At 40.7% G+C, this 72,089-nt stretch overlaps 4 protein-coding genes and 1 pseudogene across 4 annotated transcripts; all 5 read right to left on the bottom strand.

Moving 5' to 3' along the window:
- Positions 1–15,550: 15,550 nt before the first annotated feature.
- LOC122046087 (ubiquitin-conjugating enzyme E2 variant 1C-like) lies at positions 15,551–18,831 on the bottom strand. The gene is made up of 5 exons (XM_042606598.1): positions 18,516–18,831; positions 16,321–16,460; positions 16,099–16,224; positions 15,898–16,024; positions 15,551–15,816 (listed from the first exon to the last, which is right to left on the bottom strand). Exons 1-5 carry the CDS (start codon positions 18,541–18,543, stop codon positions 15,758–15,760), a joined length of 480 nt encoding a protein of 159 aa, XP_042462532.1. The 5' UTR covers positions 18,544–18,831; the 3' UTR covers positions 15,551–15,757.
- A 2,473-nt stretch (positions 18,832–21,304) lies between these two features.
- Positions 21,305–48,618, bottom strand: LOC122048394 (annotated as a pseudogene).
- Positions 48,619–49,718: 1,100 nt separating this feature from the next.
- LOC122046086 lies at positions 49,719–54,192 on the bottom strand. Its single transcript, XM_042606597.1, has 4 exons — positions 53,739–54,192; positions 51,504–51,765; positions 50,677–50,854; positions 49,719–50,187 (listed from the first exon to the last, which is right to left on the bottom strand). The coding sequence occupies exons 1-4, from the start codon at positions 54,181–54,183 to the stop codon at positions 49,813–49,815; spliced, it is 1,260 nt and encodes a 419-aa protein (XP_042462531.1). The 5' UTR covers positions 54,184–54,192; the 3' UTR covers positions 49,719–49,812.
- A 1,359-nt stretch (positions 54,193–55,551) lies between these two features.
- LOC122046085 lies at positions 55,552–58,913 on the bottom strand. Its single transcript, XM_042606596.1, has 8 exons — positions 58,500–58,913; positions 58,205–58,405; positions 57,623–58,111; positions 57,138–57,248; positions 56,730–56,912; positions 56,318–56,659; positions 55,784–55,904; positions 55,552–55,694 (listed from the first exon to the last, which is right to left on the bottom strand). The coding sequence occupies exons 1-8, from the start codon at positions 58,863–58,865 to the stop codon at positions 55,582–55,584; spliced, it is 1,926 nt and encodes a 641-aa protein (XP_042462530.1). The 5' UTR covers positions 58,866–58,913; the 3' UTR covers positions 55,552–55,581.
- Positions 58,914–65,267: 6,354 nt separating this feature from the next.
- LOC122046084 (sulfite exporter TauE/SafE family protein 3-like) lies at positions 65,268–68,421 on the bottom strand. The gene is made up of 12 exons (XM_042606595.1): positions 67,995–68,421; positions 67,726–67,885; positions 67,257–67,457; positions 67,116–67,180; positions 66,998–67,025; positions 66,856–66,926; positions 66,681–66,767; positions 66,536–66,589; positions 66,221–66,442; positions 65,958–66,051; positions 65,728–65,868; positions 65,268–65,636 (listed from the first exon to the last, which is right to left on the bottom strand). The coding sequence occupies exons 1-12, from the start codon at positions 68,208–68,210 to the stop codon at positions 65,551–65,553; spliced, it is 1,425 nt and encodes a 474-aa protein (XP_042462529.1). The 5' UTR covers positions 68,211–68,421; the 3' UTR covers positions 65,268–65,550.
- Positions 68,422–72,089: the final 3,668 nt, after the last annotated feature.

Raw genomic sequence — 72,089 nt, 5'->3', positions numbered from 1 at the left:
TAGACTGGAAGAGGAAGGTCCCCGGCTCGGACAGTTTCGGGTAATAAAAATAATGGAAGATCCTAGGTGTAAGAGGGATGTCGTGCAGTCGAAACAAAACGCCGCCGCCGCACAAAAGACAGAAGGAGTTCGACACGAGTTGAGTAAGAGAGATGCGAAAGTATTTACAAACTACGATGATGAAAGGATGGATAGGGAACTGCAGACCGGTGGTGAAATGATCCCTGAACAGACAGATGCATCCGGTTGGCGGGGTATTTGGCCGATCGAATGAAGAAGGCAAAACGATCTCGAGGTTGGATGGAATTTCAAAGGCATTTCTAAGGCCCTCAGTGTCGCCCTCATCAAATCTAGACTCCATGGTGTATACCAAAGTCCAGGGATGAGAGCCGACGGCTGCGAAGAGCTTGCCATCTCGAAAATAAAGGAAAAGGGGGGTAGCCGGGAGGCAGAAACGCAATCAAAGGAAAAAAGGTTGCTGTGGATTTCACCGGAACAAAAAAATGAGTCAACTACTCAAAAATGAACGTGAAGGGAAGATAGCTTACTAGGAAAAAGAGGGGGTGCCGGAAAAGGGGGACGGAGGATCGCCGAAGAGCAAAGTGCGTAGAAGCACAGAGGTCGTCGGAAACACAGCAACGAAAGCGTGGAGAAGGCGGCGATGCAGCGGGCTCATATACCCTGGGCTCGGCCGACCAAAGCCATCCGATCTAGGTCGCAAAAACCTAGGACGAGATCTCGCTGTTAAATTCAAATCGCTAAGCGTCGCAATCAATGCTTGACACATCAGGCGTGCGACGGCGGTGGGCATAACACATGGCATGCTACCACAGGTCGACAGTTAATGTAGGCGTGGGAACTTGTTCTGCCTTAATGAGAGGGGATTTGCACGACTCCTAAGAAATCGAGGTGACATCAGCATAGTCCGCGCTCGCCCAAGATAGCCCGAGGAAAAAGTTCTACAAGTGCAAACCTTTGTCCATCTGATCAGATCGAGGGAGCGTGCTTGTGATCGAGCAGCAAGCTTCAAAAGGTCGATCGGCGAGGATTGGGTCTATCCTAATCAGAGTCCATACAGTGACGAAGGTTGATTGGGAGGGAATCTGCTCACATAATGGTCTAATCAGTCGGACTACAGCTTCCTTCGAATATACTTGAAGGGGAGGCTTGTGTGATGCGGTAATGATAAGGGGCCTCACCCCGCTGGCACAGTGGAGGTCAATGGAGGTCAGAGTCAAGATGGTCAATAAATGGACGGTCTTGGCCGGTCGGGCGAGGCATATTCCGACCGTAGGTTAAGCACCGCGCCATCGTCTCGGATTCGGAGTAATCAAATCGACGCTCAAGGGACGCGCAGAAGCCAAGCCGAGCAGCTCCTCTGCTTGGCCTAGCAGCAGACTCTACATCAACCCAGCACGCGGACAGTGAACTGCCCGCCGAGTGGCTATCCCGCTCGGCCAAGCAATAGAGCATGTGGACAGTGGGCTTCCGACCGAGCGGCTATCCCATTCGGCCCAGCAATAGGATGACACTTGGACAGGGGACTTTCAACCTAGCGGCTATCCCGCTCGGTGTGGCAGTGGACGCAAGGATATCAAAATCCTGGCCGAGTGACCATTCCGCTTGGCCAAGCAACAGACAACGGTGGGGTATCCTTCGGCATCCTTTTGGGAGCTAGTGTCGCTAACAAGCAGCATGGTCAGACAGAGGATCTTAAGGCGGAAACTTCCACTGTCACTTCAGAGATATGCTCGCCACGTTAAGGTACTGTGTCAAGGACACTTGACTGACATGTCTCTTCAAGAAAAGCTAGGGATAACGTGCCCACTTTAAGAAGCGTGCACACACACTACAGGAGCCATATATAAAGGAGGGTTCAGGCATCGGCGGAGGTATGCTTTTCTGGCGATTTCTACTGTTGCGTTACAGTTCTTTTTGCTTCTTCTTGCTTCGACGGAGACTGACTTGAGCGTCGGAGGGTCATCGCCGGGGACCCCTCCCCTGGCTTGGCACTGACGCTGCTTGTGTTACAGACGGGAGAGAAGTCCACCGGAGGTCAGCAAGAGCACCACATCCCCAGTATTTATCTCCCCGACTTTCGGATAGGATCAATCACTATTTTCACTTTAATATAAGATTAAAATTATGATAAAATAGATAACCATTAACTGTTATTTTATTAATTGAAATGACACAAAAAATGACAATTTATCAAACAATGCATGTAAATTTGGGAATTAACAAAAAAAAACACATTATACTTTAGTATTTACTCAATTTTCTACTTGTCTATTCTATCCCTCCGGACTTTCTCTTCTCTTTCCTCTCTCCTACATATACAACATACTTTCTCTTTCCTCACTCTTTTGTATGTGATCCTGTCCGAATCACTGAACCAACGGACGCTGGGCACGTGGCGCTCAACTAGTCGATGACGTAGGCCTCCGTCTGGTCGCACGAATCTCCGGCGAGCCTGCACAGAAGTCGGGCCGGGAAGGGGTTCCCGGCGACGATCCTCCGACGCTCAAGTCAGGCAAGCAAGCAGTGAAAAAGTGGCTCTAAAAATTAGAATGCGTACCTCCGGCGAAGGATGAGGGTCTTTATATAAGGCAGGGGAGCAGCGAGTGTACACATACCGAGGTGTACACGTGTCCGCGGCACATACCCCAGTAAGGGCTTGTCAGTGAGCTTACCTGACCCATACTGCTACAGTCCAAGCATGTCCTCGATGGGACAGCGGAACCCCCTGTCATAAGATTTGGAGTATGGCCTACATGTGGAGCATACCCTCTGTCAGAAAAAGATGTCACTTGTCCTTTTTCCCTTACTCCTTGGAGAGAGTCCGACAGGCCAGCTTCCGCGACATCCGGCCGGACGTATACGGTGGTTTACTTAGGGAGATTCTCAATCACGTGCTTTGTGGATACTATTAGCAGTATGCTACCTGATGGCTTTGGCCGAGCGTACAATCCGCTCGGCCCTGCGATCTTGTCCGCTGAGCGCCGGAACCCTGACTTTCGACGAGACGCCTTTAACCATCAACTAGACACCGGCCGGCCGCCCGGCCGGTCGAACCCGCCCCTCTCCGCCCGGCCACTTGCCACTTTGACTTCCACGTAGCGTTGACTCCACCGGACGGGGGCCCCTGTTCTTACAACCGAATCACTTGCCTCCCCTTCAAGTCTAGTCGAAGGAGGTGATTAGTCCGACTGACTGGACAGCTAGCCTAGCCGGGCGGCGCCTTCAGGCACACCTAATCCGCTCGGCTTTTCACAGGGAGGGCCTTTTAAGGTTAGTCAAACAGCAACCTTCCTCAGATCTCCTCGCGACCCGTGCCAATCTTCGACATTAAGGCTGAGCATGCGCTCATTAAATGCATCGAATGACCGAACGCCACGTGGCGAACTATCATCATCGTACGGCAGCGGCGGTGTGGTGCTTTGACGGGATCGAGGCGGTTCAAAATGGACGGCGCGATGTTGACTTTGATTCCCGTGACCTGGATCCAACGGCGGAGGCCGCCCGACCCCCGCTATATAAAATCCTTGCTCTCTCCTATTCCCCTCACTTGCTTTCGCGATTTCTACCTTTGTCTTTGGTGTTTCGGTGCTCCGGCGATCCCATTCCTGCTTTCCGACGCTCTCCGGCTCCTCTTCCTTGATCCTTTTTCCTCGCAGTAAGGCTCTATACCTTTTCTTTCTTATTTCCGGTGTTTACTCCGTATTTGTCTCCCCAGTTTCAATCCTTGAAACCTCTTTTCGCTTGCTGTTGTTTTTCTCCTGCCTCTTGCTTCTTTGATTTCTTCCGATCGGCCCATGGCTAGCTCTTCCCATCCCGAAGACCAGTCCCTTGGCCCTTGGTACACTACCGTGCAGTCACGATTTGATCAGCGTGACTTTGACACTCTAACCGATAATTTTGAGATCCCCGCAGATTTTGAACTTCTTTTAGCCGGTCCTTCCGCCCGGCCACACAGGCCGCCGCGCGGAGCTTTTTGTATCTTCCGCGACCAGTTTACCGTCGGTCTGCGTTTCCCTGTACATCCATTCATCATAGATGTTTGTAATTTTTTCGGTGTGCCGCTCGGCAGTCTGGTACCCAACACCTTTCGTCTCCTCTGTGGTGTTGTTGTTTTGTTCAAGATTCACAACATCCCCCTCCGACCGGAAGTCCTTTTTTATTTCTATTATCCCAAGCAAGCCGAGCTGGGCACCTTCATGTTCCAAGCTCGGCCCGACTTAGTCTTCTTCAACAAACTACCTTCTTCCAATAAATATTGGAAGGATTATTTTTTCTACATCCGTATGCCCGATCAGGTCAACTTCCCGACCAAGTGGCAGGTCAGCCTACCCCCCACTCCCGAGCTGAAGAAATTCAAGACTCGACCGGACTACCTCCATGCTGCAAATATGCTAGTCGGTCTGCGACTTGACATCAATAAGCTTCTTCACGAAGGAGTGATGTACATCTTCGACCTGAGTCCCATACGGACTCCTCTTCCGACCGGCTTCAGTATGAATTTTACTTGGGCATTTGCTTTGATTGCTAACTGATTTTTTTTCTTTCCTTTGCAGCGGACATCGTCATGGATTCGGTGATGGCCGGCGTTTACGTTTTGAAGAGAAAGGCGGCAGCGCTAGAAGCCGCGGCGGCCAAAGAAATGGAAGTGCTGAGTATCCAGCTGGTCGGATCCCATGAAGGAGAAAGCGGGACTCAGGCTGAGTCAACCGCTCCGGCTTCTCAACAGAACGTGGCAAGCGTAGCCACTCCCACTGGGGAACCAACTGTCCCCGAGGAAGGTTCCGCTCGGGAGGAGGAGCAACCTCTACAAAAGAGACGCCGAGTGGAGACTCCCCTGCGGTCGGCTACTTCCGCGGTCCAACCATCCGAGCGGGTCACTGCGACTGCTCGGGGCAAGGCGCCAGAGGTCGAAGCCATTTCGTCCGACCGGACGCCTTCTGAATGGGACAAGCCGGCTGCTCCAATTGAGGCTACTCCGGTCAGTACCCTTCCACCCGCTCGTCACTCAGTCCAGCGCTCAACCATTCATTCCCAATTTTCTGCGCCGGCTTCTGATCCCCTTCCAACCGTCGGTCGAACGACCCACGGTCATGGCCGCGCCGTACGAGTCACTCTTCATCTCCCGACTGAAGAGCTGCTGCCAGAAGCCGACCGACCCACCGCGCCCGAGCACACCATTACCTTGAAAGGGCCTCTAGCCGAGATGTGGGCCGATGCTCGGGCGCGCATCGCGATGATCCCCCTCCGCAACTTGGCCAATAGCCACATGCAGGAGGCCACGGGGGTAAGTTCATTTTTTCGATCGGCCCTTAACAATTCCTCTTGCATCAGAGATGGGTGGAGGAGATAGCAGTGTCCAACCGCCTAGCGATGGTGGATGAAGAACTAAGACAACTAAAGGCGGCAGTAAGTTCGTCCGGCTCTCAAGGCCCTTCATATTCTGAGCTGCAAAAGGAGCTGAAGAAAGCTCAGGATCTGCTGGCGGCCGAGCAGAAGAAGGCGGCCGACCAGGCTCACGCCCTGGCCGAGTCCGAGCGACAAGTCAAGTCGCTTGACACAAAATTAACCCTGGCCACCACTCGAAAAAATACGGTCATCTCCGATCTGGAGAAAAAGAACGTGGAGGCTCGGGGCCTGGAGCTGAAGGTAAAGGAGCTGATAGAGCAGCTCGACAGGGAGAAGACAGGCCGCTCGGCCGACGCGGACAAGCTTCAGAATCTGAATGAGGCCCTTACTGGCTCCCAGGCGGCTTTCAAAGAATATCAAGATGCCGAGCCGAGTCGAATCGCTGCCTTAAGACAGAGCTACATCCGCTCGCCTGAATTCTCGGAGAAAATCTGCGAGCGGATGTACACAGCCTTCAACTTGGCTATGACCGCCCCCACCACTTATCTGAAGTCTAAGGGTCTTCTTCCGGAGTCCACTACTATTCCGGCCGGCGATGAAGTGGCGCTTCTGAATAACATTCCCAGGGATCTCTATGATTTCATTGAGTAGACGTCTGTAGGTGTAGTTGGGCCGCTAGGCCAAAAAATGACCTTTTTTGTACTTAGGCCGCTCGGCCTTAAGTTTTAATCTTAATGCAATGCTTTTCTTTCACGTACTCCGTCCTTTTGCTAGTGAATATGTATGTTGCCCGCTCGCCTATTATCACCCTCCTGGTATTCGAAAGAGATTTTTACTAAGTATTTGGCATCACCCTTCCGCTCGGCTAAATATGTAACATTTCGACTACTTAATATTCCGCTTTGATAGCAGAAATCGCTCGCTAGATACCGATGAAGTACCCTTGGGTGCTGGGCCGAGCGGACCATAAAGACGATCTAACAATATTGAAGGCGAGTTTCTGGGGCAACTGCATCCCTTTTGTTGGCATCTTCCGCTCGGAAGGTTTATAGACGCCGACTCGTCTCTCGATATTTAACGTTGGAGCTCGACGGTCTTCCGCTCAGAAGGTTTATAGACGCCGGCTCGTCTCTCGATATTTAACGTCGAAACTCGACGGTATTCCGCTCGGAAGGTTTATAGACGCCGGCTCGTCTCTCGATATTTAACGTCGGAGCTCGACGGTCTTCCGCTCGGAAGGTTTATAGACGCCGGCTCGTCTCTCGATATTTAACGTCGGAGCTCGACGGTCTTCCGCTCGGAAGGTTTATAGATGCCGGCTCGTCTCTCGATATTTAACGTCGGAGCTCGACGGTCTTCCGCTCGGAAGGTTTATAGATGCCGGCTCGTCTCTCGATATTTAACGTCGGAGCTCGACGGTATTCCGCTCGGAAGGTTTATAGACGCCGGCTCGTCTCTCGATATTTAACGTCGGAGCTCGACGGTCTTCCGCTCGGAAGGTTTATAGACGCCGGCTCGTCTCTCGATATTTAACGTCGGAGCTCGACGGTATTCCGCTCGGAAGGTTTATAGACGCCGGCTCGTCTCTCGATATTTAACGTCGGAGCTCGACGGTCTTCCGCTCGGAAGGTTTATAGACGCCGGCTCGTCTCTCGATATTTAACGTCGGAGCTCGACGGTCTTCCGCTCGGAAGGTTTATAGACGCCGGCTCGTCTCTCGATATTTAACGTCGGAGCTCGACGGTATTCCGCTCGGAAGGTTTATAGACGCCGGCTCGTCTCTCGATATTTAACGTCGGAGCTCGACGGTATTCCGCTCGGAAGGTTTATAGACGCCGGCTCGTCTCTCGATATTTAACGTCGAAGCTCGACGGTCTTAAAGGCTAACTTTAACACAGTCGCTCGGCGAACACACTAGCCATCCTTTAATTCATTTCTGCTTCCTGCATTACAAGGACATGGCCGACTAGAATATACACAAAAATGAGTTGCACCAGTGCACCTTTCATCTGGCACGATAAGGCTGGAGATGATTCGCGCTCCATGGCCGATCCAGCTGTCGTCCGTCTTTATCCTCCAAATAGTAAGCACCCGAGCGGAGCTTTCCGATAACCTTGAAGGGGCCCGCCCATGGAGCTTCCAGCTTGCCGACGTCGCCGACCGGCTTGACTTTCTTCCAGACAAGGTCGCCGACCTGGAATGATCTGGGGATTACGCGCCTGTTGTAGTTTTGCTTCATCCGTTGACGGTACGCCATCAGCCAGACGGACACCTTGGCTCGCTCTTCATCAACCAAATCCAGCTCCATGTTCCTCCGCTCGGCGTTGCCCTCATCGTAATTCTGGATCCGGACGGATTCGACACCGACTTCGACGGGAATCACCGCTTCACCGCCGTATACCAGATGAAAAGGCGTGACGCCCGTTCCTTCCTTTGGAGTCGTTCGGATGGCCCATAGGACGCCCGGCACTTCATCCACCCAACTTCCTCCTAAATGGTCGAGCCGAGCGCGCAGAATACGAAGAATTTCCCGATTGGCTACTTCGGCTTGACCGTTGCTTTGGGGATAGGCTACAGATGTGAAGTGTTGCTCGATGTCATAGCTTTTGCACCAATCTTCAAGCAATTTTCCTGTGAACTGCCGCCCGTTATCGGAAATAAGTCGTCGGGGGATGCCGAACCGACAGATGATGTTCTGCCAAATAAATTTCTTGACCATGTGCTCGGTGATCTTGGCCAGTGGCTCGGCCTCCACCCACTTGGAGAAATAATCAACCGCCACCAATAAAAATTTCCGCTGTCCGGTCGCCATAGGAAACGGACCCACAATATCCATTCCCCATTGGTCGAACGGACAAGAGACAGTAGCGGCCTTCATTTCTTCTGCCGGTCGGTGAGAGAAATTATGATACTTTTGACAAGAAAGGCACGTCGCGACGGTCCGAGCGGCATCTGCTTGCAAAGTTGGCCAGAAGTATCTGGCAAGCAGTATATTTTTAGCTAGCGATCGCCCGCCCGGATGTCCCCCGCACGACCCTTGATGCACTTCTTGGAGGATGTATGCTGCATCTTCTGAACTCACGCATTTCAGAAGCGGGCGAGAGAAAGCCTTCTTGTATAGTTGATCTCCAATGAGCGTGAACCGACCGGCTCTCCTCCTTAGTAGCTGGGACTCATCCCGATCGGACGACGTAGAACCCGAGCGGAGAAACTCCATGATGGGTGTCCTCCAATCGCTCGGAAACGTGAGACCCTCCATACGGTCGATGTGCGCCACCAACAATACTTGTTCAATCGGCGGTTGAATGGCGACAGGCGTTATTGAGCTTGCGAGTTTGGCTAACTCATCGGTCTCTTGATTTTCCGCTCTGGGTATCTTTCGAACAATGACTTCTCTAAAATTGGCTTTGAGCTTCTCAAAGGCTTCAGCGTAGAGCTTGAGCCGAGCGCTGTTGATTTCAAAGGTGCCAGAGGGCTGCCGAGCGGCCAACTGTGAATCCGAATGAAGCGTTACCCGACCGGCTCCCACATGCCGGGCTGCCTGCAATCCGGCTATGAGAGACTCATACTCTGCTTCGTTGTTTGTAGCTTTATAATCCAGCCGGACGGATAAGTGCATCTTTTCTTCTTGAGGGGAGAGCAACAGTACTCCAATCCCGCTTCCGAGCCGAGTGGACGATCCGTCCACAAATATTTTCCACATAGCTTCCGGCTCTGAATTCTGCACCTCAGTTACAAAGTCTGCCAAGGATTGCGCTTTGATTGCCGAGCGGGGCTGGTATTGAATGTCGAACTCGCTCAACTCCGTTGTCCATTTGATGAGCCGTTCGGACGCTTCTGGATTCAGCAATATTCGTCCGAGCGGACTATTAGTTTTGACAATGATGGTATGCGCCAGGAAATATGGGCGAAGGCGCCGAGCGGCGAGGACCAGAGCGAAGGCCAACTTCTCGAGCCCCGTGTAGCGAGATTCAGCGTCTTTTAAAATATGGCTCAGAAAATATACAGGCTCTTCTCCGCTCGCCCTCACTAATGCCGAGCCGATTGCTTGCTCATTTGAAGATAAATAGATACACAGAGGCTCACCTACGGCTGGCTTGGCTAGTACCGGGAGAGAGTTCAAATATGTCTTCAAATCTTCGAACGCCCGATCGCATTCTTCGTCCCAGTGAAACTTGGTGGCTTTGCGCAAGATTTTGAAAAATGGGAGACTCCGATCGGCGGTCTTCGAGATAAATCTGGACAATGCTGTTATCCGACCGGTCAAGCGCTGCACTTCCCTCAGATTTCTTGGATGCGGCATATCTTGTAAGGCTTTCACCTTGCTGGGATTTGCTTCGATTCCTCGCTCGGTCACTATGTAACCCAGAAAACGCCCTCCTTTTGCTCCGAACAAATACTTCTGTAGATTTAGTTTAACGTCATACCTCCTCAGCGTTCGGAAAGTCTCCTCCATATCTTCGAATAGATCGGCCGCTCGGACGGACTTGATGAGAATGTCATCCACGTATACTTCCAGATTTCGCCCGATCTGCTCCTTGAACACTTTGTTCATCAGACGCTGATATGTGGCTCCCGCGTTCTTCAGTCCGAACGGCATCACATTATAGCAATATGTGCCGTCGGCAGTGACGAAGCTAACCTTTTCTTGGTCTTCACGGGCGAGCGGCACTTGATGATAGCCTTGGTAAGCGTCGAGCATACATATCAGCTCGCAGCCAGCTGTGGAGTCCACCAACTGATCGATTCGAGGCAAAGGATAAAAGTCTTTTGGGCAAGCTTTGTTGAGATCCCGAAAATCTATGCACACTCTCCACTTGTTGCCCGGCTTGGATACTAATACTACGTTCGCCAGCCAGCTCGGGAACTGTACCTCGCATATATGGCCGGCCTCCAGCAGCTTCTCCACCTCCGCCCGGATGATGGCATTCTGCTCGGCGCTGAAATCCCTTTTTCTCTGCTTCACCAGCCGAGCGTCCGGTCGGACATGCAGCTCGTGCTGCACTATGCTCGGCGAAATTCCAGGCAGCTCGTGCGTCGACCAGACGAAGACATCACAGTTTCTCTGGAGGCATTTGATCACTTCCTGTTTACGGTTTTCCTCCAGATCGGCCGCAACGAACGTTGTGGCCTCCGATCGAGTCGGGTGAATCTGCACTTCCTCTTTTTCTTCATAAACTAAAGAGGGAGGCTTTTCTGTTATAGCGTTCACCTCGATCCGTGGCGCCTTCCGAGCGGAATTGGCTTCTGCTCGGATAATCTCGATGTAGCATCGCCGAGCTACCAGTTGATCTCCTCGTACTTTTCCCACTTTTTCCTCGACGGGGAACTTGATCTTCTGGTGGAAAGTGGAAACGGCCGCTCGGAATTCACTGAGAGCCGGTCGCCCCAATATGACGTTGTATGCCGACGGAGAGTCCACCACGATGAAGTTTGCAGTACGCGTCCTTTTGAGCGGCTCCTCTCCCAGCGATATGGCCAGACGGATCTGTCCGACCGGCTGAACTTCATTGCCCGTAAACCCGTAAAGGGGGGCTATCATGGGCAGCAGCTTGGCTCGATCAATTTGCAGTTGATCGAATGCTTTCTTGAATATGATATTGACCGAGCTCCCTGTGTCAATAAAAACGCGGTGAATAGTGTAGTTGGCTATTACCGCTTTGATGAGAAGGGCGTCGTCATGGGGGACTTCAACTCCTTCCAAGTCCCTGGGTCCGAAACTAATTTCGGGTCCGCTCGCCCGTTCCTGGCTGCAGCCGACCGTATGGATCTGGAGCTGTCGGACGCTCGCCTTCCTTGCTCGGTTAGAGTCACCTCCGGTCGGCCCGCCAGCAATAATGTTGATCTCGCCTCGGGAAGTATTACTTCTATTTTCTTCTTCCCGAGCGGACGGTCGGGACCGTTCTCTAGACATTCGACGATTCTCCCGCCTTGGCGAGCGATGCCGGTCGGGAGTCTGTTGTTTTCGCCTGTCAGCTTGCGTCCGATCGGCTTCATGAGTTCTCTGTCGCCTATCGGATGAGGGAGATCGTCGACCACCATTCCGGGGAACGGGATGAGCAATCAAGGGAAGACTTCGACAATCCCTTGTGTTGTGCGTATCCGTCCGGTGGAAGGAGCAGAACATCGGGGTCCATTTCTTCTTTGGCTTGGGCCGGGCGGCAGCTACCTCTTGCACGTGGGACCTAGCATGGGGGGAGCGGATTGCTTCGGCCCTCGGTCCTCTGGGTGGGTGAGCAGCGTGCGGCTTCCGCTTGGCAAGAGGAGCCCGCTCGGTTGGAGTTTCTTTTTTCCGGGCTGCTTGGGCTTCCTCCACGTTGATGTATTCGTTGGCCCGGTGTAGCATGTGGTCGTAGTCTTGGGGCGACTTTCGAATGAGCGATCAGAAGAAATCCCCATCCACTAGGCCTTGTGTGAAGGCATTCATCATGGTCTCCGAGGTGACCGTTGGAATATCCATGGCCACTCGGTTGAACCGCTGGATATAAGCTCTGAGTGGCTCTCTTGGCTCTTGCTTGATGGCGAACAAGCTGACACTCGTCTTCTGATAACGCCGACTGCTTGCAAAATGATGGAGGAAGGCCGTTCGGAAGTCCTTGAAGTTTGTGATGGACCCATCAGGCAGCCTCCGAAACCATCGTTGAGCCGATCCAGAGAGGGTGGTTAGAAAAACTCGACACTTCACCCCATCCGTATATTGGTGCAGGGTAGCAGTATTGTCGAATTTACCCAAATGATCATCCGGATCGGTGGTCCCATTGTATTCGCCGATCGTCGGGGGCATGTAGTGTTTTGGCAGAGGATCCCTCAAGATGGCTTCTGAGAATTGGCGATTAATCCGCTCGGGTGATGTATCCGCTCGGGGGGCTTTCCCTTTTCTGTCGTCTCGTCTTGGCCTTTCATCCGAAGAAGATCCTCGATCTCGATTAGTTGCTGCGGCTTCAGGGGTGCGGAATAAGGCCCGATGGAAAGCAACGGTGGCCTGTGGTGCTTCCGCTCGGCCACCAGATGCTGACGTTGCTTGCTGCTCAGGCCGCTCGGCTAGTGCTTTCTGTTTTTTCTCCACAAGCTTGGCGGCCCTCAACTCGATCAGAGCGTCGAGTTCCTCCGTGGAAAGCGTCACCGTGTGTTGTCGTCCAGCTTCGTCCATTGCTTCCGCTCGGATGCAGGAGTGTTCCCACAGACGGCGCCAAATTGATCCTGTCCGAATCGCTGAACCAACGGACGCTGGGCACGTGGCGCTCAACTAGTCGATGACGTAGGCCTCCGTCTGGTCGCACGAATCTCTGGCGAGCCTGCACAGAAGTCGGGCCGGGAAGGGGTTCCCGGCGACAACCCTCCGACGCTCAAGTCAGGCAAGCAAGCAGTGAAAAAGTGGCTCCAAAAATTAGAACGCGTACCTCCGGCGAAGGATGAGGGCCTTTATATAGGGTAGCGGAGCAGCGAGTGTACACATACCGAGGTGTACACGTGTCCGCGACCCATACCCCAGTAAGGGCTTGTTAGTGAGCTTACCTGACCCATACTGCTACAGTCCAAGCATGTCCTCGATGGGACAGCGGAACCCCCTGTCATAAGATTTGGAGTATGGCCTACATGTGGAACATACCCTCTGTCAGAAAAAGATGTCACTTGTCCTTTTGCCCTTACTCCTTGGAGAGAGTCCGGCCGGCCAGCTTCCGCGACATCCGGCCGGACGTATACGGTGGTTTACTTAGGGAGATTCTCAATCACGTGCTTTGTGGAGACTATTAGCAGTATGCTACCTGATGGCTTTGGCCGAGCGTGCAATCCGCTCGGCCCTACGATCTTGTCCGCTGAGCGCCGAAACCCTGACTTAGTGACTTTCCACGAGACGCCTTTAACCATCAACTAGACACCGGCCGGCCGCCCGGCCGGTCGAACCCGCCCCTCTCCGCCCGACCACCTGCCACTTTGACTTCCACGTGGTGTTGACTCCACCGGACGGGGGCCCCTGTTCTTACAACCGGATCAGTATGTATGCATAACATGAGTCTAATATGATTCATATCAGGTCGGTCATAGAGTTTAGGATTTAATTATTTCTTCTAATAATATTTTAACACTTTTAGATAAATCGAAATAGGCAATCATATCAAGCCACAGGGTTTATGGTTTAGCTGATTTGTTCGATAACATTTTAACACCTCCGAAGAAATTAAAATAAGCAATGGAGGGCACCATTTGACTTCTTGCAATCTCAAAATTTTACAGAATCTGAAATGCATCCAATCGGATCCATCTATGTTCATTAGTAAGTTTCGACCAAAATTCATTGATAGACTAAACAAATCTAATTAGACTCATTTTTAGGTACGGTAGAATTCTGAGACTGCAAAGAGTCTAATAGTGTTCTCTATTGCTTATTCGGTTTATCCGGAGGTGATTAAATGTTATTAGAAGAATTAACTAAAGCCTAAATCCCGTGGAACTAATATAAATTTTTAATACCTCCGGAGAAATCGAAATAAACAATAGAGGATACCGTTGGACTTTTTGCAGCCTTAGAAATCCATAAGTCTTGAAATATGTCCAATAACCCGTCTAAGTCCATTAATGGATTTTGATTAAAATTCACTAATAGACCTAGACAGGTCTAATTGGATCCATTTCAAATCTTATAGATTTCTAAAACAGCAAAGAATCCAACGGTGTCCTCCATTATTTATTTCAGATTTTCAAAGGTGTTAAAATATTATTAAAAAAATTAGCTAAACCTAAACCCCATAGGTCGACACGTTATGCATGCATGTAAAAGAGAGAGAAAGGAGAAAAAAAAAATAGAGAAAGGCTCATGTGGTAGAATGCATTACAAGAATTATGTAATTTAACGACGAACATATTCGTCACTAATATATGTTTTTTCGTCGTTAATATTATATCGTCACTAACTTTTCACAATAAATATGTCGCCAACCATATTTAGCGACGAACTAAAATAATTCGTCGCTAATATTCACAACGTAATGTTAACGTCGCTAAAGTTTTCACAATCGTCACTAACTTCAAAAAATTAACGACGAATTATGAAATAGTTGTCGTAAATTATAATTTTTTAGCGGCAAAATAATCATAAATTCGTTCCTAAAATTGTTTTTATAGCAATGAATAATTTAAATTCGTCGCCAATATTTACGATACACTAAAAACCCCCTATAGATTACAATACACCTAAGAATATATTAGTATACAATTTTTGCGATGATTTTGGACAAGTAATTTTACAACTCACAAACAAACTAACACCACATTTTACAACTGATACTCATTACATTCACAAACAACTCAAACAATCAACAAGTTCACAACTCAAACAAGTGCACATAACAACTCAAACAGTCAAGTTCACAACTCAAACAAGTGCACATAACAACTCAAACAGTCAAGTTCACAACTCAAACAAGTGCACATAACAACTCAAACAGTCAAGTTCACAACTCAATTCATCACAAGCAATATAAAATTCACAACTCTAACCACAAGTTCATAACATAAATGGTAGAAAATTGAATGAGTCATTTGATAAATACCAAATTATAGTACGTTTTGACCAATTCATAAACCTACCTGCGCCCTATGATAAATTATCATGAAAAAAAATTATAATATTTTTTAATTATTATTAATTAAGTTTATTTATTTATTTATCTATCAGGTATATTTATCATAATTTTATATTATCTAGAGCATTTATTATTTTTTATCTAAATACATATTTATATTTTTTTTAAATGGGATCCAACAAAAGATATCTATTTTTTTATAACAAGTATAAAATGCTGTGGCTCATAACTTTACTAATAGATCAATCGTGTGTCCCGTGTAAAAATTGAAATTACTTAAAAAATACACCTGTCTTTTATCACCACATCAAATCCTAGGGATGGATCGATATATCCATAAAATCTTAAATCCCTAAATTAGGTAAGCTTACAGAGCAATGTATCCATGTGTTTCTCTATTTAGGCTCACTACTTGAGTTATATTAGGTGCCACCTAGTCTTATCAGGACTAAGACTCGAACCTTCATGATCTGATATGATTCATGTTCGATTCGATCAAAGTTGAATGTGTCGGACCAGGTAGAGTAAACCCGAGTGTTGTCGACGAAAAGGGCCCATGAAAGAATTTTCATTGGATCTGCTACAAGGGTAGCGCAAACTTGACATAAACTCAATGACAACATAAAAGGGGAAGTAAGTTCTGCATCAGTTGGCACCTGATCACTTAATGATAATCTCAGAGAATAGTTTAGGCTGAGAAATGAGAGATAATTATTGTTACTTAATTACAAGAGATGACTATTTACCCATCTACTTGTCGATACCGAGCCGCAAAAGAGGAGCATTCTTGAGTGAAGTTCTCCTTCTCAAAGAATAGCACATCTCGCCACAAAATCCTTTTGTTCCATCCTCTCATCATCATTGCCTGAATTGTTCATTGAGGTGTGATTTTACACTGAGAAAGGGCGGAAAGAAAGGTGAAGATGATTTTTGTTCGTAGTTATACCTTCGGTTGGCTGATGAAGTTTTCGGTTTTGGGGAGCTGACATCTCTTTCTTCAAGCATGTTAGAATGTCCTCCATTGTGTATTCCCTTTGCCAATTCGCGAGCATTGGGAACAAGCTAGGTTCGACCTGAAATTTTTTAGAGCGAGATGAAGTTCTATTGTTACTTGTATGGAAACAAATCGAATGTCTATAGGAACTACCACTCCAGTTTCCTGATTGATGCATGTCATGTTGATTTGTGACTGGAAACGGACGGTCGGAGGTTTTTCGGGATAGTCTTTATCGCAAAAGAGTTTCAACTGGTATATCCGCCCTTCATGAACAGACTGCAAACAGAGTGAGCCAGATGGGTAAATAGTGGACATATGGAAGCATAAAGAAGACTAGTGACATTTTTGAAACAGTGAGATAAGAAAATATACATTTGGGGGACCAATAATCGTCCCTGTCCACGATCGCATATAAATATCTTCAGCATCATCCATTCCGTAGCTGACAGTACCATCACCGATGCCCTTTTCTCCCCTCTCGAGCTCTTCCAGCAACCTGAAGCTTCTTGGAACTGCAGAGAGAAGGTTTACAAATTTCACTGATATGAAACCATAATTGCTAGTGAAGAACAAAATTAATCTTCTCTGGCATCATTCTATCACTGCAAATCAATGCAATTATTAACCAAACCAGAAAAGCAAATCTCCAGTACTGCGAAGTAGTAACTGAATTGAGGTTAAGCTCAATATGTTATGTAAGTCGATTGAGGTTGAGTAACGTGAAAAGTGACTGGAAGAACCTCAGGAGAAAGTTGAGAAATGCACTGCAAAATGCAGAAACAAGTTGTGCTACTTCAAAATCTTCTCTAGCATTATTAAGAGTTGATGCAAATCCAGAGGATAAGAATGCCAAATGGCACGATACAAAGGAGTATACAGTAAAAACAAATTAATTTAGGCTATATCAGTTTAGTCGATAACAGTTTTGATTGTTGTTGATGTGGTGCAAAAGGAGATTAGTGCAGGTTGTTCGGAATGTTCAGAAGGATGAGTTTCTGCAAGAAAAAATATAGAAATTCTTGATGCAAGGAATATTACCAATGGGCTTCCTTAATGCATTAGAGGTAGTTAAGGGGGAAAAAAACGTTTTTGATGCCAGCATCCCTAAGAAGTGAATTGATGCTCGGAAGTCTTTCGGTAGTTGGTGACATGGTGAGGACAAATCATTTGTAGCAAAAGTTGATTTGGTAGGCAATAATTTTGTTCAGAAAATAATAAAATCTCTGGAAGGAGCTTTCCCTCAACCAAACACAAGAGCAGATGTTTCCTGGATTATATTAGTTTTCCTACTAAATTTCAGCTACTCCTAATAGATAAAATGCACATGCCTCTGCTTTGTCTCTTCAGCACATTAAAAATATGCAAGCAAGTTCCTTTCCATTTCATTTCATGATGATCTAAGTGAGGTGGTTTCTATTTACTGCCATTCGTAGTTGTGGCTTTGGATGAAAGCAGAAGTAAAATAAGGATTTCAAATTTTAACATTTAATGGTTCAAAGGACTCCATTAAGAATAATTGGGAAGTATCACAAATCTCCCAAACCTTAACAAGTTGAGGGGAACTTTGGTGGATGGGAATAGAAATATGGTAGGGAATTTGATGCACCATAATAGTTAAATACTGCCATATCAATATAATTATTGTATCAATACTGTAAATCCAACATATCAATACAATCACCAATGATCTGTTAGATACCTTTGCAACATAAATGCTGAATTATCACCAGTGGTTTGACAATTAAAAGGCTACAGTTGTGAAAATGGTTGGAAGCACACATGTCTGATCAACCAACTTCACTATTTGTTATAATTCCGACCAAAACAAAAGTCCTTATGTAATGGCATGTCAAGTATAAAATAGTTCAACTAAACAGATAATCTGTATGCAGCGCATAAAACTGGTAATATAATAAGCAAAAAAACAAACAAAAGTAGATGAGGAGTTCTGATTTCATGGCTATAGCTCTGATGCATGTCTAAATTCAATTAGGCCAGAAAAATTCCGTTGTTAAAAGAATCTATTTTATATGCTAATGAGTTATGACATCAGGAGCTAGGACAACAATATTTGACTTCTCTGATATTTGCCTTACAAAACTGTATTTCAATTTCCACACTCAATCCTGAATGACACAGTTTCATTTCTTTGCACTGCCTACTGGAGGAGATGAAAAATAAGTATATTAAATAAGCTAAAACATAAATTGACAAAGGAAAAGTACCAACATAAATTGCTTCGCCAATAACACAAGGGCACTCTTTCATACACCTCCTTTCGTTTGTTCTCAACTAAAGTGTTCAAAATTTACTTATTTTCAAAACCTACTAACAAACTGAATCTGTCACTCTCTGCATCTTATCTAGACTCCTCCAATTACAGAAATCGGTCAGTCCGAAAACTTGATAACACACATGAATCACCTCCGGCGTCTCATATGTCGAAGCACAATCTCTCATTTTAAAATTGAGGGTACCAGGAAACGCATCCCAAGAAAGCCGAAAATAGCAAAAGAACAAAAAAGAAAAGGAAAAACAAAAAACTCGAAGGGGGGCAGAAAGCGCACCAACAACACGCGATCCTTCGGAGGCCATCTTCGAGCAGTTTGCAACTCCGCGAAACGAGAACAAGAGGGAGGGGTAGAATCGAACTTAAAGTAAACTATGATGAAGCGGATCGCGAAGCCTTCCCTCCGCGGTTAGCTGCCGCGCTGGGGTCAAGGGAATCAGTATCCTTCCCCGCCAAGCAAAGCGGGAAGGAGGAGGGTTACTTCTTCCGTCCCCTTACAGCGACATCGCCGGCGTCGAAGAGCGGCAGCACGAGGAAACCGAGAAAGGAGAAAAAGGGAAAGTAAGAAGAAGACGAACTGAGCGATGGTGGAATTTGCGGTTATTTAAATATAGAAAGTGGTGGCAGCGAAAACATCACTAAGATGATATTTTTCTCTTTTTTATTTTTTTTAAATAGCATTTTAATTAAATTGGTAAATAAAAATTTAAAAAAATATATTTTTAAATAAAAATTTAATAAGAGAATTGTGTCTTTTCTCCCTGAAAACTTAGTTTTGGCCAACACTTCAAATAATACAAATGGATGATAACGAAAGAATTAAATATTGTATGGCACAGCTGTTTTCCATTTTTTTCACATGAATTAAACAAAAAAATTAAAAATACTTCATTTTTTCTTTGAAACAATTCCATCATAAAATAGTTGGTCAAAAGTTAAGAAAGCACCATTTCTTTATCCAATTGTCGTCAAAGGACTACTTTAAGTTTTTTTTTATCAAAATGCTCCACGTCCTATTATAAAATCGGATTACATATTATAGTAGCTAGATTTCATAGCTACTATATAATTATTATAATTTCTTAATTGCTATAATATGTATACTAAATAAATGTTAAGATGTCATAATTTTTTATTTAGATTCACAAAAACGACACATAGGAGGGGGCTAGCCTGGGCTTCTTATAAGAGTATACTACCTAGCTCAAATACTCAAAGGTCATTATAAATTTTCTAACTAGCCTAGTATATCCTCTTCTTCATATTCAAGACTTCAAATTTAACCCAAGTTTGATGAGAAGTCTTATATAGTAAAGCATAATATTAATGAACTTAATTGATTATATTTCTGGTGTCTTGTACGGTTATTCACTTTATATTATTTTAACGGTAAATTGCCCTAAAATCCCTAATAGCAAACTTAACTTCCTCTCCAGTCCTTGTGTCAGAGAAAATTTGTTCACTCCATGCATGTAAACTTTTCTTTGTTTCAACTCCCTAATGCACATCGATTTACCTAATTGCTTTTAATTTTTTAGGTATAAAAAGTCCAAAATGAAGTATAATTCCTCCTAAATTCAACACATTTAAACTAGAATCTAGAATTTTTTTCTATCAAATTAACCATGACTCTTTTTTCGCCTAACCAATCAATTGATATACTCGATTCTAATTAAATGATGTTGAATTTAGGAAGAACTATATCTCATTTTGGATCTTTTATACCTATAAAAAATAATGAGGGATTCTGTTTTATAAAAATAGTGCTATAATTCCTCCTAAAGCCATCATCATATAACTAGAATCGAGTATATCAATTTATTGGTTAGGTGAAAAAAGAGTCGTGCTTAATTTGATAGAAAATATTCTAAATTCTAGTTTAAATGTGTTGAATTTCAAAGAAATTATACTTCATTTTGGACTTTTTGTACCTAAACAATAAAGGCAATTAGGTAAATCGGTGTGCATCAGGGAGTTGAAACAAAAAAAAGTTTGCATACAAGGAGTGAAAACAAATTTTCTCTGACATAGGACTGAGAAGGAAGTTGAGTTTACATGCAGGGAATTTAGAATAATTTAGTTTAGGATAATTTACCCTTTTTTTAATCTGTTTTTGTTCTTTGAATTATTTGTTTTAATATTTTGTTAAAATATTATCATTATGATATGAAAGACTTGTTATATAATATGATGCATTAATTTTTTGATGAACAAATTTTTTTCATATAAAAAATAATGATTTATTTAAATTTAGTCCCTTGGAATAAAATCTTGGTTTTACCCCTAGATGCACAATATATCAAATCAAAGATCTCTAAACAAGTTTTGATATGATATATTTTGTATTTCATAATTCAACTCGAATTAAAAGTTATGATATCTTAAAGTTGAACTTGTAGTTGTAACAGTTATGATTTTGTAGCTGCTACACCGTATATACCGAGTAAATTTTGATAGACTATAATTTTTAACTTAGGTTGAAACACAGGACGCACAATATATCAAATTAAAAATCTCTGAATAAACTTCAATTTGATATATTATGTGTCTCGTGATTCAATCTGAATCAAAAGTTATGACCTCTCAAAATTGAACTTATAGTTATTACAACTACGATTTTATAATTACTACAACTAAATTATCACACAATTATAACAATTATAATTTCATAACTACTATAACGTGATCCAATTTAGACAGAAATATAAACAAAAGTGTATGTTAAAAGTATGCAGCATGTCAGAAAATACTCATGTCAATTCATAAGGGATAGGGCGCCCTTTAAATAAAAAATCAAAGTGGTACGTCTGTTTGACGATTCGTTAAGAAAGGAGCGTCCTTTTTTATTTTTGCCCAAAAATAGTTTACACTGAAAAATATATTCCAACACACAATCCTTAAAGACTTTTCTAACATTTACACAAGATCTCAAACATATTTTATTCAACTATAGCTAATTTAGTAAACTTACAACTTGATATCGAGCTGAAGCATCATCAAAAACTATGAACAAAGATCGACAAATAAGATATTATCTAAAGCATAACTAGTAATGAAGCAGGAACTAACAATTTCTTTTTTTGAGCCCAGCTTCTTGTTGCCGGTTCAAAGGCTTTATTCTTCTCGACAACAAATTAAAGCAGATACGGTGGTCACTTTTATTTTTCTACTCTTCGACTCGAGCTCCGTTCGCTTATTTCCTGATGTAGAGGTTGATGAGTTTGAGAAGATAGATGAAGCCTTGATCGCTGCTTGCTTGTCCTTGCTGTTCTTGTTGAATTTCGGAACAAATATAACAGCAGCTGCACTAGCTGCATCTTCTATTGAGGGACGAAGGAGTCTGATGCCGATGCCTATCTTGTTTGAAACTTCTTCTTCTTCTTCTGCAACCTTTCTCTTTTGATTCTGAAATTAGAACATAATGCATGAAGGAATCTGCACGATCTAGATAAACAATAAAAATAAAAAAGTAAGATGGATCAGAAAGCTTCCCTCTGACTTCATCTGCTGGAAGGGCAAATGTTTCTGCATCTTCGATGTCATAATCTTCTGTCTTCCATTGTGCTCCGCTGATTATAACATATTCAGTGTTCTTTGGATCTGTCTGTATTACTATTTCACGTCGACAGCAATCTGATTTCATAGTAAAGCTCCATATCTACAAACAAGACAATATCAAATCAGACGTATGTGGATTTGGCAGAGAACTTACAAACACTCGAACAGAAAAAACAACAGCAGAAATAAGACTGAGACCAGCAGATAAACAAGATATTATTTTGTTTCTATTACTCTATAATTTTAGTCAGTGTTTCGAAACGTTGGAAAAATGGTAGTGTCAAAAGATCACTTCACAGCTTACCTTAGTTGAGTAATAGTTGCTCACTTGCTTTTTCTCTGCATTAAACTTACACCTTTGGCAATCATATGATTTGTTGGGATCTAGCGCGCCAGAAGACGCGGAAAAATATTAGATCCACTTATCCAGCAGATCCATGTGAAAGGGAAGAAAATAATTTCTATAAACTAATCTATGCTAAACTACATTATAAGATTATATCTTTGTTGCGTGCCCTTCGCAATCCCGACAACAATCTTTTTCTTTGGATCCAGATCTCAGCGCATTCAAACGTCCTTGCTCTATGGTATCCACACGAACATATCCTTCGTTCATCGCATGAACGAAGAACCATCTTCTTGTGCTAGCAAGAAGTATGGTTCGGCCAAGCTTGAAGATTCGGCCATGGAGGAGGAGGAAGAGGGAGATCAAGAGTCACCTTTTCTTCATCTCATGAAAAATAAATCCAAAAACCTATTTATATTCATCATATGAATACCAAGGGTTTTTGTCTCTTTGTATTCCTCTTAATGGGTTGGATTTATTATATTGGATTAACCATTAATCCAATAACCTAATAAGTCTAACCGATTGAGTCTAACCCATTAATCCAATGTGTTTAATTCGGATTGAACTCAATCCAATGAGTGAGTTCATTTGAGTCTAACTCAATTAGTAACCAAAAGGCCTAATCATCTCATGATTGACTCTTAGGGCTAATTACTAACATGATTGCATCCACCACACCATATGACCCGGTGGTAAGCGTAGGGAGGAGCTCACATGGGCGATGGCCAACGACGCGTGGAGGGCATAACCAACCTAAAGATTTCGCCGAGCAGAGAGATATAAAGTCCGATCGACCAGATTAAAGTCCGATCGGCCAGGAGTTGCCAGAGCCGGCGTGAATATAGCTCGACCATGGGTCGGGCTTCCGACGCTCAATCTGCCCACCAAGGAATTGCTGCGCCGAGCGGTTAGTCCGCTCGGCTGAGTTGTGGACCAACTAAAGAACGTATACCCGTCTGAGCAACTAGGGGGGCTCCCCCGTTCGGTTCGGCACGCTTATGCGTTCGACCACCTGGGCGCCTGGGCGGACCCGGGAATAGACAAGATGCAAAAAAGGACAAAGGAGACATATAGCAGGGTCAACGGCTGGACTAGACAAAGAATCGTACGGTGAAAATTTTCACTATCACGTCAGAGATATGCTCGAACGGTTGCGGTATGACGTCAAGCGCACTTTTCTGACACGACCATTTCTAGGTATGCTTTGAGGAGCGTGCACGCTTCGAAGAGCGTGCACGCGCCTCCGGGGAGCCCTATATAAGGCCCCCAACCTTCGACGGAGGTATGCATTCTCATCTACTGTAGCTCTTGGCCTTATTGTGCTGTTTCGATTTCCCCTCGCCTGACTTGAGCGTTGGAGGGTCGTCGCGGGGATCCCCTTCCCGGCTCAGTTTTGTTGCAGGTTCACCGGAGACCACGTCATCCCCGAGTCTACGCAGAGTCAGCAGAGAGCGCCACGTCCCCAATGTCCATCGACTCAACTCTCGGACAGGATCACCATACATTAAACGACATCTCAAACCTGCAAAGATAATTAAAGTAAAACTAACTTGGGATACAACAAAAGTAAATTTGTAGAAGCCCCATTGTGATTTTTTTGAATGTCCAAATTATATTTTCTCAACCAAGGTATGCAGATTGCACAATTGTCTACTTAGCTATATTAACTTGTGGCCTTCAATAAATAGAAAGAAAAACATATTGATAGCCTATTCTTCAATTTACAAAGGACATTGATTCACAATGCTATTTCCTAATGCATATGGCAATGATCAACACACATTAACCCATTAAGCAAGCTAGTTGGACCTTGGAAATATTGCAAAAACCTCAAACTTACAACTTCTTTCATTTGGTTCCATCCTAATGAAAATGTAAAAAAAAAATTACTTTTGCCTCAAATGTTCCCTCCAACTAAACACAGAGGAATGGATTTATTTTGCTACTATCATTCAAAATTGTCTTCTTTCCCTACTAGGTAACTAAGAGGATTTGTGTAGGGTTGTAGAATCCCGATAGCAAGAGAACACTGAAGGAGCATCAGCCATGTTCTCTTTTAAGTTGGATAGCCAGTATTTTATTTGGAAATCAGCCTCCAAGCTAAGGCTACATAGTATACATAAATCATCATTAAAGCTTGAATCCTATATTGATGTGAAACTTAGAACTAGGCTCCCCTAGATATTATGTCATAAAAGAATGGCCCAAAATGACTGAATGGTAGAAAACTTTCTGAAGCACGTTATTCTCCAGTGTATATCACATAGACAAAACTTTCAACGAAACACGAATAGCCTTCAATGGAGAAAGAAATATATAAGATAGAGAAATGCAAGAAATCAGAAATCACATGTTAAACAAAGAAAAGTTATATGAGTAGCATTTGTGACCAAGAGATTAAATTATCCTTAATAATCTTCCATCATATTGAGAGTACCAGAGAGAAAGTCATAGTTACATCTATTAAGGAAAAATTTTGAGAGACACGTTTAGACGACCAATAAATGATACAATTAGATAATGTAAAACTATGACAAATACGCATATCAAACGAACAAGAGGAAGATCAAAAAAGACTTGATTAACAACAATAAAATAAAATAAAATTTATTTAAGTATAGATGATGATATAGTAGGAGATAGAGCTCAATGTCCCCTTGCCAGTGGAACAAAAAAAAAATCGGGGTGCAGGCACTTGCAGGCCGCAGCAACCGGAGAAAAAACGCAACGTCGAGCGAAAAACGGAGAAAACGAAGAGTCAAAGCCAATTCGTTTTTTTTAATTGTGAATCACCTTGACACGTTTCCCTATATAAAGCATATATAAAGATTTATTTTTATATTTTTATTTATCCCTCCTCCCTTTTTTTAATTGACACGTTTCCTCAGTTTATTTTTTATATTTGGAAACGTTTATTTTTTATATTTTTATTTATCTCTCACAAAACCTTGAACCTTGTGATATTTCTTGCCCTTTATTTTTTCTCTCTGCAGTGCCGATCGCCGACGACCAACCAAACAGCAAAGCTGAAAGCCCTGCACCCAGCGCCCAAATCTTTTTTCTCTCTGCCGATTGCCGATTGCCGATCAAAGGAGGAACCCTTCCTGATCCATCTTTTTGTGCCAAAGTCTAAAGGTGAAGCCTTCGACCTTCATTCAGGTGTGGATTTTATTTTATTTTATTTTATTAATAATTGTTTGATTGTTTCTTGATAATGTATGTTAAATTAATTTTATTTTTTTAAAAGAATTGTATCGATGAATGATGTTAAATAATTAAATTGTGTTATTGTTAAATTGTTCACATTACTTTATGTTGATAATTTTTTCCCATACATTATAATTTGTAGAAAATGTTGAAATATTTTGCAAAGAGGCCTAGGAGTTCAATTGAATCGTCTAGTGTTCCGGATGAAGAGTCTACTGCTGCACCACAACCACCACCACCTCCTCCTCCTCCGCAAATTTTATTTGAAAATATTGAAAATCTGAGTAGTGAAGTAGAAATTGTTGCTGATCCTGGTTTACAAAAATTGATTGAAGAGTATGATGTTGGTGCTAGAGATCGTATTCGAAAAGAATATGTTGCTATGGGCTCTTGTCAACCTCGAGACCATAATTTTCCAAGAAAAAAAATGGGTAAAGACAATAGATGTTTCAGAGAGGTTTGGTTTAAAGACCATGATTGGTTGGAGTATAGTGTTTCAAAGGATGCGGCCTTTTGTTTCTGGTGTTATCTTTTTAGACCTAGTAATATAGGGTTTGGAGGAGATGATGTGTTTACGAGATCTGGTTTCATAAATTGGAAAAAAGCAATTGAAAAATTCAATAAGCATGTAGATGGAGTTGGTAGTGCGCACAATGAGGCAAGAATACAGTTTGAGGGTTTCAAGAATCAAAGACAAAGTGTGGAGTATTCATTTTCATCAGGGAAACATGAGCTTGAAGTTTCTTATCGCAAACGCTTGACTTCCATTTTAAAAGTAATTCGATTTTTGTTGTTACAAGGATTGCCTTTTCGGGGACATGATGAGTCTTCGACATCATCCAATAGAGGAATTTTTTTAGAATTGCTCAAATGGTATAGCTCAGAGTGTCCAGAAGTTGTGGCAGTTGTTGGAATGAATTCACCTGGAAATAATCAAATGATTGCCCCAAAAATTCAGAAGCAATTGGAGAATGCTTGTGCAGTTGAGACCACAAATGCTATTCTAGCTGATCTTGGAGATAGGTGGTTCACTTTACTACTTGATGAGGCTCGTGACTGTTCAGTGAAAGAGCAAATGACAGTTGTTATTAGATATGTGAACAAATATGGAGAGGTGATTGAACGATTTATGGTCGTAGTTCATGTTGCAACAACTACAGCTGCTTGTTTGAAGGAGGCAATCGACTCTTTATTGTTGGGACCGAAAAGTAGCTAGAGGGGGGGTGAATAGCTCGTCGCGTGCTTCGTGGTTGGCGTTGCTTGTTTCTTCAAAGATGCGCAGCGGAAACACAAGAAACAAACCACACAACGCTAACAAGGTTGGTTTACTTGGTATCCACCTCACAAGAGGTGACTAGTCCAAGGATCCACACCTACTCATGCACCCTCCACTAATAAAACCCTCCTTTTCGGTAACTACCGAAGGCGGAGAAGCCCTACAAGTTCACACTACAAGAAGAAGGGGAAAGGATACAGAATACAAGCACAAAGCTTACAATTAGTACAAGAAAATCCTAACCCTAGCTTTCTTCCTCTTGCAATAAATCCGCCTCTTGACTTGGAAGAACTTCCAAGAACTTCAAGAACTGGCGTGGAGAGCTCTGTGGAGTCGCTGGTGAAGATCTGAGGTTTGTCGTGGAAGCAATATCGAAGGAAATGAATGCCTGCGGCTTAAATCGACGCTAACGGTCGAATCCCGATCGATTGGATTGCTCTCAATCGATCAAGGAGGCTTTGGATCGATCCACGGATCGATCCAGAGCGCCTCTGTGCTCTGAAAATTGGCCTGGATCGATCGGTCGATCGATCCAGGGCTTATCGCGACATACAGCACCTTCCCAATCGATCCACTGATCGATTGGGACCTCTGGATCGATCCATTGATCGATCCAGAAGGCTACTGTGTGCTCGCGACTGCCTCCCAATCGATCCACTGATTGATTGGGACGAAGGCTTGTCGCAGGGACGCACCAATCGATCGGCCGATCGATTGGGCTCCAGCCAATCGATTGGCTGATCGATCCGGCTACTGGTTTTTATCCAAAACCAAGTCCCAAACCTCCCAAACCAACATTTGGTCAGCCTTGACCTGTTGGTTCATCATGCCTAGCATCTGGTCACCCTTGACCTGCTAGGACTCCCTCACCAAGTGTCCGGTCAACCTCTTAGACCCACTTGGACTTTTCTTCATCATGCCAAGTATCTGGTCACTCTTTTGACCTACTTGGACTTTCACCAGACGTCTGGTCAACCTTGACCCATCTGGATTTCTCCGTGCCAAGTATCTAGTCAATCCTTTGACCTACTTGGACTTTCACCAAATGCCCAATCTGCCTAGCTTCACTCACCAGGACTTCCAATCTGCCTAACTTCACTCACTAGGACTTCTCCTCTGCCTGGCTTCACTCACCAGGACTTCCAATCTGCCTAGCTTCACTCACTAGGACTTCCAATCTGCCTAATTTCACTCACTAGGACTTCTCCTCTGCCTGGCTTCACTCACCAGGACTTCCAATCTGCCTAGCTTCACTCACTAGGACTTCTCCTCTGCCTGGCTTCACTCACCAGGACTTTCTTTCTGCCTAACATCCCAGTTAGGACTTCCCAGTCAAGTATCTGGTCACTCCTTGACCTACTTGACTCTTCTTCAATTAACCTTGTATTGTCAAACACCGAAACTGAAACCAAGACTCAAGCTTGGTCAACCAGGTCAGCCTTGACCTGAGGGATATTGCACCAACAATCTCCCCCTTTTTGATGTTTGACAATACCATCACTATCACTTACAATACCATATGTAAGTTAGGCTAATCCCAAGGCCTAAACCTTCTTCATGCCACTAGGTAATGAATACATAAGTTAAGCCCTTCATTCTCCCCCTAAGAGAGCAAACTCCCTCTAGGTAATGAAAGTCTAACTTACTTCCTTTCATTCTCCCCCTATTGACACACATCAAACCATGTCACATTTTTGGGCACACGTCAATCCATGCCCCATGTTGAAAACTCTCCCCCTGAAGAGTTGCTCATCACAGTTCACAACTTCACTCGTTGTGATCAACACGATAATGAAGGGCCCATTCCCTTCATCATCAACAATGCTCGCCCTGGAGCAATAACAAAGTCCAATGACCCAAATGAAGGTCACATACCCTTCATTTATCCTTAACCCTACATTCTTCCTCAATGTAGGCAAATGTCTATCCTTGAGCATTATCCACTTGAAACTACTCGAATAATGAGGATATCCACTCCCCATTAAAGTTCAAACGCTCAACCTTGAGCATGTTCTTAACGGAAGGTTAACCACCTTCCAAGGTTCATGAAAAATAATTTTCATGTCTTTAAAGAGTCTCTCCCCCTAAAGACATGGTGGTAACTTCTGTCATTGTACCAACAATGACTTGGAATCCCTAAAACTTTAAAAAAACCCAATTTTAGAAGTTTTGAGGTTCAAATATTCAAAATTTGAAACAAACCTCAACCTTAACTTCAACTTAGCCTTCCTTAACCAATCCATCCTTGTTTTCCACATGAAAACACCCTTTCAATGTATACAAATTTATTTTCAGGGGTTTGGAATGGTTACATAGACTAATCATGGTTCATACATGCTGAAATCTGACTTTCCCAGCCAAAATCAGCATTTTTGATCGATTGGAGGTGGTCCCAATCGATTGAACCCGGCTGAATCGATCCACTGATCGATTCAGACTTCCTGGATCGATGGGCTGATCGATCCAGCGAGTTTCTGCTCGCGGGAGAACCTTCCTCAATCGATCTCCCGATCGATTGGGGAACTTCAATCGATCCACTGATCGATTGGAGCTCTGATAGTTGCTGAAATTCCATTTCAGTCAACTTCAGAAACCCCTAGAAAATTCTACAAAAATCCAAAAATCGTGAAAATTTGTGTAGACATTATTTAGGGTATAATTTATCATGAAAAAATAGTTTTCTATGAACATACATCATATTTTCAAATATTGACACAAACTTGAAAACTTGCATAAACTTTAGTGTTTTCTTCAAGTTTGTGTCTAACTATTCAATGGTGATTAATATCAAGAGATAGCCTTCGCCAAGGTTTTCCAAAATCATTTTAAAAACCTTTTCAAAACCAATATCCCATCATGTTCCTTGAGCTTAATGCACATGACTTGTACATTAGCTTTCCCAATGATGGGAAAACACATAACTATGTGTTTTGATGAATTCAAAACTCAAAAGAATGCACTAAATCAACATCTTGAGTTTTGTTCATCATCCTAACATCTCACTTGTATCTAAATTGCACAAAAACACATACAAGTCATCTTATTGGTCTTTGTGAGATGCAAAGTTTGGTTTTGCCCTAATCTAGGGATCATGCATATCTATCTAGGCATTTTGTGGATATTGAACATCCACTTAGGATGTTACTTGTTAATACCACTTGTTGAAAACACTTGTTGAAAACACTTGTTGATAAATGCCATTTGTCCTTGCTTTTAAGGAAATAAACATAATGCATGATAGTGTTATGACATACATCAAAAAGAAATAATTTTCAATAGAAAATTCCTATAACTACATGATGTATGTATGTCGTGACATGATATTTTTGTGTTTTTCATCTTAAGGAATGAATGCAAAAATAAACATGATGTCATGGCATAAAATGGGCAAACAATCATGGCAAGGTTTAGCATAAATACACTATACCTAGATTGCCTATCTAAGTATCCTTAAACCTTAACTAATCCTTAAGTTCTACCCTAGATTGCCCAAAGTGCTTCAAGAAAATGTCAAAACCTAAATTTGCATTTCTAATTCTCTTAATTAATTTATGCCAATTGAAATCAAGCATATTCCTCAAATTGTTGGCATATTTCATTTTTTTCACAAGAGTAGCACTTTAAATTAAGGCTTAAATTGCCTTTAATTTCCTAAGAACATACCAAAATTCCAACTTGGTAGTTCTTGTGATTTTCCCAATATGTGCCATTTAAGATTAAAATCAATACTTCTCAAATTTTGGCACATTTTACTCTTTCAAGGAGTAGCCATAAATCCATTTCATTTTCAAAGGTTAATAATAACCTTGAAAATGCTCCTTGAGTGTCAATTTCTTCAAAGTTGGATTAACTACCCTTCTTCTTAGAGTTGACACTCTCTAACCCATCTATGGGGTAGAGAAGATGCTCCTAGGAACCCAAAACCTATTGGTGCTCCTTGGATGCTCTAGGTATTCACTAGGGATAACTTCCCTAGATATCTTCCTAGTGACCTTGTTAGGCTTCTTAGAAGTCTTGGTCACCTTTTCTAGGTCAACGCTAGGGATTGCTTCCCTTGTGACCTTGTTTGTGACTTTCTTAGACTTCTTAGAAGTCTTAGTCACATTTGTTGCAAAAATACTCTTAGAGATGACCTCCCTAGTATTCTTGACTTGACCACTAGACCTAGGGTTTGTTCCATAGCTATATGGAACCCTATGGTAAGAGGGCACATCCTTCTTAGCCTTGGGTTTGTATCCCAAACCTCTATGGTTATTGGATGACCTTTGTGCTCCTAGACCTAGGCTATGCTCATTGCCCTTTTAGGATATTTTCCATCCTTTTTAGGGTCTTTTCCAATTTATCAAGCCTCGACCTCAAGACTTGATTTTCTACCATTAAGTCCTTAGATTTTGGTTTTTCATTAAACCCATGAGCATTTTTATTTCTAGGCCTATAACTAAAACCTTTAGTGTTCTTGCCTAGATTTTTACCTATATTCCTAGCCTTAGGTGTAGTAGTTTTAGCATGAAAAGCTATATGTTTTTCCTTAACGCTATCATGCTTCCTATTTTCATGGTAAATAGCATTAAAATGATATAAGTTAGAACTATCATGCTTTTTATCATAATTTAAAGAGGTAGGCTCAATGAAGGTTACCTTTCTTTTTACCTTGGAGGCTCCCCCTTGACTTGAGCTTCCTCCATGAGCCTTGACCATCTTCCTCTCCTTAGGGCATTGACTTCGGTAATGCTCCTTTTGATTGCAGGAGAAGCACACAATGTGCTCCTTGCTCTTCTTTGTCCCGGGGATGGTCTCCTTGGGCTTCTCCTTGCCCTTTTGTGCCATTTGGCCCTTCTTCTTGGCCAATTTAGGGCATTTACTTCTGTAGTGCCCTTTTTCCCTACATTCAAAGCATATAATATGATTTTTATTAATTGAAATTGTTTTACCTTCACATGTAGGGATGACACTTGATCTTCCATGTGATGTGGATGTAGAGGCTTCCTCTTGATCCGATAGTGATGCTCCTCCATTAGATTTGACTTGACTCGCGGAGGTAGAAGCCACATCATCCTCTTCTTCTCTTGATCCGGATGTGGAGGATTCTTCTTGCTCTTGTTCCGGTGTCAACAAAGATTGCTCCCCCTCAATCCTAGAGGTGGAGACTTCACCTTCTTCTTCATCCTCTTGTACATGAAACAAGGAATATACTCCTTCCTTGCTCTTTTGATTGCACTCCTTTGAGGATGAAGCTTCTTGGACTTCCTCTTCTTCGGAAGTTGAGCATCTCTCAACTTTGGAGTCTTCCTCCTCTTGGTCTTGATCCAATGAGTTACCCTCTTTGGATTCTTCTTAATCTTGTACAGTGGAGGGGATCTCATGAATCTTTGCCAATTTGCTCCATAGCTCTTTGGCATCTTCAAATTCTCCTATTTTCTCCAAGATGTTGCTCGGCAATAAATTGACCAAAAGTTTGGTCACTTTGTCATTGGCCTCACATCTTTGGATTTGGTCTTGACTCCACTTGCTCCTCTTGAGTACTTTGCCCTTGGAATTTGTGGGAGCTTCAAAACCTTCCATGAGAGCAAACCATTGCTCTATCTCCACCATTAAGAAGTTTTCGATCCTTGATTTCCAAAAATCGAAGCTTGTAGATGTGTATGGTGGAGCCACCCTCCTGTCAAATCCAAGTCCATCTTGGAATTGCATCTTGAAGTTAAGCTTCTTGAGTTCTTTGACTTTGATAATTTTGCTCCAACTTCTTCACCCTCTAGCTCTTCTTGTTATGTTTGCCCCTTCCGGCGATGATTCCGGTGAAGAGCGGCCTTGCTTTGATACCACTTGTTGGGACCGAAAAGTAGTTAGAGGGGGGGTGAATAGCTCGTCGCGTGCTTCGTGGTTGGCGTTGCTTGTTTCTTCAAAGATGCACAGCGGAAACACAAGAAACAAACCACACAACGCTAACAAGGTTGGTTTACTTGGTATCCACCTCACAAGAGGTGACTAGTCCAAGGATCCACACCTACTCACGCACCCTCCACTAATAAAACCCTCCTTTTCGGTAACTACCGAAGGCGGAGAAGCCCTACAAGTTCACACTACAAGAAGAAGGGGAAAGGATACAGAATACAAGCACAAAGCTTACAATTAGTACAAGAAAATCCTAACCCTAGCTTTCTTCCTCTTGCAATAAATCCGCCTCTTGACTTGGAAGAACTTCCAAGAACTTCAAGAACTGGCGTGGAGAGCTCTGTGGAGTCGCTGGTGAAGATCTGAGGTTTGTCATGGAAGCAATATCGAAGGAAATGAACGCCTGCGGCTTAAATCGACGCTAACGGTCGAATCCTGATCGATTGGATTGCTCCCAATCGATCGGGGAGGCTTTGGATCGATCCACGGATCGATCCAGAGCGCCTCTGTGCTCTGGAAATTGGCCTGGATCGATCGGTAGATCGATCCAGGGCTTATCGCGACATACAGCACAGTGGATCGATTGGGACCTCTGGATCGATCCATTGATCGATCCAGAAGGCTACTGTGTGCTCGCGACTGCCTCCCAATCGATCCATTGATCGATTGGGACGAAGGCTTGTCGCAGGGACGCACCAATCGATCGGTCGATCGATTGGGCTCCAGCCAATCGATTGGCTGATCGGTCCGGCTACTGGTTTTTATCCAAAACCAAGTCCCAAACCTCCCAAACCAACATTTGGTCAGCCTTGACCTGTTGGTTCATCATGCCTAGCATCTGGTCACCCTTGACCTGCTAGGACTCCCTCACCAAGTGTCTGGTCAACCTCTTAGACCCACTTGGACTTTTCTTCATCATGCCAAGTATCTGGTCACTCCTTTGACCTACTTGGACTTTCACCAGATGTCTGGTCAACCTTGACACATCTGGATTTCTCCGTGCCAAGTATCTAGTCAATCCTTTGACCTACTTGGACTTTCACCAAATGCCCAATCTGCCTAGCTTCACACACCAGGACTTCCAATCTGCCTAGCTTCACTCACTAGGACTTCTCCTCTGCCTGGCTTCACTCACCAGGACTTTCTTTCTGCCTAACATCCCAGTTAGGACTTCCCAGTCAAGTATCTGGTCACTCCTTGACCTACTTGACTCTTCTTCAATCAACCTTGTATTGTCAAACACCGAAACTGAAATCAAGACTCAAGCTTGGTCAACCAGGTCAGCCTTGACCTGAGGGATATTGCACCAACATTTATTTGCTAAGTATGGTTTGTCAGTGGCGAGATTGAGGGGTCAAGGATATGATAGTGCTTCAAATATGTCTGGAGAATTTAATGGCTTAAAGTCACTGATAATGAAAGAAAATCCGTATGCATTGTATGTTCATTGTTTTGCTCATCAACTCCAGCTAGTTGTTGTAGCTGTTGCTCAAGCAAATCAATATGTTTGTGATTTCATGTGGATTGTTGGTTCGATTGTGAACATATTGTTGGGACCGAAAAGTAGCTAGAGGGGGGTGAATAGCTCGTCGCGTGCTAGATACTCATCGTTGCTTGTTTCTTCAAGATGTACAGCGGAAAATACAAAAACAAACCACACAACGCTAACAAGGTTGGTTTACTTGGTATCCACCTCACAAGAGGTGACTAGTCCAAGGATCCACACCTACACACACACCCTCCACTAATAAAACTCTCCTTTATGGTAACTACCAAGGGCGGAGAAGCTCTACAAGACTCAATACAAGAATAAAGGGAAAGGTAATGAAATACAAGCTTACAATGAGAGCAAAAACCCTAACCCTAGTTTCTTCTTCTTGCTTTGATCCGCCTCTTGACTTGGAAGAACCTCCAAGAGCCTTCAAGAACTGGCGATCTCGAGCTTGAGAAGAGCTGTGGAGAAGCTAGTGAAAATCTGAAATGAATCGGTGAAGAGATGTCGAAGACAACGCTCACCTGCGGCTCAAATACGACGCAACGGTCGGATCCCGATCGATTCGATTATTCCCAATCGATCGGGGAGGCTTTGGATCGATCCACGGATCGATCCAGAGCGCCTCTGTGCTCTGGAAAAACGCATGGATCGATCCAGCGCTTATCGCGCGAAGCAGCAGCGTCTCAATCGATCCACTGATCGATTGGGACCTCTGGATCGATCCACTGATCGATCCAGAGGCTCTCTGTTCGCTAGGAAAGGCCTGGATCGATCCACTGATCGATCCAGCTCCTGGATCGATCCAAGTCCCAAGCCTCTCAAACCAATATCCGGTCAACCTTGACTACTTGGTACATCATACCTAGCATCTGGTCACTCCCTTGACCTGCCAGAACTCCCCACCAAGTGTCCGATCAAACCCTTTGACCCACTTGGACTTCCACCAGATGTCTGGTTAACCTTGACCCATCTGGATTTCTTCGTGCCAAGTATCCAGTCAATCCTTTGACCTACTTGGACTTCCCAACACCAGATGTCCGATCATCCTTGATCCATCTGGATTTTCCCTTGCCTGGCTTCACTCACCAGGGCTTTCACCTAGCTTCACTCACTAGGGTTTTCCATCTGCCTAGCTTCACTCACTAGGACTTTCACCTGGCTTCACTCACCAGGATTTCCTTCTGCCTAGCTTCACTCATTAGGACTTTCTATCTGCCTAGCTTCACTCACTAGGACTTTCACCTGGCTTCACTCACCAGGATTTCCTTCTGCCTAGCTTCACTCACTAGGACTTTCCAGTCAGGTATCCGGTCACTTTTGACCTACTTGACTCTTCTTCATTCATACTGATCAGTCCCTGATCAGAATCTCCCCATATGAACAACTGCACCTGCATTGTCCATGTGTCTACATGTATTATCAAACATCGAAACTATGACCAAGACTCAAGCTTGGTCAACTCAGTCAACCTTGACCTAAGGGATATTGCACCAACAATCTCCCCCTTTTTGATGTTTGACAATACCTTCAAGTTTGGACCATTCTGAGTTAAGATAATCTCATAGCCTTAACTCCATTCATGCCAAAGTATGAATGTTGGTTCCCTTCATTCTCCCCCTATGACCTCCCCCATAGGTAATGAGTTAAGCTAATCCCATAACCTTAACTCCATTCATGCCAAAGTATGAATGTTGGTTCCCTTCATTCTCCCCCTATGACCTCCCCCATAGGTAATGAAGGTCTAACTTAAACCACACATTCTCCCCCTATTGGCACACATCAACCCATCTTTGAGCACACATCAACCCGTGCCTCAATGTTGAAAACTCTCCCCCTGAAGAGTTGCTCATCGTTGTTCACAACTTCACTCGTTGTGACCAACACGATAATGAAGGACACATTCCCTTCATTTTCAACCAATGCTCGCCCTGGAGCATTAACATGGTCTAATGACCCAAATGAAGGTCTCATACCCTTCATTTATCCATCAGCACCTTGGATCGATTGGAGTTGGGTTCCAATCTATTGAACCTTGCTGAATCGATCCACTGATCGATTCAAGCCTTGTGGATCGATCGGCTGATCGATCCAGCAAGCTTCTGTTCGCGAGAAGCTTGCTCCCAATCGATCCACTGATCGATTGAGACCCTCAATCGATCGGTGGATTGATTGAGGTCTGATAGTTGCTGAAAAATGATTTCAGTCACCTTCAGAGGCCCCTAGAAAATTCTAAAAAAATTCAAAAATCATGAAATTTCGTGTAGACATTGTTTAGGGTATACTTTATCATGGAAAAATAGTTTTCTATGAAAATACATCATATTTTCAAAGATTGACACAAGCTTGAAAACTTGCTAAAACTTTAGCGTATTCTTCAAGTTTGTGTTTAACTATTCAATGGTGATTACTATCAAAAGATAGACTTCACCAAGATTTTCCAAAAGCATTTTTAAAACATCTTTCAAAACCAATATCCCACCATTTTCCTTGGGCTAAATGCACATGACTTGTACATTAGCTTTCCCAATGATGGGAAAACACATAACTATGTGTTTTGATGAACCTAAAACTCTAAAGAATGCACTAAATCAGCATCTTGAGTTTTGTTCATCATCTTAACATCTCACTTGTATCTAATGTGCACTAAAATACATACAAGTCATCTTATAGGCCTTTGTGAGATGTAAATTTGGTTTTGCCCTAATCTAGGGATCATGCATCTCTATTTAGGCATTTTGAGTGGTGAACATCCACCAAGGATGTTACTTGTTGATTCCACTTGTGTATACCACTTGTGTATAAATACCACTTGTTGGTATGCCACTTGTTGATATACCACTTATTGGTATAACTTGTATATAAATGCCATTTGTTTATACCATTTGTTGGTAAAACATTTGTCCTTAATTTTAAGGAAATCAAACTAAATGCATGATTAATGTTATGACATACATCAATATAACATATCTTTCAAAAGAAAGAGTCCTATAGCTACATGATGTATGTATGACATGACATGGTATTTTTGTATTTTTCACAATAAAAGGAATGAATGCAAAATACACATGATGTCATGACATATGTGTTGGAGCAATCTAGGTACCCTAAGTTTTGATATTTGGGCAAAGGTTTAAGTTAGGTTTATTGTTGTATTTGATATGCATTGTGAGTGTGCAGGATACAGGTACAACAAGGAAAGTCCAAGGGTGAGCCTTGGCGGTGTAAGTCCAAGCATGTAGTCTTGGCAACGTAAGTCCAAGTGTGATCTTGGCAAAGGAGGAAAGTTCAAGGATGAGTCTTGGCGATGTAAGTCCAAGCATGTAGTCTTGGCAACGTAAGTCCAAGTGTGGCTTGGCAATGGATGAAGTCCCGGAGGCGCGACCTCTTGGCAAAGGAAGACCCGACAACAATGACAAAGCTGATGGAAGCTCCAGAAGGCAAGACGTGAAGGATGGGGAGGCATCCGAGGGACGCAAGACTGATGGAGGAGGCTAGAAGGCTAGGTCTAGGTTGGTCGGGCGAGAACGAGTACTGAGTGAATGTACTCGAAGTAAAATCCTAGAATTAGGGTTTACTGTAGCAGTACTGTAGCGTCACTGTAGCAGTCGACTGGTGACTGTAGCAGTCGACTGGTGCATTGTAGAGAGCCGTTGAGAGAGTCGTTGGGCTGACACCAGTCGACTGGTGCAAGGACCAGTCGACTGGTAACGGAAAAATCAGCTTACTGATTTGTTCTACTACAAATTAAGGCTAAGAAATCACCCCTAAAGTGTTGTTTTTGGCCATATAAATGTTGCATAATGCCTAAGGTAACGTTTTTCATTCTATCTTATCAAGTCCTGTCATATTAGATATAATGCAACGCTTTTGTCATTTTATGCAACACTTTCTTGAACTGTCGTGATATATAGCAAAGGTAACGCCTCTCTATATGCAACACTTTTTTCTTCCAATAGCAACACTTATTTTTTTGTTACTCTTAAGCAATTTCAACACTTTTTACTATTATTAGCAACACTTTTTATAATTTTTTTAACCCAATAATGCAACACTTTTTTCATTAAATGCATAACTTTTTATTAAATTTTCACCTCTTAGTTCACATGCAACACTTATATTTGCATTTTATTTTTAAAATATAACACTTTTACCCATTAATAGCAACACTTATTTTTACGCCAATATATTATTGATAATGCAATTTTATTATCCATTCAAACACATTTGTACAAAATAGATTATTCAAAATATAATCATTGTATTACAAAAGTTATACCACACTATATTCTGCTTAAGAATTTTACAAAAACCTAACAACTGACATCTAAAAATATATAGCCAACTAAAACATTATACAAAAGTCATCAATTAATACCTTCATGAATCCCTAAAAAAAAGGCAACTACACATTTACAAAAAGCCAACAAATGGCAATGTGTGGTCGCAATGTGTGGTCGACTTCACTAATCCCCCAAAAGGTATTCGTCCATACATTGAATGTGCCCACCAAAAAAGACATCTAAATTTTTCCTGCCAGCATGAAAACAAAAAACAACACAACACATTAATTAGTAAAGCTACACAACATAAAGAATATATAAAGAAATAATTCAGTTCTACCAATGAAAATAAATATACTTGTTCAGTTTCAAGAAAGATCTTTAACCAGTAAAGCTACTCAACATATTCACACATCCAAATCAATTCTGGTCATCAATTGAATCTTGAAAAAGAAAATGGGAGAGCCACATAAATAAATTGATAAATATGATTACCAGTTTAATCTTGAGAATAAATTATTGAAACACAAACAAATCAAAAAACCATATCAATTTGGTTAACCATCCACACCTATAGAACAGACTACACATAAATAATAAAATCATCCGAAGTGTCTTTAGATACAGGTCCAATAAAAGGCCAGAAAGATAAGCAAATCATTATTAAACTGTACATTAGTATTGCACATATTAAAACCAATAACAGGCTATTAAGAATTTTTTTAAAAAAAAATCAACAACTCAAGACTATAAGAACAGGAAAAACCTTTAACTAAATAAAGGAAGGGAGAACTTACATGGAGCTCAACCTAGAAAAAAAAAAGTTCTTTCAGTATTTACAAATACACTTAAAACATTAGGTTCCTCCAACTGCATTTTGTTTAGAAAAGCATATATCAGTTCATCTTCTTTTGATGACACTACATCCAGTCCCTCCAACTCCATTTATTTTCCTGACAAGCTTGACAAGCTTGCTGCATTGCATGTTTTGTCAAAGAAAATCAAACGAGAAAAATAAGTCAATTCTTTACTCATTGAAAATAAGTCTATCAAAACACAATGTTATTTAGAATCTATATATGAAATGAATACATATTTCAAACAAGAAATAATCAAACGAGAACTAATGAATCAATTCTTTACTCATCTGGATACTTAGCTATTTGCCATATACACGTGTCTTTTAGTGGTGGTTGAATTAGTGAGGTTTTTACCCATATTAAATAGCTAAGTCCTGAACAACAACTCTGGCTTTGTGCAATCTACATGATATTTAACTTGCAATCATGGTATTAGACTATACTCTTAATAAGTGCAATCAATTATTGTAGGAAAGCATGAATCCAATTTCTGCATAACACAAAAGTTCTTAGTGGCTTCTTCAAGTACAAATCATGATTTTTCAAGATGCCTACTAGCCATCTCAACACCATGTGTTACTTTGGCCATAGTAAGTCCCACTCACTTTCATTCCTTCTTGTTGCAAATGATTTGAATCAACTTTTTTATGGTAAAGGACTCATTCAATACCAGTTGGTATTTCAATGTCTATTTTCTTGGTAAAGTAAGTCAATTAAGGAGTTTCTCAAAATCAAAAGAATTGTTATTTTTTCTCAAGGAAGTGTTACTAAATGTCAAACTGATAGCAACTGAACATACTAGAGGAAAATTAGAAATGATTGTCATGACACCAACAATGAGTAGTTTTACCTGTATCCCAAACTGCAAGCTTTAACATTTTACCCCCAATGTTTGACAATCTCTACTATAAAATCAACACCTACATAATATAGACAGAAGGATTCTTAAGTGCAAATTCAACTAAGAAAATAAATTAACCAAATCGTGCAAAAGATAGCTGAGCAGATTCTTTGATTCAAACAAAGAGCAAGTATAATATTTGAAATACAATTTATTAAAATTTATCAAAGTGAATACATACCACAAAGATTGAAGACAAATTATTTAGAAAACCAAGATATTTTTTTTCAAAATGTCTCTACTTTCCAACTCTATTCATGTGAAACTTTTGTCCACTCCAACAAGCAAACAACATTAGCAATCCTAGTTTTGATAATGAATAAATCCTCAAGAAAGAGGGGAATTGTTGTAAAGTGATGTCACATAGTCTCTATATATATTGACAAACAATGAATGCAATAGCAAAATGTCAATGCAACAACAATAAATTTTATCCCATTCCAGGATAAAAGGCTAAAAAAGACTCGATTTTTCATTAATTATCAAAGAGGGAAAAGGATCAGAGGCAAGAATCGAAAGCGCACCAATTGTAGGGAAAATATCTTCGAAGGAGTCTGAAGTGAATCTGAGAAGATAATTGCTTTTAACAACGCTAGAATCGCTAATAAGCAACAACTTAAACAAATAATCAAACTTCAGAACCTGGTTCAGAGATACCGAATCCATCTTAGTGAATGATTCCAAAAACCCTAACAAACAAGATGACAACCCAAAACGGAATATCAACGGAGATGGCAGCAACTGTGGAATGGCTAGGGTGGCTACGAAGAGGATTACAGCTGTAGGTGGTCGGCCATGGACTAGTGTTGTAGTCGTATAAATATGAGAAGGGGCATCTGCTCCGTTGGAACAATGGCGACAGCTTTGGCGACGGTGAGCGTCGAGATCTGCTCGCGGTGGCAAGATAGAAGCGAGCACAACAATGTTTCGTGTTCATGGTGGTTACGATTGCAGAGACGCTCGAACGAGAAGGACAACAGATCCGCGCGAGAGAGTGGTCGGCTCCGGTGGATTGGGAGGCTAGGGTATGGAGTGAAGCGGAAGAGATAGGGCGGCGACGGTTCTCACTCGGCCGGTGACGAGAGGGCGATGCGAGAGGGAGGCGGCGGTGATGAATCGGGGAAAGAGGAAGAGGAATCAAGGTGGAAAGAAATCGGGAGGGGAGAAAACAAACTTAGGGTTATAATTATAACTTATGTATTTATATATTACAATACTTTTAATTTTATAATAACAAGCGGAACATTTCTAAAAAAAATGTATTGCATTTTAATTATAATGCAACACTTATTTGAAAGTATTGCATGTTTTTTCTAAAATTTGATATATGACAATACTTATTGAAGTGTTGCTCCCAAAGTAATACCTTAGGTTCATTTTGTAGTAGCAAGCTCTATAAGAAGGAGCTTGGGATGGTCGGCCAAGGTGACGAAATTAGACTTGGTTAAAGCCTAATTAGTAGTCACCAAACGTGCTCAAGGTTCTCTTGTGTCCAAGTGTTCTTGGTTGGTGTTGTGGTGAGGTTTCTCCACCCACAAGGAGTTGCTTGAGTAGCCGGAGTTTGCCGGGGGTTAATCCACCGAAGGATCGGGATCGTCCACCTTACGGACAGCCGTGGAGTAGGAGCAAGTTATCTCCGAACCACGTTACATTGACGTGCATTGGTTTGCATTTCCTTTCTTTGTCTTTTAGCTTTCATATTCGTATTTAGTTTCGTATTATTCCGCTGTGCAACTAACGAATACGTAGGAAGCCATCGATTTTGGTGAGACGCTATTCAACCCCCCCTCTAGCGGGCACATCGGCCCAATAATATGATGGGCAAGCAATCATGGCAAGGTTTAGCATAAATAAAATATACCTAGATTTCCTATCTAAGTATCCTTAACCACTTAGCTATTTCCACTTGTTTTAACTTAAAACGTTAAACCTAGATTGTCCCAAATGCTTCAAAGAAGTGCCAAAACCTAAATTGGCATTTCTATTTCTCTTGATTTGTTTATGCCACTTAAAAATTAAGCATATCCTCAAATGTTGGCATATTCCATTTTTTCTCAAGAGTAAACACGTAAATCAAGGCCCGGATTGCCTTAAATTTCTAAGAGAATACCAAAATCCTAACTTGGTATTTCTCTAGGTTTTCCCAATTTATGCCATTAAAGATAAAATCAATTTTTCCACCATTAGGCACATTTTACTCTTTCAAAGAGTAAATAATAATTCCATTTCATTTTCAAAGGTTAACCAAAACCTTGAAAATGCTCCTTGAGTGTCAATTTCTTCAAAGTTGGGTTAACTACCCTTCTAATCGGAGTTGACACTCTCTAACCCATCTATGGGGTAGAGAAAATGCTCCTAGGAACCCAACACCTATTGGTGCTCCTTGGATGCTCTAGGTACTCACTAGGGATAACTTCCCTAGATACCTTCCTAGTGACCTTGTTGGGCTTCTTAGAAGCCTTGATCACATTTTCTAGGTCAACTCTAGGGATAGCCTCCCTTGTGACCTTGTTAGTGACTTTCTTAGACTTCTTAGAAGTCTTAGTCACTTTGGTTGCAAAGATACTCCTAGGGATATCTTCCCTTGTATCCTTGACTTGACCTCTAGACTTAGGGTTTGTTCCATAACTATATGGAACTCTATGATAACTAGGCACATCCTTTTTAGTCTTGGGTTTGTATCCCAAACCTCTATGACCATTAGATGACCTTTGTACCCCTAAACCTAGGTTATGCCCATTTTGCCCTAATAGGATATTTTCCAATCTTTTTAGGGTCTTTTCTAATTTATCAAGTCTTGACCTCAAGACTTGATTTTCCCTCACTAAGTCCTTAGTATTTGATTTTTCATTTGATCCATGAGCATTTTTATTCTTGGGCTTGTATCTATTATCCTTAGTGTTCTTGCCCAAATGTCTATCTACCTTCCTAACCTTAGGTTGGGTAGTCTTGGCATGTAGGGCCACATGCTTTTCCTTAATGCCCTCATGCTTTCTATTCTTATGGTAAATTGCATTAAAATGATAAAAATTAGAACTATCATGCTTTTTACCATAACGTAAAGGGGTAGGCTCAATAAATGTTACCTTCTTCTTTACCTTGGAGGCTCCCCCTTGATTAGTGCCTCCTTGAGCCTTGACCATCTTCTTCCCCTTGGGGCATTGACTTCGGTAATGCCCTTTTTGTTGACACAAGAAGCACACAATGTGCTCCTTGCTCTTCTTTGTCCCGGGGGTGGTCTCCTTGGGCTTCTCCTTGCCCTTTTGTGTCATTTGACCCTTCTTCTTGACCAAATTAGGGCATTTACTTTTGTAATGCCCATGTTCCCTACATTCAAAGCATATGATATGATTTTTATTATTAATTGAAATGTTTATACCTTTGCTTGTAGGGGTGGCATCTTCTCTTTTTGATCAGGAGGTAGAAGCTTCCTCTTGATCCGAAGATATTCCTCCATTCGATTTTGCTTGACTTGCGGAGGTGGAGGCTTCTTCATCCTCATCTTCTCTTGACCCGGATGTGGAGGATTCTTCTTGCTCTTGCTCCGGTGTCAAGGAAGATTGCTCCCCCTCAATCCTAGAAGTGGAGGCTTCACCTTCTTCTTCATCCTCTTGTACATGAAACAAGGAATATGCTCCTTCCTTGCTCTTTTGATTGCACTCCTTTGAGGATGAAGCTTCTTGGACTTCCTCTTCTTCGGAAGTTGAGCATCTCTCAACTTCGGAGTCCTCCTCTTGGTCTTGCTCCAAAGAGTCACCCTCTCTGGATTCTTCTTGCTCTTGTACAGTGGAGGGGATCTCTTCATGAAGCTTGGCCAATTTACTCCATAATTCCTTTGCATCTTCAAATTCTCTAATTTTGCAAAGGATGGTGCTTGGCAATAAATTGACCAAAATCTTGGTCACTTTGTCATTGGCCTCGCATCTTTGAACTTGCTCTTGGCTCCACTTACTCCTCTTGAGAACTTTGCCCTTTGAATTTGTTGGAGTCTTGAAACCTTCCATAAGAGCAAATCATTGCTCTATCTCCATCATAAGAAAATTTTCGATTCTCGATTTCCAAGAATCGAAGCTCGTGGAAGTGTATGGTGGAGCCACCCTCGTGTCGAATCCGAGCCCATCTCGGAATTCTATTGTAGAAGTTGAGCTTTTGAATTTCTTTGACTTTGACAATTTTGCTTCAACTTCTTCACCCTCTAGCTCTTCTTGTTATGCTTGACCCTTCCGGCGATGATTCCGGTGAAGAGCGGCCTCGCTCTGATACCACTTGTTGGGACCGAAAAGTAGCTAGAGGGGGGTGAATAGCTCGTCGCGTGCTAGATGCTCGTCGTTGCTTGTTTCTTCAAGATGTGCAGCGGAAAATACAGAAACAAACCACACAACGCTAACAAGGTTGGTTTACTTGGTATCCACCTCACAAGAGGTGACTAGTCCAAGGATCCACACCTACACACACACCCTCCACTAATAAAACTCTCCTTTATGGTAACTACCAAGGGCGGAGAAGCCCTACAAGACTCAATACAAGAAGAAAGGGAAAGGTAATGAAATACAAGCTTACAATGAGAGCAAAAACCCTAACCCTAGTTTCTTCTTCTTGCTTTGATCCGCCTCTTGACTTGGAAGAACCTCCAAAAGCCTTCAAGAACTGGCGATCTCGAGCTTGAGAAGAGCTGTGGAGAAGCTAGTGAAAATCTGAAATGAATCGGTGAAGAGATGCCGAAGACAACGCTCGCCTGCGGCTCAAATACGACGCAATGGTCGGATCCCGATCGATTCGATTATTCCCAATCAATCGGGGAGGCTTTGGATCGATCCACGGATCGATCCAGAGCGCCTTTGTGCTCTGGAAAAACACCTGGATCGATCCACGGATCGATCCAGCGCTTATCGCGCGAAGCAGCAGCGTCTCAATCGATCCACTGATCGATTGGGACCTCTGGATCGATCAGTGGATCGATCCAGAGGCTCTCTGTTCGCTAGGAAAGGCCTGGATCGATCCACTGATCGATCCAGCTCTTGGTTTTTGCCCAAAACCAAGTCCCAAGCCTCTCAAACCAATATCCGGTCAACCTTGACCTGTTGGTACATCATACCTAGCATCTGGTCACTCCCTTGACCTGCCAGAACTCCCCACCAAGTGTCCGGTCAAACCCTTTGACCCACTTGGACTTCCACTAGATGTCTGGTTAACCTTGACCCATCTGGATTTCTTCGTGCCAAGTATCCAGTCAATCATTTGACCTACTTGGACTTCCCAACACCAGATGTCCGATCATCCTTGATCCATCTGGATTTTCCCTTGCCTGGCTTCACTCACCAGGGCTTTCACCTAGCTTCACTCACTAGGGTTTTCCATCTGCCTAGCTTCACTCACTAGGACTTTCACCTGGCTTCACTCACCAGGGTTTTCCATTCTGCCTTAGCTTCACTCACTAGGACTTTCTATCTGCCTAGCTTCACTCACTAGGACTTTCACCTGACTTCACTCACCAGGATTTCCTTCTGCCTAGCTTCACTCACTAGGACTTTCCAGTCAGGTATCCGGTCACTTTTGACCTACTTGACTCTTCTTCATTCATACTGATCAGTCCCTGATCAGAATCTCCCCATATGAACAACTGCACCTGCATTGTCCATGTGTCTACATGTATTGTCAAACATCGAAACTATGACCAAGACTCAAGCTTGGTCAACTCAGTCAACCTTGACCTAAGGGATATTGCACCAACACATATCTGCATCATCTTGCAAAAGGGCCGACAAACTTCGATATCTTGAACATGACAGAAAAGTTAAACTTCTTGAAAGAGGAGAGATTAGTTCTGGTAGAGGACTAAACTAAGAAACTAGTCTAGCTAGACCTGGAGATACACGATGGGGGTCTCATCATTCAACTTTATGTCGTATTGAACAAATGTGGTCATCTGTTATAGAGGTTCTTCAAAATTTGATTGATGATGGTGATCGTTCTTCTAAGGGTTTAAGTAGAACTTTGGTTGAAAGAATGGAGAGGTATGAATTTGTGTTTATTCTACTATTGATGAAACATATACTGGCAATCACAAATCATTTGTCAACCGTTCTACAAGAGAAAGATTAAAATATTGTGAATGCGATGCGTTTGATCAATAATGTGAAATGCAAATTACAAAAGTTGAGAGATTCTGGATGGGATATTTTACTTGAGGATGTGAAGAAATTTTGTAACACTCATTCCATTGAAATAATTAATATGACAGATAACATCAACAGCCGTAGTCGTTTGAAGAGAGATGGGAAAAATGTTAATTTTTATCACTACTACCATGTTGAAATCTTTTGTAAGGTAATTTCATAATTCTTTTTTTGTTTACCATCAATTAAATTCTTTTAAACAGTAACATATTTATTAATTTTTACTTTTGTTGTTTGATTTTTTAAATTGTAGGTTATCGATATTATTCTACAGGAGATGGATAGTCGTTTCTCTGAAACAACTACAGATTTGTTGATTTATATGTCATGCCTTGATCCTAGGAACTCGTTCTCTAGATTTGATGTACAGAAGTTAGTGCATCTGGCTCATTTTTATGAGGATGAGTTTTCTTGGAATGAGCGTATGTTGGTTGAACAAGAGCTTGAAAGATATATTGATGACGTCAGATCAGATGAACGGTTTGAAGGCATTTAAGATTTAGGAGCTCTTGCAAAGAAAATGATTAAAACAATGAAGAACCGTGTGTTTCCTTTGGTTTATCGGATGATTGAGCTAGCCTTACTTCTTCCAGTTGCTACTGCAACCGTTGAAAGAGTGTTTTCGACAATGAATATTGTCAAAACAGATTTGCGAAACAGGATTGGAGATGAATGGATGAATGATAGTTTAGTAGTCTATATCGAGAAAGATGTTTTTAATACTGTCGACAATGAGCCAATTTTACAGCGTTTTCAGAACATAGAGTCTCGAAGAATGCAATTATCACGTATTCGTTAGTAGACTACTTTCATATTTTAATATTATTATATGAGTTTTTTTCATGATATTGTACTTTTTTCTCCTGTATGCCTAGTTATTTAAAAAATATTTTTTTAATTACATAGAAGTTATTAATTGTTCAAAAAAAATTCGCCGTACTCAAGATTGCAGCCGCCCCTCTATGATTGAATTCCTTGATTCGTCACTGGGGATAAGATTTAGTTGTTGTTATTATTGTAATAACCTTCCATCATATGTACTGAGAATTGAATCCGTGCAATTCAATTCCACCTCACCAACTTAAAAAAATGCATATTATTGATTATGAAGCACAGCGGCAGGAAACTATCAATGGTAGAGCTGTCAGACGGGTCAACCCGTGGCGGGGCGGGTCGGCCCATGGCGGGCTAACCATTTGGCGGGGCGGGGCGGGCCAACTCGCCAACTTGGCGGGTTGGGAAATTTTCAACCCAACCCATTCTAAGGCGGGTTGCGGGTTTTGCGGGCCAACCCGCGGGCCCATCAAAAATTTTTAAAAAAAATAAAAATATTTTATATCTTCAACCTTTTACTTCGAAAAAGTTTTCTACAATTAAATGTATACATAAACATGTATTTTAAATATAAATGAATACAAACGAGTACTTATGTTGGATGAAAAGTACTATTTTTATTTCAAAATTATAACAAAGAAAGATAATAAATTGACTTAAAACTTAGTTTACATGTGTTTTTCAACCCGCGGGCCAACCCAAGTCCGAGCAGGCCGACCCGCGCGGGTCGCGGGCCTAGGCGGGTCGGCCCACGGCGGACTTGGATTGATAAAATTCCAACCCAACCCGCTTAAATTGTTTGGCGAGGCGGGCCAACCCGACGGGCCCAACCCAAATTGACGGCTCTAATCAATGGGCTATTCATTCAGAAAATTTTCATAGCATAATGAGATAGTGGACCTGTAATTTATCAAACAAAATAAAATGTATGCAAAATGTGTCATGAATTTTAATATTATTGTTTTGTGCATGATCTTGTACCTTATAATCAAAATTCCTTGGTCTATCTTTCTTGCCCTTTCTCTCAAAGGATGCTGCCCTTGGAATTTGTTCAAGGAACCCTGAAAGCACAAGAATAAAAATATGAGTCACCAATATTACCAGACAATAACAAGCCTTATAAAAACAACTTTCAGACATAATACATTTTTTACAGAAAAATACCTTTTTGGGATCCCATTCTGGAGGATAGTAGAAATTATCTGCTCTAGCAGCTGCGAGAGAAGCCTAAAGGAAACAGAAACATGAATTATAAACAAAGAAACTTCAAAAACGAGAAAAAAAAAAAGATAATGCAATTCAAGATGATGAAGTGTGCAAGCTAAAAAAAAAAGAAGTGTGTATACTTCTTACTGGATGATTCAAGTTCTCTTAGGGCATTTCCAATGTAAGTTTTTTAAAAGGTTTGTAAAAATAAAAAAATTCAACAAAAAAGCTCTAATGAGTGGAGAGATAAGGTTGAGATTTTTATTTTAAGAGCAGGTTTGAAATATCAAACCTGTTGTTTTTTTTTGGGGATGGAGTTACCAATCATTGAGAAATAATAGTGCATGTTGACTTCTTTTTAAATAATTAAAAAAATATTTTTTAAATTATAAATTAAATATTAAATAAAGATGAGAAATTATAAATTATAAATTATAAATTAAATTAAAAATTATAACTTCATTAATTTATTAATTAAAAATTACAAATAAATTAAATTAAAGATGAGAATTAAATAAATTATTAAGTAAAAATTATATAGAGATATTAAATGAAAAAAGTAATAAATAAATATGTGTGATTTTTAATGTAAGACCCATAAAAAAGTTGCATGGAGGTTTTTTGATTGTAGAGAGAATAGTAGATTTTTTTCCAATTGATGTGGCGTTGATGTGGCATATTGAAAACTGTAAAAAAACTTATAGAGAGATTTAACAATTGGAGATGCCTTTAACGTGCCAAAGTTATTATTTCGATATCTTAAAAGTTGAAAAAGATTAACTTCAACCATTGGAATCAATCATCCAACCTGACTCCGATAGATCCTACTCAGCGTCCAAATGACGTAACTTACATAAAGAATATGAACCATAACCGAACCCTAAATCATTTAGGAATAGTAATATGAACAATCCCTTTGATACGTATGATAGGATAAAATTATATTTTTAAAAAGTTTTTAATCAAGCGTTTGATAGAGTTGATTAGAAATAGGATTATGGATGATGAAAGATATCATGCATATCAAACAGAGCCTAAGATTAAGCGAAGTCCTCCGATTTTTTTTCCCTTCTGATCGCATCGGATTATCATAGTTTGGCTACCGTAGCACTTTATTTATCCAACACGAGGAGAGCACGTGACATAAACACAAGGTAAGAATTTAGAAGGTAAAAGGTTTTAATTTTATCTTATATTTAATTAAATTATTTTAGATTTTATCACAAATATTGAAAGGAGAAAAAAATGCATTCTGCACAAAATTATTACATTTTTATAATTTCATCACATTATATTTATTATTATTATTCTCTTTTCCTTTTTTTTTCATCCCCTACTTATAATACTAGATAAATTTAAAATATAAAATATCCATCCCTAATGAGTTTAAATCTTAATCCTCTTAATTGTTCCTCTAATAAACAAAATACTTCCAACAGTCGAAGATCATGTTCTTAATCTGCTCCAAAAACATTTCAAGACTTACAAATTTGAAGTTTTGCATTAAGAAATCTTAATATCATAAGCGGGTGCACATCCTCTAGTTCTCAGATTGCCGAAAGTATTTTCCTGCGATTGCGATGAGTATGTTCAGCATTGCGGTCTCATCATCTGGCTCGGCTTTCCTAGAAAGAAGGCTTGAGCACTTGCGCAACAGGCACCTCATGGAAGCGCACATGTCCGCGTCGAGAGGAGTGTCAACTGCCACAGAAAGGGCAAACAGCCACAGGCATTCATCCCGCGATAGCTCACTTGCACTCTCAAGCAAGCTTATGTGCTTCTGCAATTTGGATGCTCGAGAAACAGCATCCATGCTGAGCAAGAACGATGCAGTTGGAGAACTCTTTGGCTTATCACTGTCGTCTTGGTTTCTCGCGGGAAGTTGGTTGCAGGAATCTTCTAGTTGCAAGAAAACCTGGTACAGTCGACAGCAATGATGGTTAAGAGTGATGATATATTTTAAGCAACTACAATACGTATCAGAAAATGCATTAGCTAAGGATTGCCTTTAAGCGCCATGATTATCTATGAACTCACCAATCGATTGCATCTTAGAGAATTCAATGGAAGACAGATGATAACCTTTGGCAATATAAGAATGCAGATCAAGTATGGTATCGATAATTTAGCGCTTAATCAAGTTATAACTTGAAAATATTTCATGAAAGATGCCACATATCTTGCCTACGGTTATCTTAAGTTAAGGTCGAGACAATGCTTCAGTGATTCTGATCATATTTATATGTGTCAGTGTTTAGAATTAACGTATACAATCATTCGAAAGATAATTCTTGTAAGCATTCTCATCATTGCCTTGAGATTTCTAGGTGAATTATACTGAATATATTACATGTTTAGTCACTACTAATGGTAATCAAGAAAGAAAAACAATTATGGTGTTTACCTGTTTTAACTCAGAATATTCTGATAGGAATGTATCTTCCCAAATTTGTGATGCCTGCAAATTAGGAGGGCACTTCTCAATCTCTAGTAATTTGGGCATATATGGCGTTTGTTCGCTGCTTTGTTTACTTGATTCGAGCTTGGCCACTTTAATTTTAGGAATTTGAGCAGCTTCCCACCTGTTAAGGTTCAAACAACCCATCTACTTCTAAATTCTTGTATCGGAAGTCAAAAAAAGGATGTGCATCTCTTTTGAGTCTAATGTGAAAAGTAATGTCGAACAAAGAACCAAAGGTTTGCAATGACATTCATTGCTTTTACAGTTTATGATGAATTGCACAGCAAACAAAACCAGTTCATTTATTTCATTTCATGGACCAAATGTTCCATTATGTTTCAACTTCACCCGAACAAAAGTTAATTTTGTAGAGAAGTCTAGAGTCGCTATGGAAATCTAGGAGTTAAGAGAATAGTAAATATTTTACTAGGTCAAAATAAAACCAACATGGTTGATATGCAAGTGGAGTAACTGAATCAATTTTGTTAACTATACATTAAGGTTATGTTTCTTTGAAGGGAGGGAAAATATAAGTGAGAGCGGTAGGGATAACAGCAAATAGGAGAGAAACATGGAAGACGATCTAGATCATTGATATTTGATAGTTAAATCATGAACCATTTAACTTCATACAAAATCTAATCTAAATAATGTTAACAATAAAAAAAACAAATAATACTATTAAAGAACACATTCACATATGCTTTTTTTATACATACAGTGTCACTGGAGTATGAAAACATAATAATATGGAGGATAGAAAAGATTACTTGACACGTCTCAGGTACTCCATACCATCTAACGGTGGACCAGAATCAAAATCTGGTTCTCCTTCAACTAAAAAAGCAGGTTTCTGGATGCTTCCAATTTCATCATCACTGCTGCCATCTACATTTTTGGCGCATTCGGATTCAGTTAACCACTCTCCTACAGCTTGGTCATTCTGGCTACTAACATTAGCATCATTTTCAAGGATTTCAGATACATCTAAGACGTGACTACTTTCAGAAGTATTTACAACAGCACTGTCATCTGTATATTAGAAACCATAAATTATTTTCACAATATAAAACACATTAATTATATCAACAACAAAAACATTTGCTACACTTATTTAAGACCAATGCAGTAAATATCCAAAAAGACAAGTATCGCCACCACTCTGATGATATGCCACACATAAGAGAAAGATCAAATATTCAGATATTTAACATCAGGTTAGCAATAGCAAGTGTAACCAATGACTAATTTGATTTCATCAGCATGTATGAAAGCACATTCGAAATGCCTCTGTTCTCATGACAAATTTTATGTTTGGAAGACAACTATCAATTGTCACGACCAAAGGACTCCACTCCTCATAAGGGCATTACACCACTCTCTCCGGTAATAATTCATGACTCATGTGCCATCTTACATTATCATAGTCAACAAACACATACATACAGGAATTTAGACAAGTTTTATTTACTAAATTTCGTCTTTTGAAATAAGAAACAATTGTTAATTGCATTGTATATTCCTGTGAAAAGAGAATCATGTTCAACTTTGAAAAACCGGTAGTAAAGGAAACAAAAGTAAAACAACAATTATAAAAGATAAATCTAATTTTCAGCATAGGTCTTAGGATGTAGCTAAGGAACTTTAATAACTTGTACAACCAAATCAAGCCGCTACAATGATCAGTCTCACCTACAAATTTGGAGGGCAAAATAGGCAACACAATGAACACTAACAAGCACAATAGGTTAAGATTGGGAGTGCATGAAATGCAGTATCATCCCATTAGGGTTCATGAATGTCTACCAAAATATTAATTTTATCGGAATGGGTTCTAATGGTGAAATTATAATCCTTAAGGATACCAATCCATCTCCTCCAATGCTCCAAGTGAAAAGGTACTTCAAACTCTTACGGTCAATGAATTTCTTAAATGTGACCCATACAAGTAGTGCCTCCAAATCTCAAGAGCAAAGATGAGGCTTGCTGACTGAAGACCATGCGCTAGATGGTTCATTGGTGATCCTTTAGTTAGCAAGAAACATATGACACAATTATACCATGTTGTATAAGTACTGTTCATAATCCTTGGATCAACGTGTTTGTATAGAGGATGAACCCATCATCACTAGAAGGATCAGAATGCAACACAACATTGACGGATGAACTATTGGGTTAATTCTCTATATGAATGCATCCATCTAAGAATTGGGACCAGTGTTGATGCAAGTGAAAGTGAGTGAATTAAAGCATAATTTGATTAAAACAAAAGGTATAATGGTAAAAATTTAGAAAGAATAACAAGTGAAAATAGTGAACACTATTATGAAAGTTGTGTGATCTAGAGCGATGATTCCATGTTGCAGTCAGGGGCCTTGGCTCATGTATCAAATGATACGTTTCTAATTTATGGTCTTAGTTATAGGGTTCACCTAATGCAAGTGATTATACTTGATGGTAACATTACATTTGATAATTGATGATTACATAAAGCTTAAGGTTGCGTACAATAATGGATCCTTCCCCGGGACCCCACATGGCGGGAGCTTCATGCACCGGGCTGCCCTTTATGATTACATAAAGCTTAACTATTAATGATAAAGTTTGATAATCAATGATAACTTAAAGCTGATTAGCCTTTACCTGATATTTTGTTAGAGAATGAATTCATGCATGTCTCCCCTTAATCCACTATGCACATTTATGACCATTCCCCTTTCCTGATTATGATAATATAATAAGGTTTGTGAACTACGAATTGTCATGAGTGAGATGCCCTTCCCTTACGTGGAACAGAGCCCTCCCTGTGGTGACAACAAAGGTAATAGGACATTGACACTGAAAAGACTAATAGAAAGAACACAATTCACTAACGCTTGATAGAAATGATAGGCCTCATCGGCTAATCAAGAGGCACTTAAAGACTCTTCATGTTCGATCAATCATTAGAAAAACAAGAGAACTGAAAAGGTAAAACTTTCTAAGGATTTCATAAGAGAGCATACCAGCAACAAACAAGGAGGCCTTTGCTTCTTTCTTCTTCCCTCCACGCTTTTGCTTCCGGCCACCCACTTCGCGGAGCCCATCGTACTCACGAGCGATAACCTCCCCCAGGGCCCCGTACACCTCTTCCCACAGCCGCCGCTGCTCCGCTTCACCCCAAGACCTCATTTCCAGTATTTCCTTCGTTGCATAGCGAAACCTGGATACTTTTTCTCGACCTTCCCTTTTCTCTCCAGTCGCATCGGGTTCCCGAACCGACTTCTCCATAAAGCTCCCTGCTGCCTCAAAATCTAGCCCAAGTTCGCCGCTTTCCTGCACTGACGGCTCCCTAAAAGCGACATCGAGGATTTCCACCGCCACCGAAGTTGCTCCGTCGGCTGCATCAAGCGCTTGCGACATTGATATCCCTCCTGGCGGTCGCAAGAAAGCATGAGAAGACAATGGCATATATCATAAACCCTCGAGAAAATTGCACTTTCACCCCATACTTTTAACGTTTCCTGAAAGGGCCCTTTGGTTCTACATTTATTAGTTTAACTCCCTCTTCTTTTGCTATTATCATTTTCAGTCCAGCTTAAGTCACGGAAAAAACAAATGAATCGAAATTGATTTCAATTTGATAAATAAACGAGATTAATAATCATTAAATATGTAGAAAAGCTTAGAATAAAACACTGTTTTTTAATATTATCTTTTACTTTTGTCTTTTAGTACAATATAATAAGATTCTTCTTTTTCAAACTAATTCAACATTTTTTTCATATAATTTTCTCATCATTTATAAATTTGTAAATTTTTTTAGATAATATATTTTCTTTATTTCGATAACCAATAATATAAATGTACTTTGAATCAATATCAGTTTTAAAAGGAATTTTAAATTTAAAGTTACTAATTATATTAAATTTGAAAGTTATATTGTTTAAACTCATTTACTAATACTATTATTTTCTTTTTGATGTTCAAATTAGTAAATAAAATTATTAATATTAATAATTGTAAATCTTTATGTTTTTAAAAAATAAACTTAAAATGTGTGTGTATAATGGTCATGACAATGATGATTAACAATTAATGACGAAAAAAGAAAGATGATTAAAGGAAACTCATAGTTTAGAACATTTGAAATAATAAACACAACAAATGAATCACATTGACCTGAGCATTGAAGGGATGAAAAATAGTTTAAATTTTTTGCTAAATTTTGATGTAAGATCCATAATTGAAACAAATATGATATGATGGTGACAATTTGCATTTTGATGAACACTATTAAACACTGAATTGATCTCAAACTCCAACTAAAAAAACAATAACAATTTGTTTTGGATGAACAGTATGAAACACGACTGATCTCAGACAATATGATATGATGACGACAATTTGCATTTTGATGAATAGTATTAAACACTGAACTGATCTCAAACTGCAACAAAAAAACCAATAACAATTTGTTTTGGATGAACAATATTAAAGACTACTGATCTCAAACTCCAACTAAAAGACCAGGCCTTGACAAATACCAATGTGGAGTAGAAAAATGATAAAGTTGACTCCCATGTGATGTGCATAATCCTTCAAGACATGAAGTATGAAGCCTATCTGGGTTATGCCGTGACTCTGTATCCACTTCTAAGTATAGCACTTGGACACCCCTCTTTAACTCAAATTGTTATCAGGTAAGTTTCTTAACATCAATCTGCAATTCACAATGTCGATTTGTTTTCTGCTCAAAGGAAATTTGGACCTTGCAGTTAGAGAGAGAGATCGAATGAATGTATGGATGAATAAAATGTTGTTATCAAAAACACAAACCTGGTGAAGGGTTGGATATTACTTGCATGGTTATCTGATAGGTCTAGCCAATGCAAAAGAGGATTCAGGATTTGCTGACATCAATAGTTCAAGTGGAACAACCTTGGGTGGAGTGGGAATTTTCAGACTTGGTTCGAAAAGACCTATGCAGGGTATTTGAGTTAAAAGAAGATATTATAGCCAAAGGCAAGAGTGATGAAACAAAGAGGCAAACAAGGAATGTCGGGTTTACCTGGGGACAACTTCCGTCCGCCGTATAATGCTTTTGCCAAGGGATTGGATGCCCATTGATTGACGGCCACACGGTTTGTAGGCTGAAACCCAATAATTTTCCCATCTCCAGACAGCACAACCTGGATGGCACAGGAACAGTTCAACTTTACATATCGGCTGCAAAAGCAACGAATCAAACCTTCCCCTTGATATTGGAAGAGATGGAAGTCAAACATACCAAAACAATTTTGAACGACTAAAAGATCAAATTGTAAAAATCCATTAGAATTAAGAGCACAGCATAAACATGGAAGTCCCAGACAATTACCAGATCAACATTTTCATGAACTTGGAAATTTTACATGAAAATGAATAACTGCATGGCAAAAATCAGCATATTTCATGTGATTTAAGGTTGCACCGTGTTGTCTAGTAATCGGACAAAAAAATGTTTTGTCATAATTTTATGCACTTTGGAAGATAAAACATTCATCAGAGGGAAAGATCATTGTTTTAGACCTATGATGAAAAAAAAGATTCAACTGAAACACACCTGGAAACTAGCAATATCTTGTGCATTAGAATGGGAATCCACATTGTTCATTCCAGAAGTATGCATGAGGGTAGACTGTTCAATATGAGAACATTCTGCATTTTGAGTTTCAGGAGAAATCAAGCTGCCATATGGTTCTGTTCCATGATTTGCAGGAGTATCATGGAAGTTACTGATGTGATCTTGTTCATTATGAATATCAAGGTGAAATTGATAGTTGTTCATCAAGTCGTTTGGAAGTACACCAGTCCATGCACCAATGCTCACGTCAAAAAGCACATCCCCAGGCCAACCAAGTGCATCTTTAATATTTTCAACAACTGATATCGCATAACTTCCTCCCTATCCAACGCAGATATGTAATCAAATAAATATCCAAGAACAACTAATATGCATACGCCTTTTCACATACCTCAGTTGTTCCATAATCCTGGAGATGGTAGTCACCTAAATTAGTTGAAGAAACAGGATTGTTCCTTTCTGTTGATGTTTTGAGTTTTAGAAGATGTTGCCAGTGTGCTTGAGCTAGAATACTCAAGGCAATAAAAGTGCATACTCCAACTAATGCAAAAATCAATTTTTTCAAGGACGAACCCTGCAAATAATCAGGTTTGATGGTGCAAAATTAGGCCTGACTACATCTTTAACTATGGCATCAGTGCCAGCGGAACTAGGCAACAGGCAAAACAGAAAGTGGTTTATCTGTGTTTATATCAAGCAAGTTGACTTCTCAACATGTGGTAGATAAGATGCCAAATTTCTGTTAACGGTACTTGAGAGAAATAGATTAGGAAACTAACATGGCAAAACAAGAAGGCACCTTTTTGATCTGGACATTTGATGATCTAGTCAGTAAACTGCAGACAAGCTGTTTGGCAGGGAGCATAAATCGATCTTCATAGTACCTGTCGAGAACATTTGCAAGTTCCACCTGCACTCAATTTTCATTTATTAGCTTCAAAACTTCTGTAGATGAAAGGTTCAAATTCGAATGGAACACACAAATCTTACAACATATACATCAATTACAAAAACATGTCTCACTAGCAAGAAATTGACACTCAAGGAGAAAGAATAGCAGAGCTGATAACCAATTGAGTTTGAAACAATACTTTATGTTTATATCTGAAGCATTAAACCATTTACCTCCTCATAAATGTTTGGAATGGAAATTTTTCTTTGGCAACTAATGACAAGCTCCTAGTCCCTCATAAATCATACTTGTATATCCAAATAAATAAAATAAACAGTGGTACAAATTAATTGGAGTAGATGATTGAAGGAAAAAGGAAAGGATCAATATACCATTTGGTAATGGGTCAAAAGAACTTCCCACCAATTATTGGCAACCTTGTGCCATCCTTCAAGCTTTGCATCCTTAAAAATATCAGCACTAATTTGTACTCTATAGGCAGGAACAAATTCATTTGTCCAATAACTCAATCCAGGACCACCAGCTTTCTCCAATCTGGGATAATTAGGTGCCACCCACCAACTATGACCTGGTTTCCTAGCAGTGTAGCATATCCCCTTGATCGAGCTAAATTTATCCACCTGACTCATTGCATTCATTACTATTCCACGTTCAGCAATTTTATATACGCACATTGAAGAATCAGCCGAGTACTTCCCATGAGGCTTCTGTAACCAACTAAACATTGACATCAGACGAGAACTATCCACCTTGCCAGAGCACCTCCTTTCAGTTTCATTGAGAGCAAAAGAACAGATAGTCTCAGCGAGCACAGAAAGAAACCTCACATCTGAAGAGCTCACAGTGAATTGAAATGGCGCCTGTAAATAAGCCAATAACCCCAACACATTTACACAAATGACCAAAACATAAACTAAAGCAAACAAAGACAATATATGGTCGATATTAAGAACCTCTCTAGGCTTTGCAAGATCTTCCATATTCCTTTCTGTCCCTGGACAAAAGGATGTGAGCTTGTAACTCCAAACTTTCTGCAAGGTGACTTGCCTGAATGTCATTGCGAGTATGTTCGTGGTATTTCCAGCTAGAATATCAGAGTTAAGACTATTGCGCAATTTCTTGGCCTTCTCTTGCACCCTTTTAGCAGGTAAAATCTATCAAAAAAGCAATTTTCAGACACCGAACACCCGATTCATACAATTCCATCCCACTGTGGGAAAAGAGAAAGCAGGATAAATCAGAACTAACTAGCCTGGTGGAAACCGTGCTGCGCTCATCGGCGCCGGCAGGGAAAACGGTCTCGACGACCATGGTTGAGGAACCACTGGAGAGATGCTCTTCGGCGGCGCCACCTCCGTCGGCAGCAGCTGCTGTGACGGCCTGCTCGAAGCCGACGGCTCCGACGAGCGTGAGGCTGGCGAGGTCAGCATCATAGGAACGGATGGCTGGAAGGCTAGCGCCGGCACTCGAGGTAATGGCGCGGAGGAGCTCGTCGTCGTTGGCGTGGAGCGCTGCGATCCGTCGGCGGAGTCGGAGACCACGTGGCGCGAGGGCTCGTGGGAGGAGAAGGGAGGAGGAGAGAGGGAGAGCAGGAGCTTGGAGGGGCACCGCCATCTCGAAGCTTCGACGCCTGTTTGGTTTAGGGCATTAATAGTACAAGGAAGTTCCTTTGTTTTTTCCCATTTCGCCCCCCTCCTAATTATCTAAAAGTCTTTATTTTTTTATTTACGAACGGATAAATCCTAACTAATCACACCCATAGAAGTTTTCTACTCGCTATTTATGTAAATCAAAAAACGCTCACATATTTAAATGATCAGTATTTTTAAATCCGCTTCCTACTGAGGAAAATTCTATGTAATGCGTCGCAGTTAAAATTTAAATCTTAAATTCTTTAACTATTCGTTGAAAGATTTAATTATTACATCATTGCACCGAGTAATTTTATGTTTACCATTAGAGATTCCCTCAAGACGGCTCCACACTTTCCAAAAGATGGAAAATCACGAAAAACATTTGTCTTAGACTCTTACTGGAGCATTCCCTTTGCATGAGAATGTCAAGCACCAACAAGACATTTTACATCAATTAAAAATTGACTCCAATATTTATTGAAGTAACCATCCATACTTATACTAATTCACCAATTATATACAAGTGTAAAACCTTGGTTTATTATGCTTTAAATTTTACTCGACTCCTAGTCACCCCTCCTGCTCAGCTTAACCGTGATTTACCCTTTTTGAATATCTGTGGAGTCAGACCCAGGGGCCACTAAGGTGACGGTTCCACCTTTTTTGCAACTAATTGAGCCAACTACCCCCTCTGGATATCTGTGGGGCCGGACCCAAGGGGCCGCTAAGGTGGTGGTTCCACCTTTTTGTAACTAATTGGGCCAACTATGTCCCCTCGTATGGGTCTAGTGGTTGTTAGCACATGAGGTATTACCATCATGAGGTATGGGGTTCGAATCTCGGTAAAATCGAGGTAAATACCTCCCTTATGTGTTAGTCACTATTCCAAAGGCTAGTAGTCACCCGTGATTTACCTCCTCCGTGCTGGCCCTGGGACGGGTTGGCAGGGGCGCTGGGGGCAAGCGTATTCGCCTTTTGCCATCACTAATTGGGCCAACTATGACCCCACGGGTCATCCGAGTTGGTAAGTAGTGGTTTGTTTGCCACTTGAGAACGTGGGGTCGAACCGCGGGATTGTCGAGGCGTAAATCCCTAAACCCTGTGCACCTCACCCTCACTACTTGCCCGCTCGGCTGTCGTGATTTACCTCCCTCGTGATGGCCTGGGGTCGGGTGCGACGTCGACGGGGGGAACTGGAGGCGAGCGATTTCGCATTTTGCCACTAATTGGGCCAACTAATAGGGGGTGCATCTTTACTTTTACCATTGTAGTAAAATGTGATTACGCTCACCTCAGACGATTCTCATTGTCTACACTCAAATTATATAAAGGGGGATTGATCCTGTCCGAATGCTGAACCAACGGACGCTGGGCACGGGGCGCTCTCCGACTGTTGACGTGGATCTTCGACTGGTAACACGCAGCTCCGGCGAACCTGCACAGAAGTCGGGCCGGGAAGGGGTTCTCGGCGGCGACCCTCCGACGCTCAAGTCAGGCGAAGCTCAAGAGAGAAAAAGTGGCTCCAGAACTCCTAGAAAGCGTACCTTCGGCGAAGAATGAGGGCCTTTATATAGGGCAGCGAAGAAGTGAGTGTACACCTACCGAGGTGTACACGTGTCCATGGCTCATACCCCAGTAAGCGCTTGTCAGTGAGCTTCCCTAACCCATACTGCTACAGTCTCAGCATGTCCTCGATGGGACAGCGGAATTCCCTGTCACAAGATTTGGAGCATGGCCTACACGTGAAACATACCTGCTGTCAGAAAAAAACCTCCTTTGTCCTTTTCCCCTTTGCTCCAGATCTAGCGTCCGGGCGGACAGCTCCCTCAACATCCGGCCGGACATATGCGGTGGTTTATTTGGGGAGGTCCCCCACCACGTGCTTTGTGGAGACTATTAGCAGTGTTACCTTATGGCTTTGACCGAGCGTACAGTCCGCTCGGCCCTGTGACCTTTTCCAATGAGCGCCGGAACCCTAATTTCGATAGGGCGCCTTTAACCATCAGCCGAACATCGTTCGGTCGGCCAGCCGATCGGACCCATCCCTCCGGACGTTCGATTCCACCGGACGGCCGGTCGGCCATCCGGTCGGGCCCGGCCCTTTCCGGATGGACAACTGCCGCTTTGACTTCCACGTGGCGTTGACTCCACAGGGTTGGGTCCCCTGTTCTCACTACCGGATCAGGGATAAATCATGTGGTCAACTTATAGCCAACTGTCAAATGGCTAGGCGATCAAAAGAGTTTTTCCCAGAGGGCATGATCCTTGCCGAGAATTGATCTCTTCCCATTATAGTAAATCTGTTACTCTCTAGCCAACTGGATACCCATAGAGATAACTACTTTTATCATTGGAGCAAAAGGTGAATCACGAGAGGCAGAGACGGAGTCACTCAGGGACTATCCTCGTTGTAGCCCATCCCTGAATGGCTCCATGCATATATCATGTTAAGAGAAAGAAAAACAATACCAAGTAGAAAAAACTTAACCACCAAGAAAATATCAAGTTGAAAGCTTTGTTTTCAAATTTTTTTATTAATTCCAAAAATTTTAAATTACACGTAAGGTTAGAAACATGTTTCACACATTTATTGTTGACCAATCTTTTTTTACACCTTATAATTTTATTTTTAATTCAATTATATATTTGTTTAATTAAATTTTTTTATTATAATTATAAATATGGATTTCTTATTTCTCCTATCCATTCATATTAAACTTGCAATATACATAATTGCTATTTCTTTAGCTACCAGCCGGCTACGATCATAGAAGGTAGCCCTCATTTCTATCATCCTCATCTTTGACTCTAAAACCATAGTCCAATTATTCGCCTTATTCGTCTCGCTCGTCCCATCGTCATTCTCTACTCATCCTCCCTCGACGATATCGTCTCCCTCCTCCTCCTCATTTACTTGTCCCCATGCCCTTTCATTGTCACCGTTTGTGGCGGGTCGTCACCGTCGAAGGCGTAGTCATCAACATAACCACTCTCGGCTGCAGTTGCCATGACCAGATTGACGTTTCCTCCATGTCGGCATACCCTTATGTCAACACCGGAGGTAAGCAGTTGTAGATTAAGGTCTCGCGTGAAACGCTCAAGCATGGTCTCACGTGAGACGCTCAAGCATGGTCTCGTATTGCGCTCATGGACAGACCACCTCTATCTCATCATCAGCAGCACATTCTCTAATACCGACGTTAGTGATGAGACCTTCTACGATAACCCCTAAATTTTCAATATCTACGAATTAGATATTACTATCGGTAAATTAACTTAACAATTTCATAAATAATAAAAAATCATTTAATAACAATTTCAATGGAATATAGGAAAAGACGAGATGACAACTTGATCGCACACAGTGAACTCAGACCTCTTCTATAGTGTCTTTGACGGACTCACTCAATTTAACATCAGCCCAGTCCATCTTTGACTTTTAGATCCGTCCCTGACGAGAGGCATTTTATCCTAGCATAATAACCCTTTACATGGGAACACCGAACAAAGCATTTTAGAATAGTTAAAAATTATCCCCAAGACTTATTGGAGCAACCACTCATGTAGTGGTCAACTGTACCAACTAGTAGGGGTAATATTCTCTTAGTTTTATTTTATCATTTTTTAATCCAGATATCCAATTTTTCGAATCGACTAATTCTGAAAGTGACTAATTCAGCTCCATAGAACTTTACCATTAGAGCAAAAAGTGATTAATATCACCGACCCCCCGACTAGATACAGGTAGGTAAATCATGAGGGGACATTTTCCCATAGCATAGACTCTTTGTACTAGGGAGGTCAGCACCTAACAGGGCATTTTACATATAAGAATTGATCTCAAAACTTATTGGAGCAATCACCTATGTAATTGTTAACTCTGTCAACATGTGAGGGAATAGTTGAATCATAACTTGCCCCTATAGTTTGACACAGCTAGTAACTACATTGATAGTTGATCTAATAGGTCTTGGGTCAATACCCCATTAGGTACAAAATATTCCATTGGATGATTGGTCTCTCACATACAAAGGATGTGTTAAGATAAAGGGGGTGTATTCAATATTGGATTTTTAATTATTTTGAATGACTTTTCTAGATTTAAAAGTCTAAGTATATTCAATCTAAATTTTTATAAATTTTATAGAAATATAGCAGTATCCAAATTAGATTTTTATAGAGTTTTAAAAAGTCATGTGGTATTCAAACTTGACTTTTTAAAACTCTATGAAAATCTTTTGGTATCCAAAGTTTCAATAAATTTTTATGGATTCTTTTAGAAATCCTTGTATATTTAACCAATAAGAGCTCTCCAAAATACTCAGTATAATTTAAAAAATAAAATAAAAAGTCTTCTCCGCATCCTTAAAATTTCTATAGACTTTAAATCGCTTTAATTTTTTACAAATAAGCCTTTTCCCTTCCCGCTCCTCAATTTTAATTATTTCTTTGATCTTAAAAGTCCTATCCTTATTCAACCTCTCGTCAGCCTGCATCAACCTCGCAGCATGTATTTCATGCGAAGCTGAGAGTCCTCTGAAATGTCGTTCTCCGACGTTATAACGATAAAAGAATGGATCAGAACAGCTGGAACGGAATAGCAGCCGCTTGCAGCCTTTTCTCCGGCGACGACTCACGACGACGAGTTACAAGCGGAGATTTTTTATTTGGTTGCTCGTGATGGAAAACAATGACTGTCATCTGGTGAAGCCTGCAGTGCACTAGAAAGGAGGAAAACAAATAGAAAATTATTTAAAGCGGCCGATGATGCTTTCGTCGACTACTTGCAAACAGGTTGAAGTTAAAGTTGATTTGGACGGCGACACTCTGCGTAGAAGGAAGAGAATCTTGAGACAGTAAGTTTTAATATAAAATATATATCAATAAATCAAATTAATTATCAACTTAATTAATAGATAATTTAATAAAGTCTAATAAAATTCGGACCTAAAAATATTCTAAATAAAATTTTATATATTTATATTCTAGAAAATATTCTAGAAAATTTATTAAATTTTAAAAAATTTCTAAATAAATTTTATATATTAATATTTATTTATTTTAATAATATTATTACTAATCAAATTAATAAAAATATTATTAATTTTATTACTAATCAAATTTATCAACTCAACATTTTATTAAAAGTTAGACCAAAATAAAGGGTTAACCGACCTTTCAGGTTAATTTAGATCAAAATTATAAATAAAAATATTTAAAATTATTATAATATTATTGGATTTAAAATTATATTATTAAAGTTTTTTTTTTAAAGTGAGACGTTAACTTCCCTTTGTTTTTAGCCAAAACAAGATAAAAGTACAAAAAGTAAAAAAAAAATATGGATAAATATACTATTTATTATTTTATTAAAAAGATAAATTTAATTAAGTATTTTAAATTTTATTTAAAAATAAATATTCGTCCGGAACCATGACCACCTACACTTTATCAAGATTGAATACACCCCTTTAAATCTACAAGTTTATATAAAATTTACAAATATTTATAAAAGTCTTGCAAAAAAGTCTATAGAATCCCATGAATTTTTTTTACTACTATATGATATTTTATAAAAATCAATAAAAATCTATCTTAAAAAAAAATCAATGAAGTCATTCAAATCTCTTGATTGAATACACTCCCAAAAATGTCAACATAATTTATCCATCCGTATCTAATAAGGGGATGATAATACTGAAGTGCATAGGATGAACATTAAATGTAGAATGTTTGAAACGAAAAAAAAAAAAAAATCCTAAAAGGTTCATGAATGATTGGCACTTTCATCTCACAAGACAACAAAACACTTTCAAACTAGGGAATACTTGTTCCTATCGATTCACACTCTCATGAACATTGAACAAGGACAACCAAAAATGCCCTAAATTTTTCTCCTTCTACGACGCCGGCTTTAACCCAAAATAGTTAGCACACAAAATAGGGCTTTTCATACCAGAAATAGAATGCGAAGCGAGTGACTGGCGACTCTCTTCTTCCTCCTCCATCGCCGCCGTTTCTTCCTCTGATGAGATCGGATCTGCCGCTTCTTGTGAGAAAGAAAGAAGAAGCTGCAGCTTGAAGGATGGCTTCTGACTGGAGACGATTGGGCGAAGCACGAAGAACACGAGAAAGAGGCCTGCTCCTTTATAGCCTGATCGTATCGGGTCGGATTCTGACTGGGATACTACTTAATACGATGAACCCGTTTACTCATGCTATATTAATTTATTATCAATGTATAATAAATAAATAAATAATATCTAAATTCATCAACAATTATGGGATTTTATTTTAAAGCTATTTATCTTCTATGAAATCACTTTATGCTCGTTTACTTGAAGGGATAAACACAAAAAGAAAGAAAGAAAAAACAGGAGGATTTCTTTAAACAGATGTGTGAATGAATAGCCATTACTGCAAGATCTGACTGAACAAAACAGATGACAATATTACAACAACAATAGAACAAGAGAGTTCAAAACTTCTTCCCATCGTTTACCATCTCCAGCCAAATTAACTAATTCAAAACATGATCTTAAAAAAAAAATTCAATTTTTGTAGCACTGGCAAGACACCATGTTCGATCATTGATCACGTACCCCAGTCATTCCGAAATAACCGATCGAACTGATAAGTTTACTTTGATGTTTCGGTGGTCGCTGCTATACTTCGTATTTGCAGAGATTCTCGAATCCCATGTACTCGTGCTGCTGGATCTTATAAACCATGTTTGAAATGCCAACTCCGCCTGTTAAACATCGAAAGGAAGAATTGCATACTTTCTAGTAGTTTTGACATGGACATATTTCGAATGAATGAAGGAATTCATGGCTTCTTACCTAGCGAGATTGCGCTAATAAAGATGGTGGATGCGAGAATGAAGATGATGAGTGATGCCCTCCCCAATATTTCAATCAATCGCCTGACTACGTGCTGGCCGACAATGGCGGCGACTAAAGAAATGGCCACAAAGTATAATGCTGCATGATTTGGAGAAAGAACAGGAAGGTTAGTTGTGTCAACTGCAATGTGAATGAATTCAGATATGGATTTCAAAGGGAATTATTACCATATGGGATCGGGAAACGCTTAAGGAGGTAATATTCAACGACGGACATCGATGAGGAAAATGTCATTGCAAAGGTTGCGGTAGCACTCGAGACCTAAAAAGCGTGAACTCGATTAGATTGTGCTCAAAGAGATGTATCTTGTCTATGTTAATCAACTGCATATGTGAATTGTATCCTTCTTTTGAACTTTATGCATTCATGTTACTACTGAGATTCGAATGTCTTAAACAAAGCGAAACAATTAGAAGTGCACTGCACGCACCTGAGGAGGAACACCGAGCTCCAAGAATACAGGACCTAGAATAAACCCGCCTCCGAGACCAAGAAGCCCTCCAACCATGCCGGCAAGAACACCGATCGAACAATAGAATATGAGAATAAGAACTGTAAAGTTTGATCCATTCTCCCCCTTTGATGAAATTACTCTCCTTCCTTTGTACAAATTAATAGCTTCATATCCCGATACCCCCAAAGACACGGGAATCTGCAAAATTTTCACAGGTGCGATGTGATTATAGAAATCATTATGAATTATCAAGTTGACTCAAAAGTAAACAATCGCTAATAGAACAAGAACCTGAAGAAAGTTGAGAATCCAATACCACGTGGAGCAGGTTGATGTGTAGTATTGCTGAAAGGATATACAAAGACAAATTGTATCAGAATTTCATATTATATCGTCATTAAATTTATGTCGATGACTTGGACCAGACTGCTCTCACCTTCAGAACTTGCAGAATGAGAAATGATATCCACACAAAACAAAGAAGGCCAAACTCCTTCCAACACACATTCTCCATGATCGGGACCTGCAAAGGTTATTATACCTGTCTTAGTTCCTTATCGCATAGTTTGCCGCCAATAAAACTGATGAATAATAATACTAAGTTTGCTAACCTCGGTCCTCAGAGCCTTTGACGCAGCCCCAGGGCCGGACGGTAGAGCTTTGTACTCCACTTCATCTCTTCCTGCTTGACATAAATGATAGGTTAGTCTTAAGCATTTGAATTCTTAACAAAAAGATGAAAATTCAACTCACTGTCCGCATCCTTTCGCATCGCTGCCTCCTACAATTCAAAACGAGATTTAGGAAAAATCAGAAAATGCAATTGAATCATAAGGGCTTAAACATTTCAAAATCCAGGTGAGCTATGCACCTTCTTGGAGATGGTCTCTTTCTTCCATGTATCTATACCCCTTAAGAATGCCTTTGTTGATGTTCCTATTACAACGATCTTAAAACATGAGTCCCTAAACCGGGCACAGTGGGAGAATTGACAAGGGATCAGCCGATTTACCAATGAAGAGGATAATAAGGAGAATTGTAACCATCCAATCAGCAAAAACGACATTAAATACTACTCCTATACTGATGCCCAGCATGAGCATTGGCTGGAAAAGTAAAGCAAGATCATAATCGATGATCGGCATATCCAGAGTTGGATGCCTCAGCTTCAGGTTATACCAAACTGTAGATCCTGCAGCACCCATGATCATGCCTACACCGAATTAGAACTGTTTAGGTATAAAAACAAAAAAGAGAAGCACAAATGAGACACAAATGAAGATTCTGAAGAACTACAAGGTGAGTCAAAAACACTGTAGAATATAAAAGGAAGAAGGTAGGTGGATCAAAGTTGCGTCTTTTGAATTATTAGCACTGAAAATTACCAGTCAAACCATCTGTTTAGGTTTACCCTTTTTTTATTTTTGATCTCATTTAAATGTGTTTGTGAGTTCAAGTTTGATAGAAGTTTCAGATCTTACATTTTGATATCGCAGTGGAAGACTTTGGATCGAATCCGATGATAAGGGTAAGCATGGGGACGTAAATCCCACCGCCACCAACACCTCCAACGCTCCCAAAAGCAGATCCCAAGAATCCAATTAGGGTTCCGACAACGATTTGCCACCCAAATTCCATGGGCTTTAGAGTGAAAAATAAATCCAAAAAAGGAAATTTTAATCAAATCGAAGAAAGGAGACCTGAAAGAAACTTTCGAAATCTCAAAAACTTTAAAGTGCAATTGCTTTACCGGCCAAACGTGCTGGTAGGAGGAACCATCAGATTGCCACAAGAAATTTACGACCTTGAGCATGTAATGAGACAGCCCGACCTCCTCGGCTTCGACCGCCTCGCCAACTGCGACCGCGGGAAGAAACCCTCGGTCCGCCGCCGCCATCGCAGCGGCCAGCGCGAGCGAGACGAGCAGGCTCGTCCATAACTGTCCGCTCCACCATTTGAACTCCATTCTCCCTATTCCCTCCTCGAAAACCAAGCTTTTGCTCACTTTCTCAAGGCCTCTCTTCCGGAAACACCTCAAGCCGGAGAGTCAACGCTTACGCCGCCGTTCCGGTGCCGGAAACGCGATAGAGAAGAGGAGGCGGCGGAGAAGCCGATATCGGATTCTCTGGAGACCCGGAATCCGAAAAAGGCTCACGGATTCATAGGGAGGCGAAATGCAGTGGTATTTAAGACCATGGAGTGCGAAAATGCCCCTGCACTTGGAGTTAATTTCGAATGCATTAATATAATCAATAAATATTAATAACAACAACAAATGACCTAGCGAGCTGTTTTTTCCCATAGATAATGAGCCATTTGGAACAATAATTAATTGTCGCGCGTGAGAATTGTGATTTTTTAAAAAATTGTTATTATTTTCATAATAATCTTGAGCATGAAGTTTTATTTGGGTTGGAAAGAATTTTAAATACAATAAAAGTATTCTTCCCCCCTTTTTTGGAGATCGTTTATCCATTTGGAAGGAAATAAAATTTATAAAAAATAGATAAATTAAATTCCTTTTATAAATTAGTGATGTATTAAATATAGATTAACAAGTAATTTGATTTTTCAATCAAGGATTTTATTAGTCATTATATTAACATTTTTTTTTATATGCTATATATTAGGAGACGGTGACGTGGAAGAAATAAGGAAGACCTAAAAGACATGCGAGGAAAAGCAATAAATATAAATTAAAAAAATTGACTTTTATCGACATGTGATAAAATGAATGTGCATGCTTCATTGCACCGGGTGGAGAGACTGTTTTTTTTTTAATTTATTTATGAAGATTTGATTTTAATTTCGGTGAATTAATAAATAATTTTTTAATTAACGGTTGAATAATCTAATATTTAAATTGTATAAATAAGTCAAATTAGTGCATCGAACAAAGGCAAATGGTCATTTACAAAAATTAATTATTATTATCGAAACAATGACAAACTATATATGAGTTGATTCCTTATTTACATTGTATAAATAAGCAAATAGGTAAATTGCCACAATTTCAAAGATAATAAAATCGGATAGAATTAGAAGGGAATTAATGAATAAATTTATATTTCTAAAAAGTATTAACTTCTATTTATAGAATATAGACACTAGGAAGTTGCTTTCAATTACTATTAAATTATACTATAGATAATATTAAGTTATATTATAAATACTATTGAATTAATTTTAAATAGTGGAAAATTTATTATAAATTTAAAATTTACACGTTATGTTTATCTTGTGCATTTTAATAATGAAGATTTACCCAAAAACGTTAGCTAGTTTTATATATTGAATATCCATTTTATAATTGACGAAATTACGTATCCTCCCTCATTTTTTTCCCTATAATATCTCACTCTCTTATTTTTTTCTCTACAAAATCTAAACTATTTTTTTTCTCTAAAAAAAATTAATCTCCTCTTTGATATATGTCAAAGAGTTCACTTACAAAGTGAGCTAATGACTTATTCTCCCACATATTATGCTTGTTGTTGATATTAAGGTATGATATGATTCATATTAGATTTATGTTGAAATTTAATATTGATCATTTCCATACCATTTTAACATCTATGAAGAAATCGAAATAAGCAATGGAGGTCATCATTAAACTCCTTATAATCTTAAAAATATACACGACCTAAAATAAGTTTAATCAGACTTGTCTAAATTCATTAGTAGATTTTAACGAAGAAAATATAAAATGAGTCCAATTAGACTCCTTGGTATGACACTTGCTTCATATACTTTTATTATCCTTGGTCTTTCGTAAGAAGAGATAAATATTCTACAACTAATAATTAAAAAGATTCTAGTTAATTCGGAAGAAAAAAAGAATATAACAGAATTAATGCTTTTATAATTATAAGAATAAATAATCTCTTAGTATTATTATACAAATCTAGTACAAGATTATGATATTTCATAACATAATTTATTTCACAACTGTGCTATTCTTCTTCCATAACTTTTTCAAAGGTAGAACATTTGAATAACAACAATAAAATATAAGAATAAAAAAATAGAGCTTAACATTAATGTTGCTTTTATATATATAAAGAAAATCCGTCCAATCCAAGTAATTAGTTAGAAAGTAAAAGTTTTGACACTAAAATATTTGATCCAACAAACCAATCGTTATATGACAAAGGTTAGATCAACTTAAAACTATAGTCTTAAAATATATCAGTTAAGATATCATCTATCATTTCAAATCAACCTTAAAGAATCATAAAATAAATAATAAAAACTATCTGCAATGAAATCTAAGATTTAATTAAACAAGAATACCAAAGTATTTTTAACTCATCAAATTTAATGTACTACCTTAAACATGAATTGCTATTATCACCTATTTAAGCATGAGATTAGATCATAACCATCTCATTTCTTTTCTCATTTAGATGATACAGCGATGGTGTAGAGGGGTGTTGAGGTGGTGGGGACGATGAAGAGGGTTGACTATTACATCTCCAATTCGTTTAGCTACCTCTTACAGTTTCTCTAGTTGATAAGGGGAATTATGAAGTTGAGGCTAGCAATCCACATGACTTTCCCAATGCCATAAAGGTGCTTTTTGGTCACAGTAGCAGTCTAATCGGTGGTGATCCTACGACAACCCTATTTTGTAGGACAATCGTAGACTTTTAGACGAAGCTCAACACATAAAGAAGCAAGTCATCAGCCTATTTTGTAAGTGAACTCTATAGCGGAGATCAAAAAGAGATTAGGGGGGCATTTGGTATGAGCATGGGAATAAGAATCGGAATGGGAATCATGGTATTGTGGAATGAGAATGGGTATGAACATGGATATCACTCTTAAAGATAATGTTTGGTTAGTTGCATACTTTCTATCGGAATAAATCAATATTTCCTTTTTTACCCTTAAAGGAAAATAAGAGAAAAAAATTAGATGTGAGAGAAAGATGAATGCGATAGAAAAATATGATGAAAGAGAATGATGAGAGAGAAAGCATGATGAGAGAGAAAGTGTGATGAGAAAGAATGAAGAGAGAGAAAGTGTGATGAGAGAGGAAGTGTGATGAGAAAGAATGAAGAGAGAGAAAGTGTGATGAGATAAAAGGAGAAAAGAGTGTTGATCCTGTCCGAACGCTGAATCAACGGACGCTGGGCACGTGGCGCTCACCAAACTGCTGACGTAGATCTCCGACCGGTCGTACAAACCTCCGGCGAACTTGCAAGGAAGTCGAGCCGGGAAGTGGTTCCCGGCGACGACCCTCCGACGCTCAAGTCAGGCAAGTGGACAGCAAAGAAATAGCTCCGAATATGCAAGAAGGCGTACCTCCGGTGAAGTGCGAGGCTCCTTATATAGAGCGGGGAAGGAACTCATGCACACATACCGAGGCGAATACGTGTCCCCAGCCCATACCTCAGTAAGGGCTTGTCAGAAAGCTTGCCTGACACCATACTGCTACAGTCCAAGCACGTCTTTGATGGGACAGCGGAACCCCTTGTCGTAAGATTTGGAGTATGGCTTGGTCATAGAGCATGCCCGCTGTCAGAAGATGTTCCTTGTCCTTTTCTCCTTACTCCATGCCTGGCGTCCGAACGGCCAGCACTCTCCTCACGTCCGGCCGGTCATACATAGTGGTCTACTTGGGAGATTCTCGGTAATGTGTTCTATGGAGACTGTTCGCAGTATGCTACCTTATGTCTTCGGCCGAGCGTGCCACCCGCTCGGCCCTTCGATCCTGTTCAACGAGCGTCGGAACCTCGACTCCCGCCGGGGCACCTTTTGCCATCAGTTAGACACCGGTCGGCCGGCCGGGCGGTCAGCCCTCCTTCTCCGGTCGGCCGATCGATCCCACCTTTTCTCGGTC

Source organism: Zingiber officinale, chromosome 2B (genome assembly GCF_018446385.1).
Source record: "Zingiber officinale cultivar Zhangliang chromosome 2B, Zo_v1.1, whole genome shotgun sequence".
Taxonomy (NCBI): Eukaryota; Viridiplantae; Streptophyta; class Magnoliopsida; order Zingiberales; family Zingiberaceae; genus Zingiber; species Zingiber officinale.
Note: the sequence above shows the minus strand (reverse complement) of the source record. Positions and strands in the feature narration are given on the sequence as shown.

Excerpts from the sequence above, each read along its gene's own strand:
- LOC122046087 (XM_042606598.1), bottom strand. The coding sequence starts at position 18,543 with ATGGCCTCCGAAGGATCGCGTGTTGTTG. Across the intron at positions 16,461-18,515 it reads CGAAGGATCGCGTGTTGTTG|TTCCAAGAAGCTTCAGGTTG; the intron begins GTGCGCTTTCTG and ends TTCTCTCTGCAG. Across the intron at positions 16,225-16,320 it reads CGATTATTGGTCCCCCAAAT|TCTGTTCATGAAGGGCGGAT; the intron begins GTATATTTTCTT and ends CTCTGTTTGCAG.
- LOC122046086 (XM_042606597.1), bottom strand. The coding sequence starts at position 54,183 with ATGCCATTGTCTTCTCATGCTTTCTTGCGACCGCCAGGAGGGATATCA. Across the intron at positions 50,855-51,503 it reads GAGTACCTGAGACGTGTCAA|GTGGGAAGCTGCTCAAATTC; the intron begins GTAATCTTTTCT and ends GAACCTTAACAG. Across the intron at positions 50,188-50,676 it reads AATATTCTGAGTTAAAACAG|GTTTTCTTGCAACTAGAAGA; the intron begins GTAAACACCATA and ends CGACTGTACCAG.
- LOC122046085 (XM_042606596.1), bottom strand. The coding sequence starts at position 58,865 with ATGGCGGTGCCCCTCCAAGCTCCTGCTCTCCCTCTCTCCTCCTCCCTT. Across the intron at positions 56,913-57,137 it reads CAAATGTCCAGATCAAAAAG|GGTTCGTCCTTGAAAAAATT; the intron begins GTGCCTTCTTGT and ends GATTATTTGCAG. Across the intron at positions 55,905-56,317 it reads AAGATATTGCTAGTTTCCAG|GTTGTGCTGTCTGGAGATGG; the intron begins GTGTGTTTCAGT and ends TGTGCCATCCAG.
- LOC122046084 (XM_042606595.1), bottom strand. The coding sequence starts at position 68,210 with ATGGAGTTCAAATGGTGGAGCGGACAGTTATGGACGAGCCTGCTCGTC. Across the intron at positions 67,026-67,115 it reads AAGAGACCATCTCCAAGAAG|GAGGCAGCGATGCGAAAGGA; the intron begins GTGCATAGCTCA and ends TTTGAATTGTAG. Across the intron at positions 66,052-66,220 it reads AGCTCGGTGTTCCTCCTCAG|GTCTCGAGTGCTACCGCAAC; the intron begins GTGCGTGCAGTG and ends CACGCTTTTTAG.